The 72,089-nt window shown below is 35.6% G+C and overlaps 4 protein-coding genes, 1 long non-coding RNA gene and 1 pseudogene across 7 annotated transcripts; 1 reads left to right on the forward strand and 5 right to left on the reverse strand.

Annotated features, from left to right (window-relative positions):
• Window positions 1–1,488: 1,488 nt before the first annotated feature.
• Window positions 1,489–3,272, forward strand: LOC148692441 (uncharacterized). Its single transcript, XR_015954506.1, has 2 exons — window positions 1,489–1,753; window positions 2,198–3,272. It is a non-coding gene; the product is annotated as an uncharacterized LOC148692441 (long non-coding RNA).
• Window positions 3,273–5,771: 2,499 nt separating this feature from the next.
• On the reverse strand, window positions 5,772–8,290 carry LOC137745817 (xylan glycosyltransferase MUCI21-like). Of its 2 annotated transcripts, XM_088680754.1 has the most exons (4): window positions 7,652–8,290; window positions 7,475–7,534; window positions 7,145–7,255; window positions 5,772–7,093 (listed from the first exon to the last, which is right to left on the reverse strand). In XM_088680754.1, exons 1-4 carry the CDS (start codon window positions 7,890–7,892, stop codon window positions 5,940–5,942), a joined length of 1,566 nt encoding a protein of 521 aa, XP_088536880.1. In that variant the 5' UTR covers window positions 7,893–8,290; the 3' UTR covers window positions 5,772–5,939. The 2 variants fall into 2 exon arrangements, with proteins under 2 accessions (XP_088536880.1, XP_068341929.1); XM_068485828.2 differs by having other exon boundaries at window positions 5,772–7,255.
• Window positions 8,291–23,119: 14,829 nt separating this feature from the next.
• LOC137744485 (xylan glycosyltransferase MUCI21 pseudogene) lies at window positions 23,120–24,995 on the reverse strand (annotated as a pseudogene).
• A 171-nt stretch (window positions 24,996–25,166) lies between these two features.
• On the reverse strand, window positions 25,167–33,490 carry SOS4 (pfkB-like carbohydrate kinase family protein). 2 transcript variants are annotated; one of them, XM_068485512.2, is made up of 13 exons: window positions 33,249–33,490; window positions 33,022–33,144; window positions 32,182–32,275; window positions 31,955–32,059; window positions 31,293–31,376; window positions 30,531–30,604; window positions 30,127–30,191; window positions 29,925–29,988; window positions 28,286–28,351; window positions 28,023–28,079; window positions 26,828–26,872; window positions 26,677–26,730; window positions 25,167–25,581 (listed from the first exon to the last, which is right to left on the reverse strand). In XM_068485512.2, the coding sequence occupies exons 1-13, from the start codon at window positions 33,486–33,488 to the stop codon at window positions 25,432–25,434; spliced, it is 1,221 nt and encodes a 406-aa protein (XP_068341613.2). In that variant the 5' UTR covers window positions 33,489–33,490; the 3' UTR covers window positions 25,167–25,431. The 2 variants fall into 2 exon arrangements, with proteins under 2 accessions (XP_068341613.2, XP_088537798.1); XM_088681672.1 differs by having other exon boundaries at window positions 33,022–33,136; window positions 33,248–33,383.
• Window positions 33,491–43,270: 9,780 nt separating this feature from the next.
• LOC137745955 (xylan glycosyltransferase MUCI21-like) lies at window positions 43,271–47,441 on the reverse strand. The gene is made up of 3 exons (XM_068485986.2): window positions 47,154–47,441; window positions 46,377–46,433; window positions 43,271–44,761 (listed from the first exon to the last, which is right to left on the reverse strand). Exons 1-3 carry the CDS (start codon window positions 47,368–47,370, stop codon window positions 43,446–43,448), a joined length of 1,590 nt encoding a protein of 529 aa, XP_068342087.2. The 5' UTR covers window positions 47,371–47,441; the 3' UTR covers window positions 43,271–43,445.
• Window positions 47,442–57,486: 10,045 nt separating this feature from the next.
• Window positions 57,487–58,140, reverse strand: LOC148692442 (uncharacterized). The gene has a single exon (XM_088680943.1). The coding sequence runs from the start codon at window positions 58,138–58,140 to the stop codon at window positions 57,487–57,489; it is 654 nt and encodes a 217-aa protein (XP_088537069.1).
• Between the last annotated feature and the right edge of the window lie 13,949 nt (window positions 58,141–72,089).

Consider the following 72,089-nt stretch of genomic DNA (forward strand, 5'->3'; position numbering starts at 1 on the left):
ATAATTGAGAAGTCAGCATACACATTTGAATTCATGAATTACACAGACGGCTTGCCAAACAAGAGTAATACTGGGACTTCAAATCTCATATTTCATATATCATCATCAACACCGATATTTCAAATTACTAATTTGAAGTCCCAGTAAAACTCATATTTCATATTTCATATGAGTTTTACTGGAACTCTACTTCAAATTACATATTTCTTTATGTTGTGTGCACCTGTTGAGAGTACGAATTTAATGTTGAGGAAGTAAATCATTGCATGAGAGAATGCTTGAATGATTTTACTCAGTAACTCCTCTCGATATTTTTTCAATTGGTTTTTAGTTGCATGTTCACGTTGTAAGTTGAATAGTATGCGAGTTGAGAGCAGCGTGCGGTTGGATTTTATTTATGAGAGAGACTGATGAAGGATCCACCACCTGAAACAAGTAACAAAGCTATTAAGTGAGGATACAGTTTCGAATAGACATGGGCCCTCTATGCTTCAGTCCAATGCATGGCGATGCCAAGTTTTATAGGGCTTTACCCATTTTGTATTAAAAGTACCCACGACTACCCAACCCCAACCTAAGTCCTATAACGCCACGAAGGGAACGTTTAAAATAACAAAAAAAAAAGAAAATAAAAAGTGAAAGCGAAATGATTGTCAAACAACCGACATAGTTACTTGAATAGAATAGAAAATTGAAATTAATTTGATTCCTAACTTTCACGTGTTACTAAAATATGCGGTATCAAATTCATTCTATTTTATAACTTTCTCAGTGTTCATTACCGCATTGAAAAATCGAGAGTATTGTGGGTCGCACCTTAAAATATGTAACCTAATATCCCCTTTCCTTATTTCTCTTCCTCAATTCATGACTATTCTAGTCATTTTATTTAGTACAATGATATGTTACATTAAGAGGAGGGAGAAATTCAGCTAAGCCACACAATGTGTAATCTAATTTGGTATCGAATTCGCCATCTACGAAATTCGACCTAAATACCTCTCAAATACAAGTGAAAAGGAATATCATCGGACCATAGTAGTGAGTGGTCTAGTCATTTCATGTAAATGAAAGATGTATCATAAGTTTACCAAATTTTGTAAGGGCTACTACAAATTTCTGGACCAAAAATGCTACCCTTACCACATATTTGTACCACCTCTCTAATAGAAATGAGACTCACATATTTTGTCTGGCCCTAACTCTATTAGAGAAAAGATACAAATGCCGGTACAAATATGTGATAAGTATACCATTACTCTTTATGAACTACTCTCTGTATATATTGTCTATGAATAATCTTATGATGAAACCTTAACTATTTGAATAAATTAAAGATATGATCAAGATAAAAGAAAACGTAAGCTCAACTACCGTATACCATCCATACCCATGTTCTGAAGCATCCTACTTTATGAGAGAACGTGTTTCGGCCGTCGCTAGGGCTAGGGTGTGCTTATAAATGTGAGAACAGTATTTCTACAGTTTGCAGTGAGCATTGAGCACAACTGTGTAAAAATGGCAGAGAGGTCGACAGAGAATAATGATAATAATAGATCAGCTGGAGGTGCAGGTGCAGGGAAGTATTTGGTGTGGGAGGACATAACGGTGGCGGTGGTGGCGAACTTTAAAAATGGTGCAACGTCGAGAAAGTTGCTAAATGGGATTAGTGGCTACGCTGAGCCTGACCGGATGATGGCACTCATGGGTCCTTCTGGCTCTGGAAAATCAACCGTACTTGATGCCTTGGCTGGTATATATATTCATACATCTCCTCCTCCTCCTCTCACTCTCTCGATGACAGAATCCGAAGATTTTGTTTTATCGTAGAAAAAAATTTATTTTGCTACACAAGCACATACGTTATGGTGTTTGACTTGTCTAGTCGTTCCCTTCAAAACACCATGGTCTTATAGGTTAAAATGCTTGTTTGAGCTTCTGCTTCAGGAAAAAAAAAAAGAAAAAAAAAAAGAGAACTAAGAAATTATTATTAATTCAACATCAATCAGTTGGGTTAAACAAAAATAATACTAAACCATGGCCATTTATGATCTTCATGAGTAATCTAAAAATCTTGAGTAATCAATGTTTTTGCATGGAATCCAAACTAATGATGTTTATATTGATAGGCTCGTTTATAACTATTTCCTTTTTGTTTTAATTTCAATTTTTTTTTTTTTTTTTTTTTTTTTAACAGAGGAAAAGTATAGAAGAGAAAAGAGGGATGAGCAAAAGTGAAGGAAGGATGGAGGGAACGAAGTGGAAGAATACACTAAAAATGAAAATGAAAAACAAATTTGAATCATTTTTTTTTTCTTACGTTCTTCTTCATTTGTCTCTCCTCCCTCCCCCCACCCACTCTCCACCCTTCATTCACTATTTCAATCCTCATTCTTTGATATACGCTTCTTTTATCTATATGAAAAGTTGAAAACCAAAAATAAAACTTGAATTAATTATCAACACTCTGTTGTTGTTTTCATTTTTCAGGGTCCAACTGCATGACTCCTCTAAGAACTCATGAGATTCTGACCAGAAGCGCAGTTAAGTCTAACACGTAATAATTATGATCACATATTAAATATGAGTATAAAACCAATTGACAATTAAACAAAAAGAATCAAAATATTTTAATAACTAACACATATTTGCATTCCCACATCCCATGTAAGGTTGATATTCTCAACAAACACTAGTTCCAATAGGGTTTTACTTTATTTTGGTTGCAACTTGTAACTTGAGTTTTGCATAATGTGTGATATAATATTTCTTTTTGAATGTGAAAGAAGGGACCAAAGGCTATGTGAGATACAACACTTGCATATAGTTGTATACCTTTTGGGGATTTGGACATGTGCAATTAAATTATATTAAATCTTTAAAATCTTTGAGATCTTTAAAAACCCAAGAGAAAAGGCATGCTCTTGGTATAAAGATTAATATTTTAATATCATGTGACTTGGATAGTGCACAAGAAATATTCTATGCTTCTCACGCATGTTTGTGCATTTAGTTGTATGCATCTTACTTTCTTTTTTGTTTAAATTCGATCCTTTTTTTATGATAAAAATTAAAGAGGAAGAGAGTTTGAATCAAAAGCGCAATAGATTGAGGAATAAAACTTTATCAGTCAGTACAATCCATGCTTGCCAAGAACACGTATACTTGTTCTAGTTGTATCATAATTCTACAGTTGTGTGAATTGGGGAGGGTATCAACATCTTCACCTTCCTCCATCTAGCTTCAATTATGCATTGAATATTTTCAATATTATTGTTATTGTACTTTCGTATTTCAGTGATATGAGTTTCTCTAAATTTGGTGCTATGCACTCTATGCATAATTCTAATAATCTTTCTTTGAATGAACACTTTTGTACTACTTTTGTCATGAAATTGTCAAACAAAGAGATTAACAAATTTCATGCCATGCAGAGTTTGAACTACATATGTGCCCCGTAGCCGCCTCCATGTGAGAGAATTTGGGAACATTTACAAAAAGAGAGGTTGAGATCAAAAGAGCTTTGCTCTTTAAGTATCAAAGAGTAATAAAAGAAGGGTTGAGATTTAACTAGATCATCTTAAGCATCAAAATATAAGAAAGAACAGTTGAGATTTAACTAAATAATGTTTAATTAAATCTCAACCTCTCGCTCGTGAAAAATAGTAAAATAAATGACATTGTGTTTATGTCACATTTCATTACGATTCTTATAGTGAGCTTTTAATTTTAGATTAACCCTATGGGTTAAAAAAAATACTATTAATCAAGTCGTCATGATAAAAGTCTGTTAACAATCACAGTACAAATCGAAATTTTCTGTCAAAAGTGTCTGGACATGGAGGGCCTAAATAAAATTTGGGAAACTTGTATAGGAGATGTGAAATGATGAAAAGGTCTTTAATTTTGTTGTCGAGTTTAACTTAATTATATATTATTAAAAATACATTGTTTTTTAAAAGAAAAAAAATAAATAAAAAATAGATATTTTCCTCAACTGAAGAAACCAATAAGCTCAACGGCTAGTTTTTTTGGCAGGGGTATCCTCCTATGCAATGTCAATCGCGAATTGCAAAACCAAGTGGCATGTGGTCCCCTCTATATCTGCTACCTTTATCATTGATCATTTCTTAAAAAGAATGGCCAATTGTATTTTACAACCTTCAGATCTGGGTGACTTCCAAAATGAGCAACGAAGTTTTAATTGTCTCACGTTGCATTGTAAAGTCTTACAATTGTATCAAATTTGTGTTAGTGGTCTTACTGAATTTATGATAGTTCATTAAAAATTAATGATGTGGTGATCTTAAGACACTTAACGTGTAAGTCGCATTTCCACCAAATTGGAAAAGAAAACTCATCAAGTTAAGGGAGGATTAAACATTCAAAGAAACAAAAAATGTAAATTGATATATTTTTCAAACCTCATTGTCAAACAAACTCACCAGTTCGAAGTATCGAACTCGAAACCTTCCATATTTTTTTGTTTATTAGAAGCCACAGTCCGTGCTCTTATCACTTGACCACTTGTTGTGCTTCCATACCTTTGCTACTTGGATGGATGCAATAATGCATTCTTCTGACTATATTCACATGCATGGAGAATAGTTATGACATTTATATAACTCTATGAATAATACCTTAAAAAATAGATATTTAGAGAGATCCTTTATTGATTCACGTGTGATGAACTTGTTTGGTTGTTTGGCAAACAGAAAAACAATCGTACACGTGCTCATATTTGTAGGTTGCCACATAAATATTTATATTATCAAACTGTAAATCTAAATTACGTGTTTGTATAGATATTAATTCGATTAAGGGTTCAAATCGAGTCAACAAAATAAGCATTTTATGTTGTCAGATTGTGAGACAAGAGAATCTTCTTGTTTAGTCAATGTTCTTAAATAAAATTAGCAAAAAATAAAAAGGAAGAGTAGATAATAAAATCTTGCAGGAGAAACTAAGATGCAGAAACATATGGTTAAGGATGCAGACAAAAGGGATACAGGCTGCCTAACGCTGGAAGCATGCATGGTGGGTTCAAATGCATAAAGATGTAGTTTCCTATCAATGTTTCGGCCTAAAAGATGCATGTGCCAATCATAGAGGATGTAAAAACCATTCAACTAGAATATATGATAATTGCAAAAAATATAACTAGGGAACATGGCTAAATTTATAAATAAAACTAGGGCATTGGTCTCTAGAATTTAACGAAATTGGTATTTCGGCCTCACAAAAAATTCATGAGTACTGGTCGTTGGATTTGTCACTACTTAAAACAACGGTCTTTACAGATGATATTGTTAATTCTTTCATCCAAATTAAAAGGATTAAAAAAGTATGGATGGAAGTTCTAACGATTGTTAACCAAAATGACCATTATTTCATAAGAGTTCAAGATCAATACTCACAAATGTTTAGTACAATGATCAAAACTCGAATAAAACTAAACTTCAGAAACCAATGCTCCAATTATCCCAAGTTCATGAGCCAGCCAATTTTTCAGTGTTCATAAGTCAACGTCACCATTAAAGACAAACACAATGCCCCATAAGCTTGTTGAACTTACAGACCAACAGAGATATCCATCGACAAAAGAATGGCAGAAAGAAACAAAAATTGGAGTCTTGAATTTGCAGCAAAGTTAGACAACAGAGAATAAAAAGTTCAATTTGTTACAAATTCACTTGAATGGAAAAAAAATTGCTTTTGAGGCAGAAAGCTAAATGGTAAAAGTAAACGGGTGCAAGAAGAAAAGAATAAAGTTGCTCAAAACATCGAAGTATTTACCAAAATCAAGTGTCTTTGTGCAATTCTAAATTTACAAAGGTCACATTTATATACAGCAATAATCTTCCTAGTACACATTTTATGCATCTACAACCTTCAAAATGATTCATGCAAGGTAAAAAATGTAAGTAAAACCATCAGAATTACTGTGATTGAAGATGGGGGTGATTGTTCAACCTGTGGAAGATGTAATCGTAAGCACGAACCAATCGCTTCCGAAATCTTGGGAGGTCTAATCTCACAGTTTGGCCATCAAGATAGATCTTCTTTGTGTACTCCCATCCCCTTTTGGTTACACTCTGTGGATCCCTAAGAACAGGATCATCCATATCGTATTTGGCGTACAACGAGCTCTCTCGAGTAAGAATCTGGTAGCCGATGTATTTCAACCCGAGCTTCCTTGCAGGTTCCCCATAGTATTCCTCCGCTGCCCACTCAGTTCCTAGGGGAACAACTTGGATGAACACAGACCCAGGCCTCATGAACATAAAATGTGTCATGGCAGCGCCATGAACCCCGATCATCACATCACTCGCATTAAGGGCCCGATAAATCTTTGCTAACTCTGTCGTGCGGTCAGGTCTCAAAACATTAACTTCAAACCCGATTTGCTCAGCCATTCTAACCAAGAAATTCTCATTAGTTATCGCTCTTGATCCATTTCGAGATATGATGACCAGTTTAGGCTTCTTGAATTGATCTTCTTGCACTTCACTCTCAGGTTCGAAAGAGCTCTCGGATGCCAGAGACGCAGAATGCTTCTCCTGTGCTTCCCGTTCCTCGTCTTGAATAAGACTTCGAATTCGAGGCCAGTAAGCTCGGTCTAGAAGATTTCGAAAGTCAACAATGCTCACATTTCCCTCCATCAGTGAAGAATCCACAGTGAGCTCGTCGTGAATCCTCAGACCAACGGTGACCTCAGGGAAGCAATGAGTTCTTGTATCTCCACTAAAATCTATAGGTTGATAATCTGACAGTTGAGAAACAATGTCTCCATATTTCGTCACCCACCAATTATGGTACTCGAGAATGACAAACACAACCTTCTTGTTGAAACGCTGGGAAGTAATGAACAACGGCATAATCCCATCATTGAATTCGTGATAGACATTACCGGTATATCCCCCGGTTGAGAAAAACACTGCCGGAACATCATGTTGGACATCACACCGGTGGTGCATCCCTGGAGTGTCTTTCTTCGCAACGAGCTGTAATTCATCAATGGTATCCATGACACTTGTTTCCCATTTCCGCGTATACGGTTTGACCTTTGTGTGCCTGAGTTCCTCGGTTTCATCTTCTTCATTTTCCTCAACAACATCAGAAACATGATTTTGGAAGCTACTTCCTTCTTTAGATCGGTAGAGAACGATAGTGGAGGAAGCAGAGTGTGTTCTTACATCCCCTTTCATTACACAAATATCTGAACGAATACTGCTTCGATCGCAACATATAGTTCCTGAAGGCACGGACAGAAATTACAATTAATTTGTATTAACAAAATAAACATCAATAATCAAAAGCATCTGAAAAATCCTGTTTCCCTTCCCGGTACTTTAGATTAGATTATAACATCGCTCAAATAAAACAGTGACCACCTTTAGCAGTCTATCAATACCGTCTGAGAAAACCGAAAACCCAAATAATCAAAAGAGAAAGGGAAAGGCAGAGCACTCACCATTAGAGATTGAAGAACACAAGGGACCATTTACATTCATATCTTCCATTGGTGTTGAATCTACAAAAACCCCAATAAGATAACACACTCATACACATGCAGCAAGATTGAAGCAAAGAAAATATGAGAGAGAGGAGAGACAGGAGAGAGAGAAGGGGGGGGGAGAGAGAGACTTACATAGAAGAGAGAAAGTGGTGTTGGAGCTGAAAAGATGAGGGGCTAAGATGAAGCTGCAAGAGAGGAAGGAGATGAAGAGGAGATAGAGAAGCTTTGGACTTGTTCTCTTGTAATAATAACCAGAGTTTGCAAACTCCATTAGAAAGGTAGTGGTCTGTGAGTCTTCATCTCCCTCTGCTGCTGCACAAGGCTTGTCAACTTTTCTCCACTGGTGGTGGTGATGCCGCTGATACCGCCCCATTATTTCTTATGCACAAAAAAAAAAAAAAAGCTTTGATCTTTATTTTTCCTTTCCCCTGTTTTTTCTTCTTTCTGGGTTTTGTAGAGAGAGAGAGAGAGAGAGAGAGAGAGAGAGAGAGAGAGTTTGATGGACTGGGAACAAACCCCGGATGAGGAATGGGGAGAGATGTTTTTTTTTTGGTCAATCGAGAGTGGAGAGAGATGTTCAAATAGCAGAGAAAGTAAAGCTATTTTCTTGGATTCCCCCCCATGTTTGAGAGAGAGAGAGAGAGAGAGAGATGGGAGATGGGTTTGTTTATTGAGGAGCTGCCTGCTTCTTTCTTTCTAGAGAGAGAGAGAGAGAGTCTAGAGAGAGGAAGATGGGTTAATGCCTTGATGGAGTCGAGAAATGGAAAGGAGCTGACAAAGGGGAAAAAGGAGGCTTAAATTTAATTTAATTGAGGGACGTCTCTGCTCCAAGTTTGGTAATTTTTTTTCTTTTTTTTTAACAATACACTAAAAACAACGAATAAGTTTAGTCTCATAACAAATGAGTAATAATATACCGTTTTAAATCAGAATCAAATTTAAAACTTTATCAAATCATAGTACTAATTTAATTAAATTATCTGGCAGTCAAATGCGTATAGAGAGCAGCGGAGACTTGAAACTTGTGATGTGATCCTTATTTTTTTTCTTTGCATCCTCGATTGGGTTGGCTGGCTGATTTCTTACGGCAAGTGTTCAAAATTAGTGTACAACTCGTTATCCCACGCGCTTAGGGACACGTGCCTCCGGGAGCTGTGTCCTAGTTGGCAAAGCAAACTGACTGCTGGCGGGAATCAAGATCTTGCTTCAAGTTAGAAGGAAGATGGTGGATTGGCCACTGAAAGTAAAGAACAGAATTTTGCAGATAAGTAAGCATATATATGGTCCCATCCCATCCCACGTTTGGTCTAACATTGGAACAAGACTATGATCAGTTTAAAAATAATATACAAATATAGGTATTTGCTTTGATTACTCATTTTCCTACCTTTCTATTTGTCACTTCAACCCTCTTTAGATTTCCAATGTTTTCTTAATTCTTCTCTCTTTTCCCATGTTGCTACTTGAGCCACGTGACTAATTTTCTATACACTCATTTTTACCTTTGGCATTAAGTTTAATCTCACAATGAGCTAATAATAATGCAGGTGGATTGTCTGCCCTCCTATTTCCATACTCTCCATATCCCCTCCTGTTTGTGTGGTCATGATTAAGTCACGTCAACATTTTATATTCCTATTACTTTTTGTTTTATTATTTCTATAAAAAATTAATATAAAATATTGACGTGATTTAACCATGACCACACATCACAGGAGGGTATGAGGAGAGTATGGAAATGGGAGGGCAGACAATGCACCTCCAACAATAATATGGTTCAAATTCTCTTTTTGCCAGAATCGAACCTAAGACCTCTCACTTACAAGTGTAGAGAAATATCGCTAGACACTTGTATGTATAAAATTTCCAGTTTGAATCTTGTGAATAGAAAATTTAATATCAAATATTGATCACTTAATATGCTCAATATCGTTGTATAAAAAAGAAAATGATCTCATTCAAAAATTGTAGAGTTGTGCGACATCATAAAGCCTTTCTAAACTAACAACTAAGCTTCTCTAATGGTTTTGTGTCCCTATAATAAGTAATAAAGTTTTTCATGCAAATTCGCTGTCTTTAATAAGCCCATCACTGGTAGCAATTGGCTAATATATAAAATTTTAAGGAAAACTAATGAAAAGAGTTTAAAAACTTTGAGTTTTAATGATAAGGATAAAATAAAGGGTAAAGTGAATAGTACCAGAATTGACTTTTTAGTGTAAAAATGCGATTTTTCGTTAAAATAAACAATACCGCGAACTTTTCGTCAAAACTCTCTAAATTTTATTGGCCGTACGGAAGCCTATTATGGGTTTCCGTTCTTGACTTTGTGTCTCTTCCATCAAATGGCATCCTTATCCTTTGTGTCTTATATTTGTCTAATGTTTACCAAGATTTTTCAACAAGATGATGAAGGGTGTTGAACAAAAAAATACCACATCAAGAGAAGCGCACTCAATAAGGACATATCAAGACTTTTGTGGAATTTAAAAATCTAGAAGTATTCAACTAGAGAAATGTTAGCCACAATTCATATTTACGTTTTTTTTGTTTCCTTTTTCTTACTCATCAATTTACATCTGGATTCTATTTACCTACTAAACTAAAACTTTAATGTTCTAAAAGTACAAACTGATAGGAGCATATTTATGCGACTTAAATGGCTTGTTCTCGTACATTTACGTTATGTTTCTTTAGTTATTTTAGTTCTTTATGCTTCTTTTGTGTGTTTTCAGGTTCTAAGGGCAAAGTATGCAAAATGATGCCTTTTGGAGCCTTTTGGAGCAAATTAGAGATTGGAATGGATATCATATGCTTGGAGCCAAAAGGATGGACGAAATTGAAGACTTGAAGTAGGAAAGTTAAATCCTAAAAAGACCTCATGTTTGAGCATCATTGAAAACTCCTACGCATTTTAGAACACAAAAACAACATTCCTAGCAACCTTAGGACATTGTCGTGTGTTTCCTTGTGTCTCCCTTCCTTGCCATGCAAGGAAGGGCTTTGTTCCCTATTTTAAATACTTAAACACTACCACTTATCATTCACCACATATCATATCATACATTCATTTATCACTTATCATAATCATTCACTTATCACTTAACATATCATACACTTATCACTTATCACTCATAATCACCTACAACATCCACCTACTTCACCTACAAATGACATAGCCATATGTTCCCTCCACTACTCCTATAAATACCCTTGCATTCATTCATTCACTCCCCATTCAATTCACATCTCATTCACAACACAACACCCCTCAAACACTTCCATTATTCCCTAGCCGTGAGCTTCCCATCTTCCCCTTAGAATCCAAACCGTGAGTCCCCCTTCCACCATTCCTCATCCATTTCCATAATTCCCCAAACCTCACCTTAGACCTTGTGCTACAACAACGAGGAAGATAAGAGGGCCTAAACGTTCATACAATTCAAGTTTGAGTTGTTGGAATGTTTAGGTGTTTCTTTGATTTCAAAGTTTAAATTCAATTCTCTTTGTTTTGTACGTATGAGGAATGGAAGAGAAGAGTGCCTAAACGTTCATACAATTCAAGTTTGAGTTGTTGGAATGTTTAGGTGTTTCTTTGATTTCAAAGTTATGAGGAACTAAACCCCCTTTAGCTAGGGGGTGATTCAAAATACATGTTTATGCTTGCATTATGAATTGATTACTTTTGGTTGGAATTTAATAAGTTGTGGATTCAATTTGTTTAACCGTTTGATTGATAACTTATTTATGAATGTTTATTAAGAATGCGCGCTTAATTTTCATGCATAAATATGACGCTAGAATATAAGTGAATTTCACCTAATCGTAATGAACTTATATTCACAAGTAGTGGAGGTTGCTTATAAACAATCGCGTTAAACGAATTCTTGGCATAAGTTTCATGCGTATTCCATAGTAACGAATGCCTCGTCGATGTTTATGATTTCCGTTGAACTTAATGATCTTTGTTGAATGTCTCTATCATGCGTATTCCATAGTTAGGGACTTTGATTAAGAATAATTTGGTTGTAATGCGTATTCCATTCAATCCAACGAATCTAGGGAAATCTGAAAGTTAATTTAAGCGGACCTAATTAACTTGGAGCATTGAGTTTCATAATTTATCGAAAGACCAACTGAGAATCAATCTTGTATGCAAGTGTAACATGTGTGGAGAAGAACCCCTTGGCTATTCCATCATCCATATTTTATTCACATTCATATTTACATTCTGTTTTAATTGCAATTTGTTCATTTAGTTTAATTTTGTCAAAACCTAAATCCCCCTTTACTTTAATGTCAAATTAGTTAGAAATCAATTTAGTTTGTGTTTTTAAGAGTTTTGAGTCTTTTGAACTTGTTAGAATCTGTTTAGTTTATGTTTTAAAGTATTTTTGAATTCTTTGAGTCTAGTTTAGTGTTTTATATTGTTTTTACGTTTTTAAGTCAGTTTCCAAGAGATTAACAATCCCTCCTAATCCCCGGTCCAGAACGATCCCTACTTGCACCTATACTACAATTTGACAAAAAGAGGGTTTAATTTGTGCGCGTATAAAACTCGCATCAAATTAAATTTGAGCCATCTTTACACTTAAGTACATTCTTACAGATTTGAGCCATCTTTACACTTAAGTACATTCTTACTCATAGTCACCACATACTAGTTCACAATTAAGCATTTAAAACCATGTTTTGAATGTAGTAACATGCCTTAGAGAATTCCCTCAATTTCTTACTAGATGTACTCTCGTTTTTCACACAGATTTTCTGACTACACACCCTACACTAGGTATATGTGAGAAGATTGATGTAAACATGTAGACGAACACTCACATATGTTATAATAAGGAAAGCATTTTCTGGAGTTAATAAGCATGTTTAGATATGATCTCATGAATGGAATGCTACTACTTAGACGCGAGAACCAGTGACACCATAAGCCCATACCAAGTTCAAACTCCACAAATTGAAATACACAACACTCAAGATAGAAGTCAAGGGTTGTAACGGGGCTTGGGGTATGTGGATAACAAAGAAGGGATATGGAAAACAAAGGTTTTTAAAGAAATAGTGAGCAAAGCATTTGAATCAACTTAGAATTCACTTTTGAATGAAAACTCAACTTTTGAACAAAAAGAGAGAGTTTAGACAATTTACACCCAGAATTGGTGTTTTGGAACCTTTCTTCAATCACTTATTCTTTCATTTTTTTCTTTTCTCTTTTTTTTTTTTTTTTTTTTTTTTTTTCTTTTCTTTTGAATCTCAAAACATCAACACTTAAACATTCTCTCCCCCACACTTATTTTCTTTCATAATGTAACTCAAAAGGAATTCAATTAAGTCATGCTCACTATCTTTTAAGAACAAGGGTGGGGATTGTCCTAAACTAGGCTAGGTGAGGAAAATGTGGGTAAACAAAGAATAAAGGCTAAACAAGGCTCAACGGGGTTAAAACTTACAACATATACGAAGTATGGGAAGTAAGGCTATTTGGCTATGGTGGTGGTCACTACACAACTTCTTCTTGAATATGTGTTATGCAAATCAATAACATGCTTTGAATGAAATGGGCATGAGTTCTAGCATTTGGAACTATATGATGAAACGCCTTCTAAGTAGTAACCAAGCAAAGAATAATGAGATCATGCAACGACTTTAGAAAACAAGAAATCACAGATTAAACTCTCCAAAGAACGTTATAGGCTCAAGTCTCTCAGGGTTGTAGCGTTTGTTTGAGTTCCTTCCTTCAAGCATGTTACAAAAACGAATTTTTTTTCTTTTATGATTGCATGTGAAGTCATACATTATAACCATAACCAAGCATATACCAAGAGTAAATCATACTTTTCTCTATGTTTATAACTCTTTCTAACCGTCATGCAATTATAAACCAAATCCTTATCATTGTGTTGGAAGGTACCCTAAGACACAAACACACAAAAACGACTCAAAACACTCTTTTTAGGGTTTTTAAAACAAGTTTTTCAAATTTTTATGTGATTTTCGGAGTTATAAAACAAAACACACTAAAACACTCTAAAACAACTTAAAAACACCTTAAAACAGCAAGGAACAACATTTGAAGTTATGGGTGATAAAATCCCACGAATTTGCATTAAATAAACTTAGTTACCCCCCCCCACACTTAAATCAAACATTGTCCTCAATGTTTTAAGCATATGGTTCACACAAAACATAAGTAAACACACAAAAAACATTTAAACATACTAAACATGGCAGAATGTAATTAACAAAGAGAAGAGTTTAGAGACGCAAATCTGGTTATAGAGTGTAAATTTCATCTTCTCCTTGGTAATTGCATTGAGGCTTTTGATCTTTGTGATTCCACAGGCTTACTCTTGAACTGGTTTCTGCCCATCGTTGATTTTCCTTTGTGCTACTTCTTGAACTGGGCAGCATGATGGTTTTTTTTGGTCTCCCCCGAAGGTCTGAGCTTACCCCTTTGGTCTGTTTCTTTGTTCAATCTTTCCAATTCGTATTGAAAAGGGTTGGAGGATAACTCAGCCTATGTTTGTCTCCACATGCTTCAATGTATCATTTTCACTTGCCTTACTCGCTCCCCTTTGCAGAAGTGGTCCCTTCTCCGGAAGTGTATCAACTGTTGAAGATGACTACTCGAGAGCAACGCTAGGTAAGCAATCAGGAATAGATTCCAGGCAGTTGGCTCCAGATCGGAAGACTGACTCCAAGTGCCGGCTGATTGCTTCTTTTACTTTGCCATGCGAGTGAGAACAAGGACAAAGAAAAAGACAGGGAAAGAGCATGATATGAGATACTTTTGCTTTTGATCTTGATGATATGAGATACCTTTGCTTTTGAAGAAGCGGTGAATGAATCAGCACATGTATTTGTTGTGCTGTTTCCTCCTGGGTCATCTGTACTCCAGGCATCTGGTATCATCTTTGGGGAAGAAGAAAGAATTGAGTATTTTGAAAGGCTTTGCTGGGAGTGCGCCCTCAGAGGTGAGGGAGAGGTGGGCATTTTCTTCAGGTTTGCCCTGCCATAAAAGACGAAGGTCGACATATATAGAGATAATATCAAGTGGTGGTACTTTTTACCCTTGTCGACAAACGTTTTGATCCCGCAATTCCGGCTTTTTGAAATAGTGGCGCCTCTTCGATCTCTGAATACGCCTCTTCGATTTCTGAGCAGGCGCCCCTTCGATTTCTGAACGACGCCCCTTCGCTTTCTGAACGACACGTGGTAGTGCAGATGCGGCTCCTTTTGACAAAGCTGCACGCGTCTTCTGAAAAGCAGAGAAAGCGTCGCCGAACTTTGCGCTTGTCGGCTAAAGATATGTAGTTGCGGTGATGGCCTCCACGTGTTGTCTGAAAAGAAGAAATCTTTTGACAAAGTTGAACGCGTCTTCTGAAAAGTCGAGAAAGCGTCGCCAAAATTACGCCGGAAATTCCGGCTTTTTGAATCGGTGGACGCGTCGCCTTGGCTTTTTTATTGAGCTATCGATCACTACAACAAACACACTCTGAAGATTTCCCATTCTTGAAGATCGACTCCGGCCCTTTGAAATTTAACTCCATCCCTTTTCTTTGAACACTTTTGAAAAATGGCAAACTCATCGAACCTTAGCTTGGAATTGAGCCTTAGCAGTGATACGGGTGCGCCGCGTCAAGGTAACGTATGACGCCCTTCTTTCTTATCTTCTAACGGTCTTCTTACAGGTGAAGACTCCGTGATGCAGGACGCCACAACAGCTACAATAGTAGCTAGGAACCTCCTCACTCCAAAAGATAGTAGGCTGCTGTCAGGACGGTCCGATGAGTTGGCCGTTCAAGAGTCCCTCGCACTTAGTGTTCAGTGTGCGAGTTCTGTGTCCAACATGGGCCAACGCCTGCTTGCCCGCTCCCGTCAGGTGGAATCATTGATGGCAGAGGTGGAGAGTCTTAAGCAAGAGATCCAGCAGCTTAAGTACGAGAATAGAAGTTTGCATGTGCTTGCAAATAACTATTCGTCGGGCATGAAGAGAAAGCTTGATGAGCTGCAAGAATCTGAGGGTCGAATTCACAGTGACCGTCAAAGGCTTGCAGCTTGTCTCCAGAGGCACCTTTTTCCTGGGTCATCCAGCGCTTGGCCAAGTATTGAGGCCTGGAATGCTCTAGCTCCGATGGCTTCCGCTCCGATGCCTCCCGCTTCTGCGCCTTCCGCTCCTATGCCTTCCGCTTCTATTCCTTCTGCTTCGACGCCTCGTAGCGGGGCTTCACGTAAACATCCTCTGTGAAGGCTTCATCTTTCTCCATGTTTAGTATCTTTTTTTTTTTTTTTCTTTTTTTTTTTTTTTACATAAATAAAATCAAACGGCATGGAATTTATCTTTGAATGGGCGGTGATACTTGAAATGATCCGGTAATAGTTTAAATTCCAGATTGGGTGCCTGAATCATTAACCACATGTTAGTATAAAAGAAAATTGAAATTCGGGGAGGCGGCTTACCTGTGTGCTCCAAAATGAACTCCAGAATAAACACCCCTTCGAAAGTTATGACTTGTCCCGTGTCATAAAATCCAACTTCCTTGGGAATTGTGGTTTCAAATATGTCCTCTTTGATGCCTTCTACATCTTCTCCAGCCACTACCTTCTCTTGAATCATTCTTCTTGGTGTACAAAGTCCTTTGAAGAATTCAACACCATCTAAAACTTGCTGTGTTGCACCAAGAATTGGAATAGCATTTTGCACCTTTGGGAAGGCTTCCACGATGTCCTTTTTACTCTCTTCTTGGTTGGGAATCAAAAACCTGCTAGGAAAAGGGACATTGGGTGGAATAACATCAGAATAACATGGAATTGGGACGTCCTTACTGGTGGTGGGTGGTTTAGAGGGCTTAGGGGGCTGCGGCAAGGGTTGTTCTACCCTTGCCGTGTGCATGTCTTCTTCCTCCTCCTCAATTAGCAGCTCTTCATCCACTTCTAGGCTATGTTTGGACATTTTTAGGTCAGCTCCAACCTCCATAGCACTTCCCAAAGTGATAGCATTATGGATTTCAAAATCTTCCTTCGAGTTTTCAATAGTTGAGTTGGAGAGTTCACTTTGCTCTTGAATTTGTTTCATGAACTCCATAATCTGCCCAAATTGCTCGTCCAATTTACCCAACTTCTTGTCTTGATTTTGTTCGTCCTGCGTCAAAGAGGTTAGTAATTGAAAATTTTTATCATTATCCATGGACATACTTGAACTTGATTGGAATTGTTGTGGGGGAGGTTGTGGTGGCTGCATAGGTGTTGTATTGAACTCCTCATATGGTTGCCAATATGCTTCTTGTTGAGCCTCCTTGGCTTGATTTTGTGACCCCTGTGCCAAAGAATTTATTTCATTAAGAATTTGATTATAATCTATTGGCGAACTTGAATTTAATTGAGCATATTGCATATGAAGTTGTGGTGGCTGCATAGGTCTTGAATAGAACTCCTCATATGGTTGCCAATATGCTTCACGTTGAACTTGTTGATCTTCCCACCATATAGAGTTTGAATGATCCCTCCAATCTCTTTGTGGACATTGATTGGCTTGAAATCCTTGCCTATATGAAGCACCAAATGTAGGGACACTCTGCATTGTGGTCCTTTCCGCATACGGCGACAATTTAGAAGTAAGATTTGCCAATTGAGCTTGAATGCTAGCAAAATCCATATCTTACTTCTCTAGTACCTAAAATCAAAGAAAGAGAACTAAATCAAATATCAAAAGTAACAACAAACAAAGAAAACAACACTAAGTTAGAAACTAAAATGAAAACAACTAAACCAAAAAAAAGAAAAGAACCAAGGGATTAGCAAAGTTGCTAATCCCCGGCAACGGCGCCAAAATTTGATGCGAGTTTTATACGCGCACAAATTAAACCCTCTTTTTGTCAAATTGTAGTATAGGTGCAAGTAGGGATCGTTCTAGACCGGGGATTAGGAGGGATTGTTAATCTCTTGGAAACTGACTTAAAAACGTAAAAACAATATAAAACACTAAACTAGACTCAAAGAATTCAAAAATACTTTAAAACATAAACTAAACAGATTCTAACAAGTTCAAAAGACTCAAAACTCTTAAAAACACAAACTAAATTGATTTCTAACTAATTTGACATTAAAGTAAAGAGGGATTTAGGTTTTGACAAAATTAAACTAAATGAACAAATTGCAATTAAAACAGAATGTAAATATGAATGTGAATAAAATATGGATGATGGAATAGCCAAGGGGTTCTTCTCCACACATGTTACACTTGCATACAAGATTGATTCTCAGTTGGTCTTTCGATAAATTATGAAACTCAATGCTCCAAGTTAATTAGGTCCGCTTAAATTAACTTTCAGATTTCCCTAGATTCGTTGGATTGAATGGAATACGCATTACAACCAAATTATTCTTAATCAAAGTCCCTAACTATGGAATACGCATGATAGAGACATTCAACAAAGATCATTAAGTTCAACGGAAATCATAAACATCGACGAGGCATTCGTTACTATGGAATACGCATGAAACTTATGCCAAGAATTCGTTTAACGCGATTGTTTATAAGCAACCTCCACTACTTGTGAATATAAGTTCATTACGATTAGGTGAAATTCACTTATATTCTAGCGTCATATTTATGCATGAAAATTAAGCGCGCATTCTTAATAAACATTCATAAATAAGTTATCAATCAAACGGTTAAACAAATTGAATCCACAACTTATTAAATTCCAACCAAAAGTAATCAATTCATAATGCAAGCATAAACATGTATTTTGAATCACCCCCTAGCTAAAGGGGGTTTAGTTCCTCATAACTTTGAAATCAAAGAAACACCTAAACATTCCAACAACTCAAACTTGAATTGTATGAACGTTTAGGCACTCTTCTCTTCCATTCCTCATACGTACAAAACAAAGAGAATTGAATTTAAACTTTGAAATCAAAGAAACACCTAAACATTCCAACAACTCAAACTTGAATTGTATGAACGTTTAGGCCCTCTTATCTTCCTCGTTGTTGTAGCACAAGGTCTAAGGTGAGGTTTGGGGAATTATGGAAATGGATGAGGAATGGTGGAAGGGGGACTCACGGTTTGGATTCTAAGGGGAAGATGGGAAGCTCACGGCTAGGGAATAATGGAAGTGTTTGAGGGGTGTTGTGTTGTGAATGAGATGTGAATTGAATGGGGAGTGAATGAATGAATGCAAGGGTATTTATAGGAGTAGTGGAGGGAACATATGGCTATGTCATTTGTAGGTGAAGTAGGTGGATGTTGTAGGTGAAGTAGGTGGATGTTGTAGGTGATTATGAGTGATAAGTGATAAGTGTATGATATGTTAAGTGATAAGTGAATGATTATGATAAGTGATAAATGAATGTATGATATGATATGTGGTGAATGATAAGTGGTAGTGTTTAAGTATTTAAAATAGGGAACAAAGCCCTTCCTTGCATGGCAAGGAAGGGAGACACAAGGAAACACACGACAATGTCCTAAGGTTGCTAGGAATGTTGTTTTTGTGTTCTAAAATGCGTAGGAGTTTTCAATGATGCTCAAACATGAGGTCTTTTTAGGATTTAACTTTCCTACTTCAAGTCTTCAATTTCGTCCATCCTTTTGGCTCCAAGCATATGATATCCATTCCAATCTCTAATTTGCTCCAAAAGGCTCCAAAAGGCATCCTTTTGCATACTTTGCCCTTAGAACCTGAAAACACACAAAAGAAGCATAAAGAACTAAAATAACTAAAGAAACATAACGTAAATGTACGAGAACAAGCCATTTAAGTCGCATAAATATGCTCCTATCACAAACTCTTTTTTCTCCTTATATCTTTGATAAATCTACCAAGCAGGCAATAATGCAATTAAAAATAAGAGAGTGCTAACAATCTTCTCACTTACATTTCAAGTTCAACATTCTCACATCTACTCATGCCACGTGTATTCTACTAGCATGCAAAGCTAGAAACTTAGGGTCTGTTTGGTACCCTATATAAATTTTTTTTATTATTTCTCAAAACATTTCTTAAGAATATTTCTTGAAAACAATTTTCTTTAAGACTAAAAACTTGATTGCTTTGTGAATTTAAATTTTTAAATTTTACGACTTAAACTAGACAAAGAGATTAAGAAAGAGGGGGTCGCATGAGAGGGAGAAAGAGGAGAGAGGAGGAAAGAAAGTAAGAGATGATTGAATGAAAGAGAAAGAAGAGAGGATTGGACGAGATAGAAAGGAAGAGGAGTGAAAGAAAGAATTGAGAAAATGAAGAGAGTGGATTGAATGAGAGACGAACAAAGTAAAAAAAAAAAAAAAAAAAGGAGAGAGAAAAAAGAAAAGAGAGAGAGATAGATTTGCAGTGAGAGAGGAGGAGGGAGAGAAAAAAAGGGATGAGTTTAAATTTTAAAACTATAAAAACTCTTTTTTTTTTTTTTTTTTTGAAAATAGACTATATTTTTTAGTTAATCTTGAGTTCGGTTTTTTAAAATAATCCTACCAAACAAATTTTTAAGGCCTAAAACTTGAAAATTGTTTTTGAGTTAAAAAAATTGGATTCAAGTAGAGTACCAAACAAGTCCTTAATTACTTTTTGATTTATAAATTAAAAGTTTAGTATACTATCAGTAAATTGTAGCAATGGTCCCTTAACTTTAACTCAATTAGAGAAATGGTCCCTCAACTAAAAATACATTACCATTGGTCTGTCAACTGATCAAAATGTGTAGATATGGTCATTTTTGTCAACTTTATTAGAATTTTGTCAAAATAAGTTATATAGGAAGGACCATTGCTACAATTGGAGTCCTTCAACTCATCAAAACGTGTAGCTATGGTCCTTTTCGTCAACTTCTTTAGAATCTTGTCAAAATGAGTTATGTTTGAATGATCATTGTTACAACTGGGTTAAAGTTGAGGGACCATTGCTCCAATTGGGTTAAAGTTGAGGGACTAGTAGTAATAAATTTTTAGTTGAAGGACCATAGCTGCATATTTTGATGAGTTGAGAGACCAATGGTAATTGATTTTTAGTTGAGGGACCATTGCTCCAATTGAGTTAAAGTTAAGGGATCATTATTATAATTTACTCAAAAAAATAGTGAGATTTTATTATAATTAAAATTTTAGTTTTTGAGTACTAGGGGATACACGTGACTTTAAGTGAAGTGAGAAATAAGTTATATAGGAAGGACCCTTGCTACAATTGGAGTCCTTTAACTCATCAAAACGTGTAGCTATTGTCCTTTTCGTCAACTGCTTTAGAATTTTATCAAAATGAGTTATGTTGGAATGATCATTGCTACAACTGGGTTAAAGTTGAGGAACCATTGCTCCAATTGGGTTAAAGTTGAGGGATTATTTCTCCAATTGAATTAAAGTTGAGGGACCAATGGTAATGAATTTTTAGTTGAAAGACTAGAGCTGCACATTTTGATGAGTTGAGGGACCAATTGTAATTGATTTTTAGTTAAGGGACTATTGCTCCAATTGAGTTAAAGTTAAGGGAACATTGTTACAATTTACTAAAAAAAAATAGTGAGATTTTGTTATAATTAAAATTTTTAGTTTTTGAGTACTAGGGGATACACGTGACTTTAAGTGAAGTGAGAAATAAGTTATATAGGAATGACCCTTGCTACAATTGGAGTCCTTCAACTCATCAAAACGTGTAGATATGGTCATTTTCTTCTACTTCTTTAGAATCTTGTCAAAATGAGTTATGTTGAAATGATCATTGCTACAACTGGGTTAAAGTTGAAGAACCATTGCTCTAATTGGGTTAAAGTTGATAGACCATTTCTCCAATTGAATTAAAGTTGAGGGGCTAATGGTAATATATTTTTAGTTAAAGGAACATAGCTGCACATTTTGATGAGTTGAGGGACCAATGATAATTGATTTTTAGTTGAGGGACCATTGCTCCAATTGAGTTAAAGTTAATAGACCATTGTTACAATTTACTAAAAAAAAAAAGAGATTTTATTATAATTAAAATTTTAGTTTTTGAGTACTAGGAGGGATACACGTGACTTTAAGTGAAGTGAGAAATAAGTTATATAGGAAGGACCATTGCTACAATTGGAGTCCTTCAATTCATCAAAACGTGTAGCTATGGTCCTTTTCGTCAACTTCTTTAGAATCTTATCAAAATGAGTTATGTTGGAATAATCATTGCTACAACTGGGTTAAAGTTGATGAACCATTGCTCCAATTGGGTTAAAGTTGAGGGACCATTTCTCCAATTGAATTAAAGTTGAGGAACCAATAGTAATGAATTTTTAGTTGAAGGATCATAGTTGCATATTTTGATGAGTTGGGAGACCAATGATAATTGATTTTTAGTTGAGGGACCATTGCTTTAATTAAGTTAAAGTTAAAAGACCATTGTTACAATTTACTCAAAAAAAAATAATAATGAAATTTTATTATAATTAAAATTTTAGTTTTTGAGTACTAGGGGATACACGTGACTTTAAGTGAAGTGAAAAAGTTGAAATGAAAAGGTAAAAAATACTAGCATTTTTTCTTAAAATACTGACAATAGTGCAATTACTGCTAGTGTGGGTGACTTTCATTACAATGTATTTACATTTGTATGGTTACCTTAAGGTATGTAGTAACAATAATACTTGTTTTATTTGCTATTAAGGTTTATTTATTGGTTACAATATGGTTTAGGAATTGTGACATTTTTTAAAATAATGATATTTACACAAATGGTTGGAGAATAAATTTGTATCAAGCTTGTCGTTCACAATATTCAAAATTAATATCTCTCATGTTATGGTTTCACTCACCTATATTGTACAATATGTGCGAGACTGTAAATGTACCCTTGTGTGATACTATGCACGTACCTTCTATGCCTAAGTGTTATTGCATGTTATTATTGAATTATACGTGAGAGATTGTTAACAAACATTACATGCCAGATTATTATTGTATCTTTTATGTAACATAATTATTGCACTTTAGGTGCACCGTTAATTGCACCTATTTGCAGGGTTCTTAGAGCATCTCTCATGAGGCTACAAAAATTGTGGATATAATTTAACCAAAAAAAAGAAATTGTGGATATAGTCTATTTTAAAGCTCTTGAATTTTTAGGCTCTAAAAATAATCTCTCTCAATGGAGGTTATATATTTTCCTGGCTCTATATGGGACTATATACTTATTTATGTGGGTATTTATTTTGGTAGTACAAAATAATGGTTTTTTTTTTTTGTTAACTTTTCTTAAGTTAATTTTAGGCATGTTATCTTAAATTTTGTTTAACACTTCAATCTAAAACAAAATTAAATTCTAATAAAGTTAGATTTTATCACTTATCAACCGTTGATTTAGATTTTTTTATCTTAATCTCATATGTTTATTCATTTATCTGATTGACATGTTCTCCCAAAGATTTTAATTCACAACAATCGTTGGACTAAATAAAATCCGGCCAATTATGAACATCTTTCTCATTCTTCTTGTAATTTAAAATGGCTGAAGGACCCCATTAGCCCTATAAAAGCATAGCCATTGACATTGGTGAGGGTGATCCCTTTGATAAATACATAGATGCTGTGGAAAGATTGTTATATTATTATTCATCTACATGTATGATATTTTACATTAAAGTCCAATCCAGGATTAGTATGGTTAATGATGAGAATAAATTAGCACCAACCAAGTGCTTCCTAAACCTTATGAGATCCAATCTCACGGTTTGACCTTGCAGATAAATCTTCTTTGTGATTTGCCATCCTTGTTCTGTCACTCTTGTTGGATCTGCAAGAATGGGATCACCTATTTCATATTTATCATACAGTGAGCTCTCTGTGGTAAGAATTTCATAGCCAATGTACTTCAAACCAAGCTTCTTTGCAGGTGCACCATAATATTCCTCAGCTGCCCATGCAGTTGCAATTGGATTAATTTGGATAAAACCCGAGCCAGGCCTCATAACAAGAATGTGTCACGGCAGCTCGATGAACTCCGATCATGGCATCTCTCGAATTCAGGACCCGATAAATCTTTGCTAGTTCTGTGGTGCGCTTCGGCCTCAAAACTTGGACGTGAAACCCTATTTTCTCAGCCATTTGACTAACAAGTTCTCATTCGTTATTGCTTTCGATCCGTTTCTAGACATGATCGCAAGTTTAGGCCTCTTGGGTTGATTTACTTTTTTCATGCACCTTCATCATCATTTTTAAAGGGATTTTCCCTGTGTGGCACGTAGACTCAAAGAACTTCTCCTGCGCTTTTCGTTCCTCCTCTTCATGGATTAGGATACGGATTCGAGGGAGGTAAGCTCGGTCTAAAAGATTTCGGAAATCAACAATGCTCTTATGTCCCTCCATCAGTGGTGTTCACACTCAGCTAATGATGAATTCTCAAACCAACAATGGCCTCAGGGAAGCAATGGGTTCTAGTATCTTGATGTGGAGTGGAGACTAGAGAGTAGGAGTGGGGAGGGGTGGCGGCAGGCTGTGAGCGTAGTATTGGAAAATATGTAGTAAAATAAATTATATTTAGAAAGTAGATATAGGATGTAGTCAATAATATGTATTGTATAGTGTGGGGTGTGAGCGTAGTATTGGACAAAACAACCTTGATTTTACAACTAACAAACCAGCTAAAGAGGAAACAAGACAAATCTATCCATAACTTAAGTCTGAAATAAACATGTTGGTGTTAGCAAACTATGGGTGTGTAAGGCTGTTCATCAATAAGCTTAGCGTGCAATCAAAGCTATAAATAGCTCACTTGTACTGCTTAGCTGCTATTTATGTGTTTGTTAATGATTTACTTCTCAAATACTGGTTTCTTACTTAGTAGCTAATTGATTAGGTATTCACCCTATTTTTCAAGCCAAAAATAGAGGGTGCTCTGCAGTCTGGGATGCTTCGAGTATTTTAACAATGAAATATTAATCTTATATTTTTAAACAAGGAGCTAACAGTTTAAATGCCTAGAATATCCTATACTTCAGGATGGTTGGTTCTAGCTTGGATCCTAACTTACTTTTTTTGGTGAGATAACAAATTGTTTTTGTTACAACAATTAGTTAATTTTAGGATAGTGTTATTCACGCACCTAATTTTACTTCTCATATATTAATTTTTGTTCATTGATCTTCTTTTATTTATTCGATCCAACGACCAAAAATTGAACAGGGTGTGTGAGATAAAAGTAGATGTGTGAATAACACCACCTTATTTTATTGGGAACTTTAACAAAAAACTCCCGGTACTGTTCGCTTTAACGAAAAATGACATTTTTACACTAAAAAATCAATCTTGATACTATTCATTTTACCCTTTATTCTGTCCTTATCGTTAAAATTCAAAGTTTTCAAACTATTTTCATTAGTTTTCCTTATTTTATTTGCTTTGCATTTTGGAAACAAATATTGTTTTAATCAATAAAGCTACCCTCCTGCTCTCGAGGCTCCTAAAAGGAAAAAAACATCGTACTTCAGATTTAATCAACAATGGTTTCATTTCTGCACGGATTTTTTCTCTCTTTAAAGTTTAAACACCTATTAAATAAATAAAAAGAGAATCAACGACAAAATCATACGATGATGTGCAGAAGGAGGAAATGAGAATGCGAGGAAAATTGTTAAATCTATCACCATTGAAAACTACGATCATGAGTAACGGAAAATTCACTTCAAATAATACTGAAATTCCTTTTCAAATTTATGAAATTTGCTGTCTTTACTGTTGCAAAATTGCACAGGCAAATAGAAAAACAAAGACATTGAACAATTCTTCAACTATTTCTTTTGGGTAATACTAAACCATTTTTTGCAAGTGTCAAAAACCATGTACATATTCCGATGACAACGAAATTTATTCAACTTCCATGACCATAGCATTGCCTAACAGTTTTCATGACGATCTAAGTAACTGTGTATACCGTGTCAAGTATATATCAAACCATTAAGGTGTATCTTTCAGCTCTAAATTTGATTTCCGGGTTACGAATGTCGTCCTGGCTTTGAATTAATCGAATCTCCAGACTGGTTGACTTGGGATCATGGCCGGCACTTTTATAGTCACTAATCGTCCTTTGCAGAAGAGCCTGCAAGTATAGATTGTAAACACGAAACCTGTCAGCCATGGTTTTCAATGAAGGGGATCCGTGACAACAATCACCCATTATTTCTAGTCATTCCCAGACCTCCAAAAATTCATCTTTTCCTTGGTTAAATCAAATTATTTTTCAAAGAATATTTGCTACTCTAACAGCCAGGAGGTATCTAGTTATCTACCTTACCAGGCATTTCACTTACCAGTTACAACCACCTCGTCTAAATGCCGTGCTATACCATGAATGATTGATACTGGCAGGAAATGTAGTAGTTTTCCACGCATCATAAAGTAAATCAATTTCATAAAATTAATTATGTGGTTATAAACAGCCATGATCCCAAGACAAGTAGTTTTATTCAATTATACTCGTATATTCATAGCCAGGATGTGTCTTGCGTGCCCATTATGCATTGTTTTGGACAATCCAAACCGTCCAAATTTTAAGTATCTATTCATAGATCATCATTGCGAAAGGAAACTATTTAGCTATTTGATTCTCATCAAGAAATTTCAGTGTTTATCATTTTCTTTGGTCACAAAATCATTTCCGATTTGACCATATATAGCAAGGATTATCTACGAACCACGAATAGAAAAGTAGACAGTTCGGATCCTTGAAATTAAATACAGCGTGTGACGACCAATATTGCCCATTTCCCTCTCCTGAAGCTACCTGGTACATTAGATTATGGTCTCTATATGTATTGATATCTCTAAAACAGTGTGAGCATCAAGTTGAGCATTTCACTTTTTATTATATTCCTTAATAAAAGCTATAATAATAGAATTCAGTAGATAGTTTACTGCCATAGTTCAATCATGCTCTACATATATTGGTATCTTTCAAGTGTCAAACAGAACGCTCCACTAGAAATCCAAAATTGGTGCTTTTACTCAATGCTTTTGTATTCTTTTTCATTTTATTGATTCATCTATCTTTTGATTAGTGGCTAGTCACTTTGTACATCCTACTTCAAATCAAAAGGGAAATTGCAAATAATGCTTTATGCCATTCAGAATACTTCCACACGACAAAAAAACTCCAGGAATCAACAAAATAAAAAATTGGGGCCACAAGGAATACCTGCAAGGATGATACAGCAAGCTCAGCTGCCTTCCCTAGGTTGTCAGGATATTTCTGGAAAACAAAAAATATAACCATTTATAGACATGGAGCTTTATTGGCCAAGTAGGGATAGGAGTCGAATAAAAAAATACGGTTTTAAAGGAATTACATTGCTCCACCCAAGGAGAAGTGCAGTCGTGAGATCTCCTGTTCCCTACAAAGTTCATGCATATAATTGTCAATCTACAGGATCTTATGAACCAAACTGTAAAAACTAATAAGCTTGAATAAAACATCTACTTTTACGATAAACTCGATAACAACAGGTAATTTGATGCTCTAACTATTGTCACCTTGCACGTCAAACTTCAAGTTGATCCAAAATCTTTTCATAAAGAAAAAAGAAAATAAAAGTTGGTCCAGTATTTCCAACTTTTCCATCTATATTGTATAAGATAGTATTTCTAAACATTTAAATTATATCTACAACTTTGATTGAGTAATTGTACAGAAATTTGGTAAACAATAGACATTGTATGAAGTGATCCAATTGCTGGTAGAGTAAAGAAGGAAGTTGGTACAAACCTTGAGTTAAATTAAAACATAAATACAGTTTGGGAATTGGCACAACATATCCTGATTTGTATCAGGTAAAAGAGTTGAAAAAAGCAACCTAGCAACATGCTAAACACATAAAATCAGGCATCTCCAGATATCCATTTTTTCTTGAAATGAGATGCCATCGAGGTGTCCAGTAATCAAGCAGGTAAGTGAGAATAATTAATTGGAAAAGTAGCACTAAGCTGACGGCATACAATCCAATTAGACGATTAGTAAGTCATACTGTACAATTCATGGAATAAAAGGGCAGACTGCAGAGCATGTTCTAAATGCTGTTATATAATTATAAAGTAAAATCAATACTTTATTAAGAGAAGCAGGCTTTGCTTGTCAACCTCTTTCTAAAAATACCAACCATGTCCCCTTTTTCCTTTGTTACCCTTACTTACAATAAGAAACATTTGCATAATAAGGATTAAATAGTAATTATACTGATCTAAAATTTCAAAATAAATAAATCCTTCCACATTTTTTTCGCACCCCACTTCCATAGTTTTGTCCCACATGCATAGCAGGTATGGGATTGCGAGAGTTTAATAAATGGTTCAAATTAACAAGAAGCAAAAATTACGAGACACTGAATTAACTAAAAATGTAATGTTCTAAATTAGAACTTCTAATATCAGTTCATCATAACATTCGACAATACAATGAAGGATATCCCACATGCATTTTGTGAGTAATCAAACTATGCATATGTATAAAGCCTTGCAGATGAAAACTTAAAAAGGAATTTTTCATACCGTAAAGTATGCAGGAATTTTAGGAATCACTATCTTGAATTGCTTGGCAGGCAGACCCTACATCATGGATTTAGTAATTGAGTCAAACATCATTCTATCATGTCAAAAGAAATCTTGGCATGAATTACAATAAAGTTAGAATTTATTTGATTGTCTAAAAAGTGACTATAGTGAAGAAAACACTCAGAAGCTTCTAGCATAAAAGAAAATAATATATAGATCCCAAACATGAAGAATAACTTCATTTGTAGACAAGATCTCACCTTTTCCTTTTGATGACTACCAATCAGAAGAAGATTACCATTTATATTTATGCTTGTTATCACAACCTGCAATATATCAAATGAGCATTATACTACAAATGAATCAGAGAAAGTGAGATGGAACAATTAAAAGAATTTCACAAAAAAGTTTACACATATACAATAAGCAAAACAGATGTAACATCAAATAGAAGAGCAAAGTACAATAAGCATGTAATGTTTTCATGAGAAATTTTTCCCTTCAACAAATACTACTTAGAGAAGAGAGAGAGAGAGAGAGAGAGAGAGAGAGAGAGAGAGAGAGAGATGTAACATCGATTGAAAGTGCACAATCAAGAAATTTGAAATTTCCACCATTTTCGGCCTTCCCATGAGTTAGACTAACTAAATTAAAAATAGTGGGAAAATAACTACAAATGAGTCAGGCTATACTTTACACAAATTTGGCAATTTCTTAAACCCCTCATATTCAGCATATGGATCCCATTTATACCCATCTGATGTAGAATCTCTCTTCTTTTTTTTTCAGGTGAGCTTGTTTTTAGAAAATTTCTTGTAAGTGTTTTCGTATAGGATATACACTTCAGTTTCCTTTAGTAGGAGACAATCACCAGTTGGATGCAGCAGGTGTCAAGCATATTCCCTAAACAGCATGCCATTATTATGAGGTTCTTTGGGTACCAAAATCCAACCATCTATTCAGAAAGAATGGCGGATCAGTTGAGTCACGTGGGTCATTGTAATTGTCCAGCTAAAGAAATAGTAGGTTGGGTTCAGATGTGTTTTGTTTATTGAACCATATATCAGAACCAAATTTCTGGGTCCCTCGATTAGAAGCCACTTAAGAAGAGCACTCCAAAAGGTGTAAACTTCTAAGAAGGCTATAATCATCACATTATATACCCTATAACATGTACAGCATGCTTACTTGGCTTCTATGAGATAAACGGAGATGATGGTTTATCCGAGAGTTGCATAAATAAATTACCTAACAAGCTGAAGGAAATAATTAAATATGCAGTTGCAGATGGAGCCTTTGTATTTTCTGACTGATACCTTCAGTCCCTAATGAGGTCTTATTTATCTTTACCAGGGCGAATTGCATAGACAACAAACCCACCCACCCCACACACCCACCCATCCACAATATATTAACTAAAATGAATTGGTTTGAAAATATCCTCAACAAATTAATCACATGAATTTGCTATGAAATACCAAAGGTGTCCATGTATACGGCTATATGCATTGTGAATTTGAATTAATGCACTGCACCAGTACAATAAGCCAGACATAAAATATCCTGTTGCTCCAAGAGCACTGGACCATTTGCAGTGCCATCATTTATGGTCTCTATATATCTGTCTCTAAGAAAACAGATACAAATCACTTAACCAATTTGCAAGACAGTTAGATACCGAATAGCGGTAGCTGACCGTTTGTACAAAAACCCATCTAGATCTCACAATCCCAGAATGAAAATATAACCAACGATTCAAAGATAGTTTTGGAGGATACAGAGATTGGGGAAAAATAAAACATGACCATAACAAAATTATTCACATTAACATGAAGTGAAACACTCCAGGACATGTGCAGTAAAATATAAAATATTAACAAGTTTGCTAAAAAATAGTACCATTGACGGTCCCGCAGCATGAAGAAGGTTACAAGCTTCACGACCATCTTTTTCAGATTCAATCCTGTTACAGAATAAGTATCACCTACTACTTAGGAAAGAGACTAAATGAGAAAAAAGCAGTTACACCCAAGAAACATCAGATGTTTAACTACAGGGAGCAATGTTGATTTACTAATTATAATGTAGTATAAACAATTACCTCGAGTTAGTCAAGAGTTCTGCTTCAAACTGGTTGGGAGTCAACATTGAAGCCACTGGGACAACCTTATAAAAATGCATAATAAGAAAACAGCTACTAAACCAATTTCATTGTCAACCCACTATATCAACATAATTATCAAACATTAACTTTTTACGAAGATAACTACTGGATCGGCAAAAAATTCAAGACTAAATGCTTAGGAAAGTTATAAATGATACCGATCTTACACAAACACAAAACGGATTGTATTAGATATTGGTTTGACATTTATTAAAGTCTGAGTAGCTGACAAACCAGTAACATCCAAATAAATAAATACATCTATGTAACATAATATATGCAAGGACCATGACATGCTATGAACATGCACCCATAGGCAGGTCAAACTGCTTAGTGATTACCTTCTCCCGATATACTGCTACCAGCTCTTGAGGGACATAGAGCTTTCCTTCATCACCCATCACTGGATCACAGACTGGGGAAGGAAAGCAAGAATTATGTTACAATAGAGACAAAAAAAAGTTTTCTATTCTTTTTATATAGAGAGAAGGATGAAAAATCACATTCAACTGTTACCTCAAATTAAAGATAATAAAAATGGAATGCACTGCTTCCATACCACTTGAGTGAAAGAACAAACAGAGTTTACCCGTAATCAATAGGTTTCAGAACTCTGCTTTCCAAAAATATTCTTTTTATGTCCCAACCAATTCACGCATGGTTTATGGAAGTGTAAAACCAATGAATTTAATTGAAAGATAAGTTGTAGGATTTCTTGAACTCTTAGATGACTTAATTATTAATTTAAAAGTGAGCAAGAAGAACTTACCTTGTTGTCCCATAAACAACATACCGTTTAATTCGTCCAACAAATACTAACTATGAGAGTATCTTGAATTTTTAACAATTTTAAGCAATAATCTAAAGATATGAACATAGACCAGGTATTGCATCATATAACAAGTACGCCAAAGCAAAGAGAATAATAAGCATATGTATAAGTTAACCATACAGGTCGGAAAGCATGAAGGAGAAGCCCTAGTAGAGGTTAGAATAGCAATTTCAGATGCTTAAATTCCCAGCTATACCAAGGATAGTATATATGTATCACACTATATTTGATGATTGGCAAGGATTGATGAAGTATTCAATGATCCACTCACCATATTTAAGTTTTGGGTTTACAGAGCGAAGCTTATTGACAACCTCCAACACAGTGTTCAAAAACGAAACTGAACCAATATAACCTGCAAAGACATCAATGGATCAAAGCCACATAAATCTAGGAAAGTAATAAAAATTACGTAAGCTCTCCTGAGCAAGTCATAAAAATTACTATGTGAAGTCTTTCAAAGAATATTACAATCCAACAGGGAAGAAAAGGAAAAACAGGACATAGATGTTTTATGTGACTCTAAACATGAAGATGGCATCAACTTATTCTAAAAATACAGAAGAAAAAATATCACTGAAACAAAGAAAGAATGAGGAAAGTTAATATGCTTGGTGATAGCAGAATAATATGAGAGGCATTAATGGTTGTTTCTTTCATTAATATCTAGAAGAATGATTTCTTTCAGATTTTTTGGAAGCATGTTTTATGTCATTTTAATCCGTGATCCAGGTCAAGATCATGCTACATTCTTGCAGATATATCTTGGTATGCTACCACCAATGAGCCAACCACCATCTTATCCCTAAGGATTCAGCTTTACCATTATTACCTTTCTTCGAATGGAAAAGGTCAGCACAACACATTCACCATGGTATACAGGAGTTGAGACAAGATATTCAAAAGGCCAAATCCATGAGTAGTTTAATATACCTGTTAATAGATGAGTGTAGTATAATAACTCATTTGCTTCAAGGCCTTCTACCAATTCCCATAGTTGCTGTCCATTCAAAACTTGACCCTTAAAAGTTGGGTATCCTGCAATGTTTTGAGATTGATTGAATCAGAACCATACCACCATTAAAACTAGGACACAACGTTTGACTTTATACAGGTTCACAGAATTCTGAGACTGTTGGAATTTAGTAGAAGTAGCTTGCCTGTGTGGTTAGAGAACTGGACTGAATTAATTGGATCCACATCGTAGCCTAGTAGTTGCAGGGGAAAGACAGCTGACTTATTCCCAACATATCCCTAAAAAGAAGTAAAAGTTGAAGAACTATGTAAGGTCAAAACATGATCTACAAAAGACAGGTGGATATCCCTCACCCAATCTCAAACACTACGCATATTTACTGATAAAAAAAAAAAAAAAAAGTCTCAAGTAAAAATTCAGGCTTGTTAAAGATACACGGGGAAGGTAATTATGGCTAGTCCACGTCAAAGAAGGGAGACAATGAACTTTTGATTTCTCATCAAGTACTTACTTACACATAAGCCATGTTTCTGATGAGAATAAAGCATGAACTACTTGGGCAGGATTTACGAAAAAATGATTACCTTCATCAGAATCTAGTCACTGCTCAGCTATTTAGAACATGGGACGGACAATACAATGTCTTTTCGCTAACTTATGACAAATCCAACAACTCCAATTTTGGGCATCTATCCATATAATCCATACATCATTCCATTACCTCAATCATACTTATAAGATTATTTCCAGGAAAACAAGATGCAAGCAAGGATTGACTAAATAACGACAACCACTCCCAAAAACCCCAAAACTTCACCGGGCCAAAAGCTACCCAATCAATCAAGTTCCATACTTTTAACTTTTATACGAGATTCGAGTCAGTCCAAGGATATATTATAGTCCTGTTCATGACAGTCTGCCGTGCCAAACGAGGCCTTAATAAAGCTTCTAGCTTCTCCATTTTTTCAGCTACCAAACACACCAAAAAATTCACCCAAAAATCAGCAAACGGAATCGGGAATACCTGGACAGTATGAGATTGAATACTAAGAACGCGACCGGTCTCAGAGGGCAGAACCAAGGACAGGACCGGCGGAGCCATGTCCGGATACACCAAGCTTCGAGAGCTTCCCGACCTCCTTTTTCCCTCGATACGAAACAAACAGGTAAAATCAAAGTGAGATGAATTTTGGATATGAAATGTAAGAAGAGGAAAGTGGAGATTTTGGGGAGCAGCGATTAGTTTTGTACGGAAAATGTGAGCTTCTGGTGAAACTGTGAACAGGAGATTGCTGGTGAACGAGCCGGTCGGAGTGAAGAAACATAAAAGGGAGCGACGAGAGGTAGTGAAATGAAAGGGGTTAGGTGATGGTATTTTGTATTGGGCGGGTCACGGGGGAGGCGTCCGGGTTGTGAAATGCCCGCCTGGCGCAGCAGCCATTGGGAGAAAAACTTGTTGCTTGGTTTGTTGCTAAACTTCATGAGTGGCATTACAACTACTCAAAATTTATCACGTGATAAGTCTTAAATATAATCTTTTATCATTCTTTTATATTTAAAATTTTTATAATTATTTTTTTAATAATCATTTCAAGGAAAGGCAAGCAAAGGATTCCAAAATTTTCTATTCGATACAAGTGGACCACTTGAATCGGATGACAAATTCATTTTGGAGAGATGACAGGTCAAGGTTAGACTATGATTGCTTTGGAGATGTTTTATGCTTTGATACTACATTTTGAACTAACAAGTACAATTTGATTTGCGTTGTATTTGTCACATGATTGAAGCAACTATTGTATAAAAAAATAAAAGAAACTTACAGATTCTTGGTTGCTTTCCATGATAAAATTGGAGTGAGTGCATAACTATTTTTTTTTTTAAAGAAAGAAAGAAACGAAACTGGGAAAGAAAGAAATGCGAGGGAGTACTAAAACCCAAGACCTACGGCAAAACAAAGTTTTTTTTTTTGGGGTGGGGGGCGGGGGGGTTGGGAAGAAAAAAAATAGGGGGAAAGAAAAAAAAGGAAACATAACATTGATATATATATATATATAATATATTAATTAGTTAAAAATTAATTATAAAAATTTTAAATATAAAAGAATGATAAAATATTATATTTAAGACTTGCCATGTGGCGAGTTTTGAGTGGATTGTAATGCCACTCAGCGAAGTTTAGTGGCAAGCCAAGTCCCACACAAGTTTTTCTCGCCATTTGGGGAGAATATCAGGATACATATTAATTTTCTCATTTTACACATATTGAAATTAGAAATTGTATCACTTTATGTTTTACTTTTTATGTCTTTGAGTCGGAGGATAGAGAAAATTTTGTGTAGGGCTTGACTTGTCACTAAATTTCGTTGAGTGCCACTATAATCCACTCAAAACTCATCACGATGCAAGTCTTAAATATAATATTTTATCATTTTTATTTAAAATTCTCATAATTATTTTTCTACTAATTAATATATATCATGGATCAATATAATGTTTCCCTTCTTTTTTTTTCCTTCTTTTCCCCCGTATTTTTTTTATTTCCCAAATTTTCTTCCACTTTATGTTTTGCCTTGGGTCTTCACTTTCTCTCCCAATTTCATATTTTGTATTCCTCTGTTTCAAAAGAATTTGTTGAGAAAATGAACATCGTTCTTTGCAGAAAACTGAACGAGCTTGAAAGGAGATGAAGTTATAGGTTATGGCTTTTCTTGACACTGCAAAGTTTGAAAATTACAAACTGAAAGTGAATGATTAAACTTTGTCATTTCTTTTTACTCTTGATGTCATTATAAAGTTTTAGACCTTACGTTTTTTTAACAGAAATTCAAACGACTGAATCTATATACAAGCTATTCAGCACATTGAGCATGATAAATTAGCAAAGCCATCTGGCCAAATAAAAAAAAAAAAAAAAGTTGAATTAGCAAACCTTGTGTAGAATTACATCTGGAATTTGTAATCGATTGGCTGAGTCTATTTAGAATTTGGATGGTTTCACACCACCAGCCCACAAACCTAAAAACAAGGTTATCACTTCTGAAGCTGCTAAAACTTTTATCTCTTACAAAAGGCTGAAGAATAATAATATTAGGATATATGTAGAAAATAATTTTGGGGTGTATTCATATTTCTATTTATTTATTTTAATTTTTATAGGGGTCAAATAGTCAGTCACACAAGAGTATACAAGTTATTTAATAATAATTTTGTATGTGGCATGTATTCATCAATATCTTGAGTGTTAATAAAACAACAAAAAAAAAAAAAAAAAAAAAAGAGGAAACATTAGATTGATCCATGGTCTATATTAATTAGTAGGAAAAAATAATTAGGAGAATTTTAAATATAAAAGAATGATAAAAGCTTATATTTGAGACTTGTCACGTGCTGCGTTTTGAGTGGATTGTAGTTCCACTCAACGAAGTCCAATGGCAAGCCAAGCCCCACACAAGTCAGCCATTTTTCTGCCGAGTTTATTAAGAGTTGCCAATTTTTCATTGAATTTTAATTTAAACTGATTAATTCCTGAACGTTTATAATTGGCTAGTTTTCCTCTTGAATTTTAATAGTCAATTACACTCTGAACTTTATAAATTGTCAGTTTCTAGTAATGAATATGTTGAAATGAGTAATTACTATTCTTATTTGAATTTGAGTCTTGAATTAAAATAGGTGAACCGAGACGGTCATATAAGTCAAGTGATAAGGAACACTAATGAAAGGGGTAGTGCTATCCACTTACTCATTTTTACTTCTCACACACTCCTATTAAGTTTTGACCGTCAGATCAAATGAATTGGAGACAATCAACAGCCAAAAATTAACAAGGATGTGCGGGAGGTAAAAATGGGTGTGTGAATACCACTTTCCCTAATGAAATAGCTTCACAACCCCAACATGTTGTTGAAAGAGCAAGACCATAGAGAAGATTAAGAAATGTTCACATTAGGGATAAAATTCGAATAAAAAGTGTACGGAGTGATGTGACATCCCACATCACCCAGAGGAGTGATCCTTATATGTATATTCTCATCTCTACCTAGCACGAGGCCTTTTGGGAGCTCACTGGCTTCGGGTTCCGTAGGAACTCCGAAATTAAGTGAGAAGGGGGCTAGAGCAATCCCATGATGGGTGACGCACTGGGAAGTTGCTCGTGAGTTCCCAAAAACAAAACCGTGAGGGAATGGTAAGCCCAAAGTGGACAATATCGTGCTACGGTGGTGGAGCGGGCCCGGGAAGTGATCCGCCCTGGGCGGGGATGTGACAATTTGGTATCAGAGCCTAACCCTGGTCGTGGTGTGCCGACGAGGACGTCGGGCCCCTAAAGGGGGTGGATTGTGACATCCCACATCACCCAGGGGAGTGATCCTTATATGTATATTCTCATCTCTACCTAGCACGAGGCATTTTGGGAGCTCACTGGCTTTGGGTTCCGTAGGAACTCCGAAGTTAAGCGATAAGGGGGCTAGAGCAATCCCATGATGGGTGACCCACTGGGAAGTTGCTCGTGTGGCCAATATTAAAGTTTTGGGGAAAATTGACCAATTATAAAAGTTCAGGGTAATTAGCTAAAATTAAATTTTAGGGAGTGATAACTCCTTACAAGTTTGGGGGTTGGGGTTGGGGTTAGGGGGGGGGGAAGGGGAAATCGACAAATATCTTTTAGCTGGAATGATGGTTTAATTTTTTTATTAAATTGATGATAAGGTCAACGTAATACCCTTATATACACTAACGTACATGCTACGTTTACACTATATTGATCAAGTTTTAAACTTTATGGTGCAATGAGAAAATTTAAACCTCATGACTTAATTTGAAAATTAGCAACTCATACTTAGAACGTGTAAAAATGTAGTTAGTCATTTTTTTTATTGGAACTGCATTTTGTGATAAAAATGATAAATTTATAGAGTAATGCTAGCTACCTTTCCTTATTTGCCTTTCTCACTCAATGGATGTCACATGGACTTAACTTGCACCAAAATTTATGCATTATTGTGTTTAAATTTTCAATAATCTCTTTCCACTTATGCCCCTAATTAAAACCCATTTGTCAATTAAACCATTAAATAATCCACCTAACTATGACAAATCTAATTATTTTGTTATTAATATTATTTTTTATATGCGTTTCCATTTTTTCGACTCTTTTTTTATTTTATTTTCCATCTAATTTTACGTTCTCTTATTCTGACATGTGGTTTTAGGCCTTCCTAAAAAAAAGAGTATATTACCTAGACAAAAACTCATCTTCACTACCATCATCGTTGTCATTCTTTCTACCACCACCATGGACACCGCCATTACCATTTCTTACCATTGGCACCGCTAAATTCCATCACCTCCACCCTGCCCTCTTAACAATGTCATTGCCATCACCATCACTTTACACCACGCACTACCATCGTCACTAGGCCCGAACCCTGAACGTACCAACACAATCAATCATCTCTATTTCAATATCTTTTCATCATTAAATGGGCTGTATAAAATTGGCTTCCCTGCAAATAAAAATATTAATTTATTAGAGTTGCAGATCACAAAAGAAGTATTCCATGCAATTACATGGTTTACTAGTTGGGCAGTAGATGTTGATCATGATGCTAATCTTCCCAATGTTACTGATTGCAGATTGCATTTAGAATTCATGTAATCATCTTGAACTTGTGTGTACCTGTTTTTGATAAAATATGATATGATTTTATTAAAAGCCAGGAATAACCTACTCAATACAAGGAATGGGGAGATCCCCCTTAATTAAATCACAAATCAATGAAGGGGTTTCATCTAACTAAGTACAATCACCTTCATAGATAGCAAAACGAGCAAGCCTATGGGTAACCGAGTTAACTTGACGGCGAACATGGGACGCAGTAGCTTCAGTGACCAAGTGTAATAAGGATTTAGTGTCTTCAATGATAGGTCTGATAATAGACACATTCAAAGAAAAATCCTTTAAAACAAAAATGATCTAAAACGAACCACTTTCCAATGAAATGTTTTGTAAACCCCTTTAAATCGTCATAAAAAAAAACCTTCTCTAATTGCGAGTGCTTCAATGTGAATAGGAGAGAAAATATCCCTAAATCTCCAACTCGCAGCAACCACAAAAGTTCCATTTGAATCCCAGAATATCAACCCAACACCTCCCATCTTAGTCTTCTTGCACTAAGCACCATCCACAATAAGTTTGAGCCTTCCAGGTGGAGGACAAGACCATTTTTGGATGAGAGCATTCCTTCGGGGCAAAAGGGGCTTGAAGTTGACCCTAAGGTGTCCCTACCACCAATCAAAGGCGTGCCTCACTACAACACTTGGAGAAGGAGAGGTTGCTTCACCCCAAAGCTTTAGATTTCTAGCATTCTAGATAGCCTAAAGTATGACAAGAATGCACTCAAAATCCGATAATCTAACTTCATTAATCATTGATAGGGCCCACTCCTTCATAGATCTACCATAATGCTGCCCAAGTCTAAGCCTTAACGGAGATGCAAGCCAAGTACACCTCATGAATGGGCATTCAATCATGATATGCCATACCGTCTCAGATACACCCCCACAGAGAATACAAGCAGGGTCCAACGTGATATGCCGTTTATAAAGGTTATCCCATGTGGGAATAATGTTGGAAATAATTCTCCAAGGCGCCATTTTCACTTTAGGAGGGACATTGGCCTTCTAAGGGAAATCTCACAACACCGAGTATTGTGAAATAAACCCTAACGAGGAAGCAACTGAGGGGAGGATCCAATTACAAACAACATTATAAGCACTTTTAACAGTTAACAAACCTCGGTTGTCATAATGCCAAATTTATCGGTCATTAGTTCTTTGAATGCTCAACGAAATGTATCGAATTGCATCCATCTCCTCTACTATAATTGATAGACCAAGCACATCTAATTTCCATCTAGCATCAACAATAAGCTCATTGACTATATTCACATTATAATCCTGCGGTTAGGGGGAAAACAATTGAAAGGTGGAGGTAGAGGCAACCATCTTACACCCCACACCCTTACCGAGGTACCATCACCTATTTGCCACCTGGATCCCCGCAAGATAACTTTTCTAGCAATACACATGCTGCACCATGTAAAAGAAGCATTAGACCGAACACTTGCCTTAAGGAAGGAAGAATGAGGGAAATATTTTGCCTTTAACACCAACGCCACCAGAGAAGTGGGCTTTTGGATGATTTGCCACCCCTGCTTGGCCAAAAGTCCAAGATTAAAAGCGTATAAATTACGAAACCCAAGGCACCCCTCGTTTTTGGGCAAGCACAGCTTATACTAAGCCACCCAATTAACTTTCCTAGAGGTCTCAGATTAATTCCACCAATAAGAAGCAACTATTTGGTTTAGTTCGTCACAGAAATACTTGGGCAATAGATAACAGCTCATAAAATAAAGCGAGATCGACTATGCCACCATTTTGACTAGTAATTCCTTCTCCACTGCACTAATTGTTTTACCTTTCCATCCTTGTAGTTTCTTCCATAGCCTTTCTTTGAAGTGACTCAAACAATCTCCTCTATTTCGACCGATGAAGGTAGGGAGCCCCAAATACTTTTCATGTTGATCCACTCTTACAATCCCAAACACTGAAGCTAGAAACTCCTGATCAGATTGCTTAATATTTCTACTAAAGCAGATCAGACTCTTTTGGAAATACACTTGTTGCCTCGAGACTCATTTGAAACACCTATTGATCTCCTTAACCGTCTCATAGCCCTGCCATGTATCACGAACAAAGATGAAATTGTCATCGCGAACAAAAGACGATGAATGGAAAAAAGCCCCCTGACAAACAGAGACCCCCTGGATATCACCACCTCGATCATTAGAAGCAATAAGCGTAGAGAGTCCCTCGGGGCAAAGAAGGAAAAGGTAGGGGAAATGGGGTCTCCCTACCTCAAACCCTTCTTTGAGTGAACGTAAACACACGGAGATCTATTTACCATGAAAGAGTAGGATACCGACGTAACACACATCATGATTACATTAACCCAAGACCTTTCAAATCCCATTTTCACCATCACCCTCTCCAAATAACCCTATTCAACTCGATCATAGGCCTTGCTCATATTGAGTTTAAGGGGGAAAAAAAACCTTTCTTCCCCCTTCTCTTATCAAACAAAGAAGTTGTTATCTGGTTTGGAAAGATAATTTGGGGCAGAATGACCTTCAATCTGTTTGCTATAACCTTCGAAATGATCTTATAGACAACATTACACAAGCTTATAAGACGCAAGTGATCCATTTCCCAGGGATTCTTCGGTTTCAGAATAAGGGTCACATATATATAGCTGATCTTCCTTAGTATATGGCCTGAAGAAAGAATAGAAATCACCACATTTGACACATCGTTGCCCACAATGGACCAATATCTTTGGAATAAGAGAAGGGACATACCATCAGGTCTTAGAGATTTAGATGGATGCATTTGGAATAACAACTCCCGTACCTTCTCCGAGTTAAAGCTGCAATTAAGCACCGAATTCATCGCAGGGGTAACCTTACAATCAATAACATCAATTACTTCATTTCCTAAGCCTTGATCATTGGTTTGAAAAATAGAGTTGAAATAGTCAATAACTACATTTTCCACACCCCGATCATTGGTCTGCCACACACCATTTTTATCCACCGGGTCCGAGAGATGATTTTTTCAAAAATTCGCCCTTTAATGGAAGTACCTAGTGTTTTGGTCGCGTGATTTCATCCATGTCACTTTAGCCTGCTACTTCTAATATGATTCTTCCAGAGACAACAGAGACTCGAAGTGATGCATCAGACTACTTTGCTCCTCAATAGAGCTAGCAATATAAAGCTGCCCATCAATGGCCGTAATTTGATCACGAACCTTCTCAATCTCCAATTGTCGAGCCTTGAAAGTATCCCATTGCCATTTAATAAGAGCCACTTTCATGGCCTTGATCTTCTCACAAACCTAGAACATTGGATAGCCTAAACATTTAGGTCTCAAGCCTTACACACTACATCCTCACACTCCTCATGATGCACCCACATTTCCTCGAACCGAAACAAACGATGGGAACGTCTTGGGGTTGCTTTATGCAGCGCAATTAGGAAAGGGACAAGATCAGACTTCCTGAATTTTAGGTGAGTGACTTTAGTCTCCAGGAATAAACATCTCAAAGAGGCATCAAAAGCACGATCAAGCTGTTCTTCAATACCATCACCTCTTGTGGTCCGTTCTTTAACACCAGCATCTCTTGTGTGTATCTAAATAGCCTGAATAATGCCAATGATGATGGTAGTGAAGATAAATTTTTGTCTGGGCAATGTACTATTTTTCTTGAGAAGGGCATAAAATCAAACATCAAAATAAGAGTACGTAAAACCAGATAGAAAATAAAATAAAAAAGCGAGTAAAAAAAATTGAAACTTGTATAAAAAAATAGTATTAATTATAAAAATAATTAGAGTCTAATTTAGGTGGATAATTTAATGATGTAATTGGCAAATGGGTTTTAAATAGGAGCATTAGTGGAAAAAGAATAAATAAAGTTTAAACACAATTAATAAAGAGTGGTGATAAACCCACCCCACTGTCTTATTTCCCCATCCACCTTTTAATAGAAAATTTAGAGTGTTACTAGACCCACCCCATTGTCCTATGTTTACACCCACGTTACGATCTCACCCACCATAAAAAAATAAGAAAAATAACCTACTATCTTCCCACCCACCATTATCCCCAAAGTACCCTTCCAATCTCCACCCTTGACACCGTTCACCAGCACAGCCTACCCCTTCCCATAGCCATTACTGACTGATGAGAAGCACAACACACCCCTTGACATCCATATTGCTTCTCTAGCATGTTCTCCCGTCTATTTTTTTAATTATTTAAATAATATTTTAATATAAGGAAAATGATTATATTTATATGATTGAAATAGAAGGAAGTAAAACAGCGACCACCCTTCTGCACTTTTTACCACCATCCCGACTATCCCCATGGCTGACCACATAGGTGATGCAACAATAGAACGAAGACTCAGTCACTTAACCAATAATAGAATCAAAGCCAAAAGAATAAGAAGTGAAATCGGAAGAGAAAGAAACTCCGATGACATCCATATATGGCTTGATGCATTCAGTGTGTTTGGGATTTGAACTATGACGAGCTCGACGAATACAAAGATCAATTCGTGATTCAATAATTTAGGATCCAATAAACATAAATTAAAATTTAGAAGGAATAAAGTGACGACGAGACGTTTGGGAATTGAGATTACGAGTTGCTGAGAGTGTGGGTGAAAGTGAACAATCTGATCTTGTTTCCCTTAGTCCTTATTTGACATTTACGTGAGGATAAATTGGTAATTAAACTTTTTAATAAAGAGTGGGTGTAGAAATAAGACAGAGGGATGGTAATAGTTGCACTCAAAATTTAATACCAAAGTTACTCTCTTGTAAAATGACATCTAAGACCAAAGAAAAGAAAAACCCCTACTCTCTAGGTTGACAGGTTCGTTCTTCCCCATTTTCTAGAACAACTCACCTCTCTAAATCTTCAAAAAATCAACGTGTTGACATTGTCCAATACTAGCTGCGCCTTCTTATGTTGAGCAAGTCTATTCACTTACATTCTGTCGATGTCAATCTTGGAAATGTTGCTCACATAGTCAAATACAAAACCCAACTCCAAATCCAAGTTCACCCTTATCCAAACGCGCCTTAACAATTAGAAGGGAGAAAAGGATATTTGTCAATTCTGTCAATTCTCATAACCAAGACTTAAGAACAGAAGTATATTATATTGTTTTTGGAATAGTGTCTATGCTCTTTCAAATGTCCAAGCACTTAACATTTTACATTGTTCCAAAGTTTCACTGATTTTGTACATTAACAGGTGTACTGCATGAAAAATAAAAGAATGAAACGTATTTCTGAATTCAGTTCTTGTGTGATCTCAGGAAAGAGCAGTTTACGATCAGTGTGGCAAAGCAGGACAGAAAGATATGAAGACGTCAGTGACAGTGGAGGTGGATCAAAATAAATTTAATCCTAAGAATGCAGAGGATATTTAGATCATCAGGACCTGGGAGGTCGTCATCTGATGGAGGGTGGATCGTTCAGGGGATATGGAGGAACGGAAATATTTTAGTCGATCACATACTGAGGGCGTTACGCCAAAGAAACAACCAGCAGCGGAGAAAATTTTGTAACACAAGAAACAACCACCAGTAGCTGTATTCTGGATCAACAAAAGGGTTCTCTTAAACACAGTACAAATAAATAACAAGGTCGTAGGAGAAATTTTTATTCACATGAATGAAGAGTTGCCTCAAACTAGGGTATTTACAATTTTTTTACGGCGCCTTCTTTAATCCTTAAATCTCGACGTTATATACATGTACACAAATTTTTATCAAACATGTACGAATCTACAACTTCCAGAATGACTAGTTTATTGTTGTTCGAAATGCCGGGTCGTTCTTCCAATGGCGCAGTCATAAGCACGAAGCAACTGCTTCTTAAATCTTGTGAGGTGTAGTCTCACAGTTTGACCTTCAAGGTAAATCTCCTTTGTGTATTCCCATCCTTTTTTGGTTACACTAGCTGGATTTTTAAGAACAGGATCATCTTTACCATACTTGTTGTGTAACGAGCTTTCTGTGGTAAGAATTTTGTAGCCGATGTAGTTTAACCCAAGCTTTCTTGCAGGTTTCCCATAGTATTCCTCTGCTGCCCAACTAGTTCCAAGAGGAATAACTTGGATCAACACAGAGCCAGGTCTCATGAACAGTAAATGTGTCATGGCAGCACCGTGAACCCCAATCACGACATCACTCGAATTAAGAACCCAATAAATCTTTGCCAACTCGGTCCTCGAATTAGGTCTCAGAACTTCAACTTCAAACCCGATTTTTTCAGCCATTTTCACCAGCAAATGCTCATTGGTTATTGCTCTTGATCCATTTCTAGATATGATCACTAGTCTAGGCCTCTTGAGGTGATGTGCTTCATGTACTTTTCTCTTGATTTTTAAGGGTCTTTTCGATGCGGGAGACAGAGAAACGGAGAGTTTCTTTTTTGCTTCTCGTTCGTGAATCAGACTTGTAACTCGAGGCCTGTAAGCCCCGTCCAGAAGATTTCGAAAGTCGAATATGCTCTTATTTCCTTCCATATTTGAAGAATCCACAGTGAGCTCGTCGTGAATTTGCAGACCGACAGTAGCTTCAGGAAAGCAATGAGTTCTCTTGTCTGCACTGAAATCAATTACTGGATGGTCTGACAGTTGTGAAAGAATGTCTCCATATTTCATAAGCCACCAATTGTGAAAATCAACGATGACAAACACAACCTTTTTCCTCAAATGCCGAGAAGTAATGTACAACGGCATAATACCATCGTTGAATTCATGATAAACATTACCGGTATAGCCCGCCGTTGAGAAGAATACGGCCGGAACCTCATGTTGGACATCACACTCATGTTGCTTTCCTGGAGTGCCATCTGTCTTTGCAACGAGGCCTAATTCTGTGACGGTGTCCATGGTACTTGGTTCCCATTTCCGGGTATACGGTTTGATCTTTTCGCGGTGAAGCTGTTCCCCATTTTCCTCTTCGTTTTCCTCGACGATGCTCGATAGATAGTTTGTGAAATTACTTTTCTCTCTGGATCTGTAGACAAAGATGGAAGAGGAACCGGAGTGTGTTCTTACATCCCCTTTCAGGATACAAACATCTGATCGAAAACTGCTCCTGTCACAAAATATAGTTCCTGCACTCACAACATATATAGTTAGTGAAAGTAATTGCAGATAGAGAAAATGTAATAGTGTCACGTACAGAAAATAAGTGTACTCAATTAACTTTTAAAACATCAATATTATTTACGCTAAAAGTTTGGATATTTGGGTGAAGCCATACAACTGGGTCATCCACAATAATTTAGTGTCAATTTAGGATCGAATATAAAATCTTTCACTTAAAATAAGTAGAAAAATATACCATTAGACTACTGTTATAAGTGACATAATAATTAGATTTGGCTTTAGGTCTATCAAAACTTAGAAAATTAGAAATACATAAATCATATTTATCCTGATCATATTTATCACAAATTTTTAAGTGGTTGCGGGGTTCAACAAGCAAGCATGCTTAACTTGCAGCTCCATTCATTTGACTTCAACCTGATGATCCATGGACGATATAAAATTGTGGCGGTTCAAGTGGAGCTGAATTAACTATAAATTGACTAAATTAATTAGATTAATTAGAACTTAGGGTCCGGGTTCGAATTGACCACTCACCCTGTATGAGTTCCACAAGGAAAGAGAAATAGCAGACCCAGCTTGCTTGTTGAAAAGACTAGAACAGATTAAAAACTAATTTTGAATTTCAGGAATATTATCAATATTGTTTTTATGTTATATTTTTACGTTGTTTTACTAGGAGTTGTTATCAGTAAAAAAATATTGTCTTGCACTCGTCATCTATGAAAACATAAGGAAAAAATATACAAGAAAAAATTAATGTAGAATAATATTTTTTTAAATAACAATAATAGTTCCGTATTTTATTGTTTTTGCAGTATCAATTCGAGTACCATCGGAACCGGGGGAGGAGCTACATGAAGGCCAAAATAGGCTAGTGTCCATCCTGAAATTTCAGCCATTTATTTGTTGTCTGCTAGTTTATACAATACAGAGTATATGCTTTATAGGTGGAGTGTAGTTTAAAGTTACTAGCAAGTCATGATCAGTTCAAGACTTGTTTATGCTAACAATTTTCTAATCTTCTTACCATCTAAGCCTTATAACCAGCCTTCTATTTTGCTATATAAGCCTTCTGATGCCAACGATTTTTTCAAACCAAGTCCTCTTTATTTTGTCAGTTAATATAAAACAAGATTTATATAATCGAGAGGAAAATCTAATTATGCTGATAGAAAAATCTTAGAGTAATAGTTTTGAGCTAATCATGACTTTAAATTTTTGTTCGAATCTAACACATTAATCCTTTTTTTATTAAAGCTTGTAAACAACCTCTATTCTTATATATAATCATCTCAATACTAAATTTTTCATACAAATTTTAAAGTTTCATCACTGTTGTTAATTTGATTAAAATTTTCACTGACAATCAAAGCAACAAAAAATACCATTGGTTGTTCTCCAATTAATTATACTTGTAACTATTATTTTTTAATTCCTTTTATTTGGCTTAAGGACCCCTCCTGTAGAACTTATCAATCAAATAGCAACCCTTTTAGCAGCAGTACACTAAATAGATAGTAAACTGTTTGGTAAACTTTGCAAGGTATTTATTAACAACTAAAACACAAACAATTAATCGATTACAAATAGAAGCCACTGAGAAGCAGAGAATTCTACCGTTAGAGATTGAAGAACTCGAGGGAACATATGCAACCATATCGTCAGCAGCAAGGCCTACAAAAGCAAAGGGTACATATTTAGTCGTGAATATAGTGGGAAAAAAAATTAGAGCATTCAACTTAAAACCAATCAGCAATAGATATAGAGTCTATCTATATTATTGTGCACGGTTTACTTTTCACTATGTGAGATAACTCAAAAATATTGTGGATGTTTTGAAAGGCGAAGGTTTGAAGCAATTTGAGGTTTCAATACAAAATCAATTGACAATATAAAAAGTAATCAAACTTACTTGTAAGGTCATCTAAGGTCTCTTCTCTCATTAATGTGAGATTCATTCGTAAAACGTTCCCTAACATGTGGTGAATTTTCAAGCCAGCAACATGGACAACACAAACAGAGTTGAATAATCCGAAAATCATTTGATTTTCAATGAGTATACCATGTATCGAAAAAGGGTACTTGAAGACGGGGAGAGGGGATAAGGTCACTTCATGCATGTGAAAACACTATTCTAATAAACTGATGGTTTGATACGTGGTTAGCTTGGTTCTCATACCATGAAAGAGTTAGAACATCCAACTAAAATCAAGTGCATATAGGTGAAGAGACCCAACTGGGTACTATATAAGCTAGGGTTTATGCATGGGGTTCTATATAATCTGGGTAGAAGCTAGGGTTTACATATGGGTATTATATAATCTCAGCATGCAATTAAAGGAAACTGAAAGAAAAATGAAAAATGAAAATGAGAAACTAGAGAGAAAAGCTTACGTAATAGAGAGAAAGTGGTATTAGGGTAGAAAAGATGAGGTGCTAATATGAAGCTACAAGAGAGGAGAGAGAGAAAGACGAAAGAGAGAAGCTTGGGCCTTGTTCTTTTGTAGTAACCAGAGTTTGAACAGCCCATAATAATGCTCTGACACTCTTCATCTTCTTCTGTAAGATGTTCACCTTTTTTCCTCTGCTTGTATCTCTGATAGTATACCATATTTTTCCTTATGCAAATAACAGTTTAGAGAGAGAGAGAGAGAGAGAGGGCAAATGAACTTGGTCTGCGTTGATTGAGAAGATATTTCTATATGTATAGCTATGTTTCAACTGCAAGAGAGACGAAAGTTGAGAGAGGGAATAATCAAAAAAGGGTGCTGCCAACAAAAGAAGGCTAATTCATGAGAACGACTACCACGAATACATTATCACGTGGTATCTTGTGCTAATGAAAAAATGATATGTGCGTTAAAACTCACATAATTTTATTGAATGAGGTGAGCTTTGACGCAACAGAAATGTTGCTCATTTGTGACCAAAAGATCACAGGTTGGAATCGTGGAAACAGTTTCTTTACAAAGTAAAGGTAAGATTGTGTACAATAGACTTTTCTCTCCAACCCTCGTAAAGTAGAAAATTTTGTTGGCTAAGAGTCACCCTTTTAGAACGTCACCATAACAATATACCCGTGCTATATATGTTCTCCTAATTTACAAGTGGTGCTTTCTATTTGCGGTTGCGTGCGTGGAATAATTAATAATATATGTAGAATAATGCAACATGTTATATATTAATATAGTCTAATCATTTGCAGTCGTTTTTTTTTAAATTTTAGTGAAACCTTGATATTGTTGGATCACGCATCCTAATCCAGGAAATTACTCAAATTACACATTGAGAATTAAGTTGAATATAATTTAGAGGTATATTGGCTTCTTGAACCAAAGTCGGGACAGTGTGCTTGAAACTGGACGACATTACATTATAGATTGACTTTTGCATTGGCTTCGTACTCTTAATTAAGAATGTATATGACATAACTTAATTTGAATTATTTTCTTGTCCCGCCTTCAATGAATTAGATGCTCAAGATTAACATTACAATAAATTCTAAAAAGTCAAAGTTAGTTAGATATGTGTACATCAACTGTAGCTCAAGTTGTAATAGATTAGGGTGATTGTTATTGACTTATTGGAGAACTTTCCTATATGTATCTAAAACACTCGCTATCCGTTGTACTTTTTATGTGTTATAAGTAAGGGCATCATGGTTGATATATCTCGCTTTTAAAGTATATTATTACACCTGTTATAGTGAGTCGAATTGTAACACTATGGTAGTGTTTCGCGTAACACCAAAAAAAAATCTCCAATTTATGAAATATTTAGTTGTGTATTTATGATCTTATTAACGAACCTTTGGCCTTAAGTTTCAGCTTTCTATTGGTTTTTATTGAACTGTTATCGTGTATGAGATTTGAACTAATAACCTTTTCCAACAAATGAAGATTGAATTTTACTTGACCAAATGGCCATTTGGGAATGCTACCACTTCATATGGTAAATGTCAAGAAAAGTCATTTTTCTTTATTATGCACAAAGATTGTCAACTGTTAATGTATATGATTAGATATGTGGTCTGCATTGCATTTTTTTATAAGAAAGAGTAATCAATCACGTGCGTGAGGGGGGCAAATTGTCAATTGCTGGAGTAAATCATCCATGCAGCAGGTTAATTTGCAACACGTGACTTTACACAACTTGCGGTGGGGGAAAATTCGAACTTTGTTACTGGTTGTAGGCTTTTCGACAGCAAATCTTTATGATAAGTTAATTAAGCAATTACTTCCTTGTTTGCTTTGATGAAGAAGTACGTTATTAAGCACTAACAAAGCAATACAAATTAGTGGAAAATAAAACGATGTATGTGAATTAGGTCTTTCAATATATTGAGTTTAATTATTGGCGTTTTTGTTTTAAATACAAATATAAATAAGGTACGAGTATAGTACGTGAAAACTTTGCTGAACTTTTAAAAATTCGGCCATTTTTAATTTTAGTATTTGATTTATTTAAAATAATTATTTAATTTTATTTCCTGGATAATATGTGAAAAATACGTATACAAAAAGTGAATTTTATATATTTTATTGAAAAATTGTCAAAATAACGAGTATTAAGCTTAAAACTTGTAGATCTAGGGTTTGAGTTTAAAAGAGATGGTCAGGGAGAAAAAATGTAGCTTTATAATTTTTAGCTCTTGAGTTTTAGATTAGAGATAGCAACCTTACACTCGTTGATAAATAAATAAATACTTGAAATTTGTATGCGCACTAAGCCTGCTGGCTGGCTAACCAACCAAGCTAAACAAATACACCATTTTATTTTGTTGTTCTTATTTAATATTGTAGACAATTGCAACGACCGATTCTATTCTTTCCCCATTGTGTGAATTTAGAAAATTTCATGTCATAAAATAATATAGTGGTCGTTGGTGGTTCCTGTGGTTCATGTCATAAAAGATGTCGGATCCTACTTTTTATCACTATATTTTGTTTGTTTTCAGTTTTTGTCCTTTATATTTTTTATTTTCCCAATTTGATTCCTTAGTTTTAAGGATACTTCCCTTACGACCAAAAGAAAGGATAATATTCACTTCCTCATTCTTAAAAAGAAAGTCCTCATTAATTTCGAAAAGTGACATCATTTTACTTTACAAACGTCATTATTATAGTGATTCATTTTTTTTTTATGATCATCAAAAGATCATCTCCAGAAATATTTATTTGATTTAGAGACTATTTAATTATCCTATGTCAAACAAATCAATGATTATGCTAATAAGTAGCATCACCATGATGAACTGTCATGTGACATCCCACATCGCCCAGGAAAGTGATCTTTATATGTATATTCCCATCTCTACCTAGCACAAGGCCTTTTGGGAGCTCATTGGCTTTGGGTTCTGCAGGAACTCCGAAGTTAAGCGAGAAGGGGGCTAGAGCAATCCCATGATGGGTGACTCATCGGGAAGTTCTCGTGTGAGTTCCTAAAAACAAAACCGTGAGGGCGTGGTTGGGGCCCAAAGTGGACAATATCGTGCTACGGTGGAGTCGGGCCCAGGAAGTGGTCCCGCCTGGGCCGGGATGTGACAATTTGGTATCAGAGCCTAACCCTGGCCGTGGTGTGCCGACGAGGACGTCGGGCCCCTAAGGGGGTGGATTGTGACATCCCACATCGCCCAGGGGAGTGATCCTTATATGTATATTCTCATCTCTACCTAGCACGAGGCCTTTTGGGAGCTCACTGGCTTCAGGTTCTGTAGGAACTCCGAAGTTAAGTAAGAATGGGGCTAGAGCAATCCCATGATGGGTGACCCATCGGGAAGTTCTCGTGTGAGTTCTGATAGGAGCATATTCATGCGACTTAAATGGCTTGTTCTCGTACATTTACGTTATGTTTCTTTAGTTATTTTAGTCCTTTATGCTTCTTTTGTGTGTTTTCAGGATCATAAGACGTGTTTGACGAAATGATGCATTGTGGAGTGTTTTGGGGCCTTTTGGAGCACTATTGGGCTAAGGATGGATAGCTTATGCTTGGAGCCCAAGTGTGGATGAAATTGAAGGCCTTGTATGCACTTGAGGACACAAAACAATGGCCCTAACCCAATTACATAACACCTTGCCATGGGCTTAACACAAACACCATTCCTTGCCATGCAAGGGGGAGCAATTTGGGTCCATTTTATGCACTTAAACCCTAGCCCAATTACACACCATTGCAGCCAAATCCATTCTTTGCCATGCACATTCACCACCAATTCAACCACATGCACTTATTCCTCCATCATTACACAACATTGCAGCCACATGCACACAAACCCATTCCTTGCCGTGGCCCTTGCAAATCCATCCCATTTTCAGCCATTACACTTCATCATTGCAGCCACCATTCATCCTAGTTGTCAATCACATACTTTCCCATTGTATAATTCATCCACAAGCATCTTTAACCAACAAACAAATCAGCCACATGCACACACACACACCCTTGCCGTGAAAAATCCATCCCATTTTCCTCCATCATTACACAACCTTGCAGCCACATGCATTCATCCTATCATTTTCTGCACATTCACTTCCATATTCCCTCTTTAATCCACATGCATTCCTAATCATTCACCCTAGCTTGTATCCACATGCTTTCCCAACAAACAAATCAGCCACATGCACACCAAACCCCACATTGCCGTGGCATCCCTTGCATTTCCAGCATTCCCATTTGCATTTTCAGATTTCCACCAACCAATCTAGTTGTCATTACACATGCATTCCCTTCTTTAATCATTCCTAGCTGCCATTCACATGTTCTCCCATCCATTCTCTCCCTATAAAACCATGCAATGCATTCATACAATTCATTCCATTCACCACACAACACACAACACAAACACACATCCCTTGCCGTGTATCCCCTTCCATTTTGTGCAGTTTTTCTCCTCCATTGCAGCCACTATCCAACCACTTCCCATCCCTCCAAAACACTTCACACCATCACACAACTTATCCTTAAACCTTGTGCTACAACAACGAGGAAGAGAAGAATGCCTAAACGTTCATACAATTCAAGTTTGAGTTGTTGGAATGTTTAGGTGTTTCTTTGATTTCAATGTTTAATTTCAATTCTCTTTGTTTTGTACGTATGAGGAATGGAAGAGAAGAGTGCCTAAACGTTCATACAATTCAAGTTTGAGTTGTTGGAATGTTTAGGTGTTTCTTTGATTTCAAAGTTATGACGAACTAAACCCCCTTTAGCTAGGGGGTGATTCGAAACTATGTTTATATTTGCAATATGAATTGATTAACTTTCGTTGGAATTTCATAAGTTGTGGATTCAATTTGTTTAACCGTTTGATTGATAACTTATTTATGTATGTTTATTAAGAATGCGCGCTTAATTTTCATGCATGAATATGACACTAGAATATAAGTGAGTTTCACCTAATCGTTACGAACTTATATTCACAAGTAGTGGAGGTTGCTTATAAACAATCGCGTTAAATGAATTCTTGGCACGAGTTTCATGCTCATCATAGTAACGAATGCCTCGTCAACACTTATAGTTTTCATAATGCTTAATGATCTTTGATTGTATCTTTATTGTGCTGTTCACGTAAAGGACTTTTGGAGAATGTTGTGAATTGCGTTGCGCAAACCCATCCAATTCATTAACTTAAGGAAAACTTGACGGTTAATTTAAGCGGACCTAATTAACCCGGAGTGTTGAGTTTCATAATTTATCGAAAGACCAACTGAGAATCAATCTTGTATGCAAGTGTAACATGTGTGGAGAAGAACCCCTTGGCTATTCCATCATCCATATTTTCATCACATTCATATTTACGTTTTGCCTTTAATTACAATTTGTGCAATTTAGTTAATTTCGTCAAATCAAACCCCCCCTTTACTTTCTTGTTCTTTAGTGCTTAGAATCTGTTTAGTTTATGTTTTAAAGTATTTTTGAATTCTTTGAGTCCAGTATAGTGTTTTATATTGTGTTTTTACGTTTTTTAGTCAAATCCAAGTGATTAACAATCCCTCCTAATCCCCGGTCCAGAACGATCCCTACTTATACTTATACTACAATTGTCAAAAAGAGGGTTTAATTTGTGTGCGTATAATTCTCGCATCAAGTTCCCAAAAACAAAACCGTGAGGGCGTGGTTGGGCTCCAAAGCGGACAATATCGTGCTACGGTGAAGTTGGGCCCGGGAAGTGGTCCCGCCTAGGCGGGGATGTGACAGTCACATCTTTGATTTATGACAAACTAAACAATCTCCAAATCAATTGAACTTTTTTTATTTAAAGATGATAAGTGAGTGAATAATTTCGATTACGATATTTGTAGAGTGAAAATTAATGTCACATTAGTGATAAATAGTGTTTTTTGTGATCTGCTTTTAGGGAAATAAAACATGTGAATTAAACCTGGCGCCCCATTATAGTTATCCCTAAACAAGTTGTTCCTTCTTATAAAAATATAATAATTGTTTCTGGCTAAATTGTAGCAAAGGGCATTGATCTATATCACGTGTTTAGTTTTCGTCCCTGAACTCTACTAATAGTTTTTCTCATCCATCAATTATGTCATTTGATGCACTCGTAGTTATTTTTTATTTTATTTTATTTTTTGTCAAACAATATATTTTATTAGATTAGATATTAGATTAGTCACTGACGGGGTTCAAACCCATGTCGTCATGTAGGGGCTCAACTCTTTTCCACCATTGTAGTAAAAGGCCACTTGCATAGTCCTTTTCGTTAACTCTGTCAACCTTTCCATTAAGTTGAGAGATAAAATAGGAATTTCATAAAATAAAATAATACAAAAACGAATTTCATCCACAAAAAAATAAAACATAAAAAATAAATGAAGTTTTTAAAGGGAAAGACTTGCTGCTTAGTACTACCGTCTAAATGGTATTTATCTTCACTTGTAAGTGAGAAGTCTTAGTTTTGATTCTCGCTAAAGGCGAATTTTGAGCCACATTATTGCTAGTCCATTGTGAGGCTTAGTCCACTCCCCTACCCCTTAAAGTAGTTCCAGCGTGGGAACCCTCCCCCCAGGCAATACACTATGTTATCCACCAGTGAACAGTAACTGCCTTTAATGAACAGTAACCGCCCTTTGCATCTCCACCATTGCACCTCAATAGCCCTGACAATAGGCAATAAAATATTAGTAATTTTTTATTTATAATTAATATTGTATTATTAATTTATCTTTTCCAATCTCTTCCCTAAACTTCTACCATTTTTGTTTTCTTCTTCCTTCCCACTATCTCACTCCCCTCTTCCTCATTGTTTTCCCTTTCCGAGAGCTCTCACCCACTTTCCTCTTTGAAAATTAAACAAATCAAACTCCAAAACCATGAAACCTTAATCTCTGGGACTAAAGGATCCTAGCTATACCGTTGCATGCATCATCAAACCATCATAGTGTAAACCACCATTGAAGCCGAGTTGGAAGCAAGCGAGTCGCCGAGAATGAGTGAAGGAAGTGAAGGAAAAGCCCAGGCAAGAAGCTTCGGCGAACCTCAGAGTGGATAGCGAGGGTCTAATTAAAGACGCCATGGGATTATCCGCACCATCTCTCTCTCTCTCCCCCCTCTGTGAACTTCAAGAAATTGTATTGTTTATTTTTTGGGAAGAAAATGAGAGAGAATAAAGAAATGAGAAGGCCTAGTGGTGTGGTGGAGTCACCGGCGTCGGCAAGAAGCTCGTCCTCCGTCTTCGGGATATCGGCGTCGAGATCGACCTCCGCGAAGAGCTGTCTAGGCCCGTCCACCACGTGGTTGACGTCGCCCAGATATCAGCCTTGCGCACATGCCCTTCAGGCTGGCAACTCCTGTCGGGCCTATCTCTCGCACGCTAGACCAAGTTGCTCGGGCTTTCTGGCCCTGTCTCGCCCTGTTTAAAAGCCAGTCCACTGGGCTATTGCCCACGGTGGAACTGCTCTTAGTATAGATAATATTGTTTGTTAAAAAAAACAAAAGAAAGAAAGAAAGAAAGACTTGGCTTCTCAAGGATTGAGGAGGAACTTCTCATTAATATACCTTATGATCTATTTACAGAACTTTGAGCTTCTGATCGGAATTCCTTAAAGATTGACTAAACAATCTTAGTTTTAATTTATTTTTTGCAGAGATGATCTTTACATAGTGATCTATAATATGAATGGTTCCAATCATAAGCACGAAATTCTTTGAATAGGCCACAAAGTATTTTGAGGAGGAACTCCTCCTTAACCTTAAGGAGCCAAGCTATTCTCTTTTTAAAAAATTTAGATTTTTTTTGTATGAAAATACGATTATACCTTTAAATTTGACGAAATGACTACTCATATAAAACATAGTTAAGTTGGAGGACGAGAGAAATTAATAGAGAACTTTGGGACGAAAATTAAACATGGGGTAAAATCTAGGGACCTTTGCTACTATGCACCCGTTGTTTCTTATTGTTTTATGGCTTGAGATGGTAACATGTATTAATTATTCCAAAACTTAATTATGTACTCGTTTACGTGTAAGAGGAAGATCCAATTGTTGTAAACTGAAATAGAAAGGAACGAAGTTACTCAAAAAATGTAGAAGCCTTGAGTGGTGAATGATTCTTGGGATGAGTTGCGGACTAAGTCGCTATCTTTAAGACGTTTCGCGGCTCTGCCCAAAGTGTGCAAGCAGTTTCACAAACACCAAGTCGTCCCCAGAATAAAACAGCCCAGAACCTTCTTCTTCTGATAAGATTCTTCCTTGCACACCGGAAGAACCTTCGAACTCACACCCTTTCAATATGTTGCTATTAACTCAATATATGTAAAACTTGTATTTTTTTCTTATTTCTTTCTTTGTGATACTTGGGACTAATATATATATAATGTAAAGAAAGAGATGTTGGAATGGAAAAACCGTAAGACAAACAAAGGAGTTATTTGGGGTGCAAAACTGTAGGAAATCAAAACAAAACCGTAGGGTATCAAATGCGGAAGAAAACAAAACGGACAAAATCAAAACATCCAAATCAATTATGTAAATAGACTTGATCTTCTTCTTTATTCAAAGAAGGAATCCCATCTTTTCAAACTTAAAAGGAGATAACTCCTTATCTGATTGAAAAGTCAATGGCATGTTTCAAAAAAGTTGTAACTCCTTATCTCATTGAAAAGCCAAAATCAATTGGTTGTTATGCATAGAATAATGATAATAAAACAAACGTTATGTATATAATATGGGTAATAAAACAAAACATAAATATATAAACATATATATGATTAAATAAAAACATAACTGCTCCAACAATCCCCACTTGTTTTTATTTTAAAAAAAAAAATACATATATTGCATAAGTAAAGGCGTTTCTCAACTTGAATCTGTACATAGTGTTAGTGATCTAGATTATACTAGAGTAACTTATAGTTTTGAAATCTATCTCTGACAACACCACACACATAACTTTATTAAGGTGAAGTTCAAAAAGTCATCACATTACGGCCTTGTGCTTATATCCCAGTATAGTGAACGCTCTAGAAACTTGCCCAAGATTTCATAGGAAGTGGCCTCACTTCCACATTCACATAGGTAAAACTATCAAGGATATTCTTATAGCTAGATATCCCACCCAACATAGAGTATAGACCTTACTAAGAGACAAATTCTCAACCTAAAAACGATGCAGGATGTCATGTTTCTTGGGTATGAACATGGAATAATATTCCAAATTAAAATTAACAAGACTTCACTCATATCACTTGTGACTTGTTATTACCCTTTGAACCTATTTCTTGGGATCTCCAGTCTATAGGTTAGGTTGCTATCACAAATGACTTAGTTTTCTACGGGTTATAGTCCCATCCCTTTCGAGGTTTTCCAAACCTTTTCTCATGCTAGTCCTTTTGTCAAAGGATCAACCAAGTTTTCTTCAGACCATATATGTTCCACTCTTACACTTCCATAAGAGATTACTTTGTGCTATCACAATGGATCAAAACTGCTGGAATCGATTTCTTCCCATAAAGGGGTATCTATCAATAGGTTCATAAATTTTAGAAGAATTAGAACCCCCACTATTTCGAAGATTAAAGGAACTTTATTCTCATAAAAATCAGCATCAAGTGACTCAATTATTACATTTTAATAACATCAACATTCAATTTAAACATTCCATCAGTATCATATCCCTTTCCCACAAAACCCCCATTTTTAGTAAGAGTATACATATCTGCTCCAATGGTTTGAGTAAATCCAGCCTTGTTGAGCAGAAAGCTAGAGACCAAATTCTTCCTTATCGTTGGAGCATGCATCACATCTTTCAGTATCATGGTTTTTTCAGAGGTGAACCTCAGCTCCACCTCTCCAGTACCAACAACATCAGTTGAGTGTGAATCACCCAACAACACCTTCCTTCCCTCAGCCACAGAATAGGTCTTGAAAAGGGAACGATCATAGCAAACATGGCAAGAAGCGCCAGTGTCCACCCACCACCCCTCGGATCCATCAACAAAGTTGATTTTTGATATCATTGCAATCAGTTGCTCTTCAACAAGATTTGCCTATGAAGCAGGGCTTTTCTTATTTCTGCAATTCCGGGCAAGATGGCCCAACTTGTGACAATTATAGCATTCAAGCAGTCTCAAATCAGAAGCAGCACATGAGGGGGGTTGGTACCTATTCTAAGGATGAGAGGGATTTTGATTCTGAACCTTGTTTGTGTTGTTGTTGAGGCGCTTGTTGTGATTCTTGTTCTGAATCTTCATGTTCTTCCCATTTGGCTTCAGCACAGCTAGAGTCTAGTTCCGATTGAAGTTGGTAGCCTTCTAGTTGCTTGACACGACCATAATTCCTTCTTTAATTCTTGTTTCTTGGCCTCTTCCTCAATGCGAAGTCGAGTGATCAAGCTTTCCAGAGAGAACTCTTTTGTCTTGTGGCAGAGTGAGTTCTTGAAAATTTTCCAGGTTGGTGGCAATTTATCAATGATGACATCAACCTGAAATTGATCATCTAAAACCATGCCTTCATAAATAATTTCATGAGCAATTTTCTGTAATTCATGAGATTGTGCTTCAACAGATTTATCATCAACCATCTGATATTTCAAATAATGACTAACATCAAATTTCTTAGCCCCAGCTTCCTCAGTGTCATATTTTTTTTGAAGTGCCTCCCATAAATCTTTAGCAGTAACATAATCAGAGTAGTAATCATAAAGGTCATCAAACAATCCATTAAGAATATAATTCTTAGCAAGAAAATCATTTTCAATCCAAGTTTTTGAAGCTTTGGTTTGTTCAATAGTGGGCTCTTCAGGGAGAGTTGGTTTGACAGTGGTGCAAAATGAAGCCAATTTTTTTGTGGTGAGAAAAAATAACATCTTCTGGAGACCCTCAAACTTGGAAGGCTTGTTAAGGTCCAATGTGGTGTTGTTTTCAGATTCCATGGTAGATTGTTACCATCTTAAAATTGTTGTAAACTGAAATAGAAAGGAACGAAGTTACCCGAAAAATGTAGAAGTCTTGAGTGGTGAATGATTCTTGGGATGAGTCACGGACTAAGTCGCTCTCTTTAAGATGTTTCGCGACTCTGTCCAAAGTGTGCAAGCAGTTTCACAAACACCACGTCGTCCCCAGGATAAAATAGCCCAAAACCTTATTCTTCTGATAAGATTCTTCCTTGCACACCGGAAGAACCTTCGAACTCACACCCTTTCAATATGTTGCTATTAACTCAATATATGTAAAACTTGTATTTTTTTTCTTATTTCTTTCTCTGTGATACTTGGGACTAATATATATATATATATATATATATATATATATATTATGTAAAGAAAGAGATGTTGGAATGGAAAAACCGTAAGAAAGACAAAGGAGTTATTTGGGGTGCAAAACTGTAGGAAATCAAAACAAAACCGTAGGGTATCAAATGTAGAAGAAAATAAAACGGACAAAATCAAAACATCCAAATCAATTATGTAAATAGACTTGATCTTCTTCTCTATTCAGAGAAGGAATCCCATCTTTTCCAACTTAAAAGGAGATAACTCCTTATCTGATTGAAAAGTCAATGGCAAGTTTCAAAAAAACTGTAACTCCTTATTTCATTGAAAAGGCAAAATCAATTGGCTGTTATGCATAGAATAATGATAATAAAACAAACGTTATGTATATAATATGGGTAATAAAACAAAACATAAATATATAAACATATATATTATTAAATAAAAACGTAACTGCTCCAACACCAATTAAATCATCACTTGGAACATTCTTGTTTTATATATAGATGGTGTATGGTCATGTGTAAATATTTTTGTTAACGATTTAATAGGATAACATATTAAATGGTCTAACAAGAGAACAATATGTACTTATTTGACTCGTTCTTATTTGAACTACTGACATTTGAACTACTCATATTTGGTTCTTATTTGATTCAATTCTTCCCTCTACCTAGAAACTTTCCATTTTCATTTATCCAAAACAAAGATCAGATAATTTTCCAACTTTTAAATATTCATTATTATTTTGGGGGTCTTTTTCAGGCCAGGTTGACTAACAATTCAATACGTAGAACAAATAGCATGCCTCCCACAATAAAAATAAATAAAAAACTAAAACATCATCCGATCAATCAAGCAACTTTTCTTTTTTACTTATAAATAAAAGGTTACAAGTTTAAATTTTGTGAATAATAAATTCGATACTAAATTATTATAGTTTCCATTGAATGGCCTATCCTAGGCCCCACCTCTTAGTGTAAATATATTAGGCTTAACAAATTTTTTTCACGACTTGTTAAACCGACACATAACGATACGAAAACAAAAAATTTTAGATTACCCTGTAGACAGGTCAGATTATTATCGGGTCAACCTGTAAACATGTTAGATTATTATCGGGTCAACCCATTAAGATAACATGTTTAATACGACACAATCTATGAAAATAACGAATTTGACACGAAATAACATGCACGACAAATACAATCCATTTATCATGTCTAAAATATATCGCTATATTAACAAAGACTGGAATGCATTTTTTGTAAAATAAAAATATTAAAAAAAAAGTGAAATAAGAAAAGAACTCAAATGTGTTTATAACAACTTCAATTGATTATCTTTACGATAATGTTGGGGAGAATAAAATTTTGAGCTAGATTTGTAAACCAGATGATGTGCCACCTATAAATAATAATTAAGCACGTTAATCAATACTTAATAATAATCCAATCATCAACAATCACATCACTTGTTTTTTAATTTCTTTAGCATTACTTTATTTTAATATCTTATGTAACCACCTCTGGCAAAGTTGTGTTACTGAATCTCCAATACTTTGTTATCATTTGGTACACCTTCTCAGCTGGTCTGATTGATCCGGTGCAAGGCAACCACAGTGCTGTCATGCATTTGTATAACTGTTCGGAATATTTTGTCACAACTTAAAGCAGTTCCAGCATGGGAACCCTCCCCCCCGGGCAATATACTATGTTATCCACAGTAACTGCATTTAATGAATAGTAACCACCTTTTGCATCTTCACCGTTGCAGTTCAATAGCCCTGGCAATAGGCAATAAAATATTAGTATTTTTTTATTTATAATTAATATTATATTACTTAATTTGTATAAATTAATATTATATTATTAATTTATCTTTTCCAATCTCTTCCCGAAACTTCTACCATTTTTGTTTTCTTCTTCCTTCCCACTCTCTCACTCCCCTCTCCCTCATTGTTTTCCCTTTCTGAGAGCTCTCACCCACTTTTCTCTTCGAAAATTAAACAAATCAAACTCCAAAACCATGAAACCTTAATCTCTGGGACTAAAGGATCCTAACTATACTGTTGCATGCGTCATCGGACCATCACGGTGTAAACCACCATTGAAGTTGAGTTGGAAGCAAGCGAGTTGCCGGGAAGGCGTGAAGGAAGTGAAGGAAAAGCCCAGGCGAGAAGCTCCGGCGAACCTCAGCGTGGATAGCGAGGGTCTACTTGAAAATGCCATGGGAATTATCTGCACCATCTCTCTCTCTCTCTCTCTCCCCTTTGTGAACTTCAAGAAATTGTATTGTTTATTTTTTGGGAAGAAAAGGAGAGAGTATAAAGAAATGGGAAAACCGGCGTCAGCGAGAAGCTCGCCTTCCGTCTCCTGGATATTGGCGTCAAGATCAATGTCCGCAAAGAGCTGTCCAGGCCCGTCCACCATGTGGCTGACGTCAGCCTTGCGTCACATGCCTTTCGGGCTGGCAACTCCTGTCAGGCCTCTCCCACGAACCCGCTCGGGCTCCATCGCTAGCACACGCTGGACCAAGTTGCTCGGACTTTGTCGTCCTGTTTGAGAGTGAGTCCACCGGGCTATTGCCCACGGTGGAATTGCTCTTAAACAAAACAAGGACAATGAAGGCGTCTTTCTGGTGGCAACGTTTTGCCAACCGTTGTTGTCTTTCTTTACTCCCACCATTACCACAATAACATTATTACCAAACATTATTATTTTCTTTCCAAAAAATTATGCTAATTTAAACTATCAGACACATTCTTTGATTATAAAATGTCAAATTCTATTTGACGTTTTCGTTTTGAGAAATCATTCTTCAAAAATCATTTTGTTAAACATTACTAGACGGACCCAAGCTATTTTTTAAGGCACACTTTGAAGATTATATATTAATTAGTTAACATGGAAATTATTGTCACGCTTCGATCTGTGAATAAAGACTATTCACGAGTTAGGGTGTGAGCCATATCTTAGCTATAGAAATAAAATCCAAACCAAGATATGGTGGAAAATAAAATTAAAATTGATTAATAACTGAAACACAATACATCACATCACAAAATCTTACATGATAAAACTTGAGTTTGCCACATATAATTTATTGAATACGTAGCGGAAATAAAATATTAGTATACAAAATTAATTCATAATAAAAGTACCACCTAAAATAATAATTTAAATGAGTAGCTCTTGCAAATACATAAAATGTATGCAATGAGATGCATGAATTCACTCACTCCTTTCTAATCCCGCTAACACGTACCTAAGGCATCCAAGTTTGCACGTCCCATACCATACTTATACCACTTGGCTCTGAATACCTTAGAATATGAGTTAACTCCCGCTCATCCCTTAAACCCAATTTTTGTAATTAAATTCTCAGTTTCCACTTTATTATACAAGCACTTCCCCTGACGCCCAATTGTATATTCAAGCCCTTCCCTCGACGCTTGAAATATACAAGGTTCATTCTTTTATATTCAAGGCAAACTTCAGCCCGTGAATATCCTCACATCTCAAGCACAACTTAACTCTTTTTCTTACTTTATAAGAATGCTTATGTACATGCCATGTAACAAGGATATCAATAATCATATGCTCTAAAACATTTGCAACACTAATTAAATTGTTAGTAACAAGAGTAATATAATCATAATATTAACAATAAAGTAATAATCTTTAATGTAAATGATAAGCAATATGTTACAAATTCCTCCTTGAGTCGATCCTCCTTTTCCATTAAGTTTCTATTAAAAACTCAGTGTTTTATTAATAAATGGTTTGCTCAACTCAAATTTATTGCAATTAGACAAAGGAACACACATATTTAAGTGGTTCACCAAATCGTCCACGTCCAATAAAGTTACATATGCATTTGTGTTTTCACTATGTAAGAGAGATTTACAAAATACAATGAAGATGGCCTAGAGCCTTTACATAAGGTAAAAGAAAGGGATGGTGGCGAGAATGGTCTGAGAAGGAGAGATCGTTCTTGTTGCTGCTAGGTTCTTGCTGGTGTCTTCCTCCTCTTGTGTTCTTTCCTTCCTCTGCCTTTATGGAGAAAGAAATGGAATCCTCAATTAAGCCTTTAGGGACACGTTTCAATTCTTTTGCAACACTTGGACATCAATCATTGGAAACATTAGTAATTGATCATTATTACAATGCATGTGGACAAATACATAAAGGCCACGTCCAAACTCTAAGGAATATAGAATCCCATCTCTCCAAATTTGGGGGATGAATCATCACCAATCATTAACCATGATATGTGGTCCAATAGAAAGAAAACAATTGTTAAGCTAATCATTAGCCTTATTATGTGTTCCAATGGAAACACACCAAATGTTAACCAAATCATTGATAATGGTATGTGTTCAAATGGCAAAGAGACAAGTGTTAAGTTAATCAATATCATGCAAGGTGGATACAAGCATCTAAGGCCACGTTGAGCTTTAGCTTAAGTTTTATTCCTAGATCAAAACACATGGGTAAGTTTACAATCGATAGGCATACAAATAGAGTTTGGTAAAAGCTCCAATCTCATTGGAGTATTTGGAAGCTTGCTTGAGTAACATTGAAGAGAGAATATTTTCAAATGATTGAGGTTCCCCTAGACTAGTGAGTGAGCACTCCTAATACCACAAAATATTGCATCATGCATGCTAATATACACCCGTACAAAGTCATAGACATCCCACCTCCACCTTTTAGAGTGGTGAATAATCACCAATCATTAACTACTAAATTCCTTATGATTACAAACTTGCCAGCTCACCCTTAAGTAGACTTCCACCTCTTATTTTAGAGTGATGAATGATACATACTCTTTACTCTCTAATTACATATGAACATGAAATAATACTAGTTAGTTTTTGAAATAATCTTGTAGCAAAATGAACTTATGTTGACACTAGTATACATATCAAAAGTATAAGTTCTTGTACACATAGCATGTAAAAAGAAACCCAATAAAATTATTACATAAAAATAACTTCGCACATACAAACACACATATATAATCATTTTTTTAAATACGGGGTATTACAATTATTTAGCCATAGATTAATAGGGTGTAATTTAGTATTGGATTAAGTACTTAAAACCCCCAACCTTTTAGTGTTATTCTAAATTGGCTTCAACATTTTTAAACATTCCAAATAAGTATCCAACCTATTGAAAATGTCATAATTGTTAAGCCCCAATTAAAAATCTGTTAAATTAGCTAGGGCTTATTTTGTCTCCAAAATTATAGAAGGTCATGGAGGCGTAACCTCCACCAACTAATGGTCACCACCACCCCATCATGCCATCACCTCCAATTCCACCACAAAACCACCAATCCACCTACAACTCAAGTCACCAACATTGAGAAGAAGGTAATAGAGGTTGCTAAAATGGTATGTACTATCATGATGTGGCCACCACTATCTTCACCGCTCAATTAGAAGAACTGAAAACTTTACAAGCCAAGAACCGGAGAATGAGGAAATCACACAAGCTCCTTGCAATCGTAACTAAATTCTTAACCCTCTTCTTTGTTAGGAGATTGCCTTCCTAATGTAATTTCAATTTGAGTTCATTTTTTATTCAATCAATACTTATTTGATCATGGGGTTCCATATTATATAATCTATGTTCCAACTAATATTAATGTTGACCATGATATACCTAAGTGGTCGTTTTGAATAAAATCTATGTTAATATTAACTGGGGCTTAACAAATATGACATTTTCAATAGGTTAGATACCTGTTTGGAATGTTTAAAATGTTGAAAATAATTTGGAATGACACTAAAATGTTGGAGAGTTTTAGGTACTTAATCATTTATTATTTAATTAAAAATATTATGTTTCTTTATTTATTTGATAACAATTATATGAATGAGGATCCTCTTTGGATCCTCTTTGTGAGGATCTTGGGGATCCTCAAATCGTGTTCGTTCATCGTACATCGTGCAGTCAGAAATTATTTTAAGGGTAAATTACATAAAACTACCTCAATTATGAGTCGCATAACAATTTCATACCTCATTTTTTAAACATTGCAATGTCATACCCCATCTTATAAATTTGTTCAAAAGAATGTCATACCTCCGTTAACTTTTCTGTTAATTTTTCCATTAAATGCTGAAGTGGTATGAACAGGGCCACTCATTTGCTAATTGAAATAAATAAAAAAAATTAATTAATAATAAAATATTTGTTATTTATTTAACAATTAAAAAAAATTGAAGGATTTAACAATTAAAAATGATTAAAAACAAATAATTTTGTGGGTCCCTTCATCCCAATCTCTCTCCTTCTCCCTGAAACTCTCCCTCATCTCCCATCGTTCACATCTTCTTCTTCTCTATGTTCACTGAGAAATCAAGCCCAAAAAACGACCACCCACTAGTCGACGATTTCTGCAACGACTCACCGTTCGTCCGTTGCACTATTGTCGTCCGTTGCTCTATTGCCGCGTTGTCCGTGTGATTCAATCAACTTAATTTGGATTGCAGGTTGCACTGTAGCAACCGCCGAATTCTTCCAGGAAGAAGGCCGAAAAATTTATGCTCCGTTTAACCTCAAATCTCTACCAAAACACATGAAATTTTTATCTCAAAATGAAGATCATAGAAGAATGAATAGAAATATACCATTTTTTGGCAAAATCATGGCTGGATAATGGCCTGAGTTTGTTAGCCCAAAACTTGGTTTGTGGTTTCTCGCGAAATCGAGGTAGATTCGAGCCTCCCATGCTCTAATCTAAACCTCAGGATGAAGGGGAAGTGATCCGTGGTCCTAGTATTGTCCAATTTAACGAGGAATTGCCGGATTTTCATCAGGAAACCGCGAGGTTGTAGTGACGCCATCTGTGTTGTTGTAGAGAGAAGATGAGAGGTTCGAAAAATTGGGGAGTTAAACGTTGAGGGAGCAAAGAAGAGAGAGTGACATGGTTGTGGTGGTGGTCTGGTGGGTGGCCTTTTTGGGCTTGGCTTCTCTATGAACACAGAGAAGAAGAAGATGTGAGCGATGGGAGGTGAGGGAGAAAGAGAGAGATTGGGATGGAGGGACCCACAAAATTATTTGTTTTCAATCAATTTTAATTGTTAAATCCTTCAAATTTTTTTAATTGTTAAATAAATAACAAATATTTTATTATTAATTAATTAATTTTTTATTTCAATTAGCAAATGAGTGGTCCTGTTCATACCACATCAGCATTTAAAAGAAAAATCAACAGAAAAGTTAACAGAGGTATGACATTACAACAAATTTATAAGATGGGATATGACATTGCAATATTTAAAAAAAATGAGGTATGAAACTATTATGCGACTCATAGTTGAGGTATTTTTATGTAATTTACCTTTATTTGAAATATTTAAAAAAAAAATAAATATGAATAGTACTTGCCAAAAACTAGCCGCATGATGTACGATAAATGGATACGATTTGAGAATCCCCAAAATTCTCACAAAGAGGATCTTCATTCCAGTTATATAGCTAAATGACTCTAATTTTGAGTCACTTTTAAAAGATGTTGTGTGGGATAAACAATTACACTTCTAAAAGGTAGCTAACATTCTTAAAAAAATGTAAATGTGCGTTCATCCTCCAACATTTCACAAATAATCAAGGCCCTAAAGAGATTAGCATAACCTTACCAAACCAAAAGAATTTCATAATCCTTACTAAACTCATACATAAGTGCTTGGTATAGGACTACTATGCACATTGTATGAATTGAAACTTACATATCTGCATGAAAGAAAAAAAAATGCTTCTTTGGTATATGATATAGGTTTTCTCAAAAAGTGGCAACCACAATTATTAAGAAATATTGTACCAAATAATACATAAAACGTGTGTGTTACTGTAACTAAATAACATTTGTATTTCATTTACAAAAACCCAATTGTCGATGCAAATTTTTGTCATCTCTAACTTTAACAAAAATGCACATGCAAAACAATCAACACCTTTGATCAAGGAGGTTTTCCTTTTTTTTTTTTTTTTTTTTTTTTTTTGTTTTTTTTGGGGGGGGGGGGGTGGGGTGGGGTGGGGTGGCTTAGGCCAATAGATCTTCAACGCCTAAGTTAGTTTCTTTGAGAAAAATAAAGTGTTTAGGGCTTTTAAGGATAGCAAAAATTTATCGAAATTTGGCAGAAGATAGGGTATATATAGGGGAGTGGTTGGCCATGGTGTTAGGATTTTACCCTACACATGGTGGTATCCTATTGGCCAAGGTTTTATGGAGAAATATTCTCAAGATATTAAATAGGAAATAATATCATGTGATAATGGAGTAATTATCCCTAATTGATTTAAATATGGATTACTTACTCGAGTGAAGTCAATTTTCAGTTGGGAATGTATTAAATATGGGATTTGGGTAATTTATCCTTATCTTTAATACTTTGACTTTTCCTTGCCAAGGGCAAGTGAGCTGCGAGGGAGCTGCGGGGGAACCTTCAAGGGTGTTAGCTGCACGTGTGAGTATCTGAGGAACCTGCCCATTTAATGAGGGCAATCTTGTATTTCTTGAGCAACAGTCCACGTGTCGCCTCTAGAATTTTTGGGATTAGTTTATGCCCTACACTAACCACTTGAAAATGTCACTATAGGAGGAAGATTAGGGATGAGAAACACCCTATACTTGAGTTAGTCCATTTTTGTCCCTTTTTCAATCCAATCTTTCTCCCAAACTACTCTATCAAAATTTTATCTATTTCTCTAAATCAAGTGTCAGACAACTGAACTATGGAAAATTTTATTGCTATTTGTCGAGTCATGCATTTTAGGTCACTGGCTTATATGTTATTAAGAAAAGTTTTCATATCAACGTGCACTTGATTTTGACAAATATTTTATAGTATATCGATATTTTTACATTAGAGGAAGAAGAGTTCGGCTAAGGTACACAATGGGCAACCTAATTTGGTATTAAATTCACCATCCACGAGTTTCGATGTTAAAACCTCTCACTTACAAATAAAGAGGAATATCACCAAATTGTAGTACTAAGTGATGATTTTGACAAGCATTTTTTCTCTTTACATATATTGTAAATTAAAAAACTTATTATGACACTCCTAATTGTGGATAATAAAACGAAATATGTCAAGTTTTTAATTCGAATGTTTGTGGTGGACTTGTGCCAAAAAAAGGTGAATGAAGTTTTCATGTCCTCCATTTTGTGAGTTTGTGAGAACTAGGGCCAGAGTAGCTTGAAAGTAAAAGTAGGTCTTAGGGAATGCTATGTTGTTCTTTCCAACAACTCTTATTTGGCCTTGGTAAGTGTTTCTAACAACTTTGGAAATGGTTGGAGATGACGAGTCGATGCAGAAAAGGCTTGGCATGAGATCTTGACGTGTGGGAGCTAAAGACCCACTAGTATAGCAAATGAGAGTGCATGAGTTGGTTATGCTTGAGCTTAGGAGTAATATTTGGTGGTCGTCGTTATAAAGATGAGAGAGAGAGCTTAAAAAGGTTAAGGCTATGTAAGAAAGTCTAGAGTTATGGGTTGCAAGGAAGATGATGAAGATTTAATTGGTGGGAAAGTGAGGGAGAAGGGTTGGAGTTGTTGTTGTCAAGCTTACAACAATGCATATAGGGATTTCCAGTAACTGGGAGAAAGAGTTTCACGTGTCTTACACAATTGAAAAAAAATGGTCTCTCCTCTTTTTCGACTCCTAAAAGTCTATAGGCAACTCAATCCCCAAAGTAAATAGTAACTGCTTGTAGGGAATAGTGATTGTTCAAGTGCATCACTATTCTTAAACTGAATGGCCTACGCTATTGGTATTAATTTTTTTTTTTTATAATAAAATAATAAAAGAATTTTATTTTTATTTCGGATATGATTTTTAACCAAAGATTGAAAAGCATGATTAGGAATTTATACGGAAAAAAAAATATAAGTTTTTTAGTTTTTTTTAATTTTTATAATATAAATCGTGCTGACGTCAGCTTTACTTACATAGCTCAAGGCTGGGCCCGTGGATTCTAGCCTGGGGGAACAATCGGGCTCCCCTGGAGCCCAATGAATTGGTGTGGACTTGAAATGTTTTTTTGGAGGAGGTGGGGCTTTTTGGGGGAGGAGGGGGATTCTAGAGCCCATCGTCCAATTTTAAATTGAAATAGTGAAATTTTAAATAAAAAAAAATTTGTCGAATGATCTATAAAAAAAAATGATACTGTTTAGTTCCTAAACTTAATTAGTAGTACTTCTAGAGATTTTTTAATCATTTTATCGTTGAGAACAGTTCTAATTGCATCAAATAATTATTTTAAAATTTTGATTGGATCCTCTGAATCAATTCTTACTTGTTCGTGTTCAATAATTAAAAAAAGTCTTTTAAAATTTAAATTTGATGTGTATTTTACAACCAATTCATTGATTAAATTTAATAAATAAAAAATTTATGTTGTTAATGATTTTCAATCAAATGAATTTATTTTTTGTTCAAATTCTAAGTAATTAATAATAAGAAGGATACCACGAATTTTATTTATCCAAATCTTGTAATTTTTTTACAGAAGCTTCATTTATACTTGAGAGTGTAAACAATTTTTTGATTCGTCCGCGGTAGGGTCCATTGACGAAAGGATCATATATTTTTTGTAAGTATTCTTTTTTTAATCTTATCAGTACACAATCTAGTTTTTTTTTCAAGCACATTCATAACAAGGGTTTTTTACTACAATAGTGAAAAGGTGTTGAGTCATTACATGACAGTAGAGGGTTCAAATTTCGTCGGTGATTAATCCAACATTTAATCTAATAAAATTTATCGTTTGAAAAAAAAAAACTTATTTGGTAAAAAGAGCACTATAAAATATCTCACTTGATTACCCAATATTAGAAAACTCTTTAAGTAATGAGTTTAGACTTTAGTCCTTAGTAACCTAAAGTCTCCACTATCAAAAAGTTTATACAGACCTAGTGGACCATAACCTTCCACACCCTATCCTTCTAGCAAGCTGTTTTTAATTATATGTCTTGATTCATGTGTTGAAGTGGATGTAGGTTTTAAGGGAACGTGATGGGCATGGTGTAAAAGATTTGTCGTTACTTAGGCGCTATGATTGATATTGTGATGGTTTTGAAAAAAATAAAAAAACAGTTTATTAAAAAAATTTGGAACATCAACGTTTTTAGTAAAACCAAAAAATAAATAAATGTTTTTGGTAAAACAAAAAAAAAGTGTCTTTTTTTTTTTTATTTTTTTTATTTTTAACTATTGCCAATGACAGTATACAACATAGAAAAGTAGAAGCATTCTAAGAAAAGCGGTTTTTTTTTTCTTTTTCTAAGCATAGTAATCGGTGCTCTTTTAATGAAATTTTTAAAGGACAAATATATTCACACATATTTTACAATATTTGCACCTACATATTCTCTCTGATAATTATTATATCACATTAAATATTATATCATGTTTTAGTCATTAGACATATTCACAGTAATTTATATAAAAGTTTATCAAACACTCAGAAAACTTTTTTTTTTTTTGTTAAAAACACTTTTACAAAAAAAAAAAAAGTTTAACAAACACTCAACAATATTATTTTACAGCTGTTATTCTCAAAGAAAATCAAATACAGTTTTTTTTTTATTTAAAAAAAAAAAAAAAAACACATCAATACCAAACTAACCCTTAGTACGACATGAGCATTACCTAAAATCTACGTAAAAGCTTACTTAAAAATTAATATTCCCAATAAATTCTCATAACATAATTGGGATTAACATGACGTCATACATGCGTACAGAATCATGGTTCTTCCATGATTTTTGAGCCATAACAAATGAAAAAAAAATGTAAAATAAAAATTCATTATCTTTCGATCAACTATTAAGTTGAGCTTTGCAGATTTTGATATGCCACACTAGTTTCAGAGGATGTACCTGAAATTTGAATGAATGTACGTGTTTGGCTTAATATTTAACATTAGATTTTGTATTAGGGAAAGCCCAAAGGTGTCAAAACAAGTCGAACTTGCCCGAAGCCCAACAATGAGGCCTGAAGCAAACTGAAGCCTTTTCAGCCAAGGCATAGGCTATGTGCCTATGATTGAAGTGACAAATGACAGAGACCAACTCACTATCAGCCAAAAAGCATTTTCTAGTGGCATTACAAGTAAATAGATGATGACTCACTACCCTTTGAAAGCCATCGACCAAGAGTAAAGTTAAAGTAGTCGGGCCAAATTGTCTATAAAAGAGGAAATAGACATAAGAGATAAGGACACTCAACCAACTAATCAAAAGACATACAAACTCTGCTCTTAAGCCAGTTCGTACCCAGAAAGCTGAAACTTGTCCAAATTCAGTCCTTTTAGCTATAGGTCCTTTAGAAAAGCCATCTTTTGCCTTGTATAAAAGCTCTGCTACCTTCCCTTAGTGTTGTAGTATCATTCCCTTGTGTAAAACCTATTTACCATCCATCTTTTTTAACATACAACCTCTATAAACTTAAAGATTAGTGGTTGCAAGAAGTTCGACCTTGCCCGACAAGGTGAAATCTTGTCTGGATCTCTTTGTTTGTACTTTCATTTAGTAGATATGTCGCTTAATGTACTTTTCAACATATATTCAAGTTATTTCCAACTGTTTTCCATCTAAGAGTCCTATTTGCATTCGAATTTGGTTAACTTAATAAACCTGCTTTCATTAAGAACAAACTGTGTTTGAGGAAATGGTTAAAAGCGCATTGAACTCCCTTCGTTTTAAACGTACAAGGTTATGAACTAAAGTTCTTGTTTATAAGGCAAGAAAAAGAACTTAATGCAGACTTAACCCATCTGTGACAATCCTTTGATAACAAGAAGTTTAAGTAACTTAGGGTTTAAGTAATTGACTTAAATCACATCTATTCAACATCTGTTATACTGAGATAGCAGTGGCACACTAAGATCCTTGTTAGTTTTGATTGTGAACCTCAAGGCCTATACCTAAGGCCCCACAAAGGCACATTTCAAACTAACTACAAACTCTCATTGTAGCACACCAAGCAGCAAGAGCCAGCCCGACAACACACCAAGTACCAAACCACTGGGGAGCTGTGCAACGGAAATCATAGCCCGAACATAGTTTTGGCACACTCGATGGGGCATTACAAGTATTCTTGTATGCCAAGAAGAAGGAATGAGCGAACTTTCAGGTGGAACACGGAGTTTGGACAAACCCATTGTCCGACAGAAGCAAAGATGATAGACCACCAAGAAGATTTCCCTTCCCTACGAGGTCTGGCGATTTTGGAAAGCCCAACTTCTTCTGAGAAGTCGGGTGGAAAAGTTATTAATGAAGACTTACAAGCTACTATGGTACAAGTCTTAAGAATTATAGAGAATATCACTCTGGAGACCAGAGGAGAAGTGTGCAGACTTTATTCCTTAACAGGAACTCTGCAAAGAAAGCTGGAGTTAGAGTACTCCACACCAAGATATGGTTTCACTAGAGAGGTGATTAGATAAGTGAGCCTTGAGAAAGAACCAGTGATTCCCCTATTTCCTTTGTTGGAAGAAAAGAAGGATAAGGGGAATAATAAGGTGGAACCCGAAACCAGTCGACCAGAAGAAGAAGAGATCCAGGAACCAAGTTTGCCTGACCCT

Source organism: Pyrus communis, chromosome 12 (genome assembly GCF_041283825.1).
Source record: "Pyrus communis isolate YQ-2024b chromosome 12, ASM4128382v1, whole genome shotgun sequence".
Lineage (NCBI taxonomy): Eukaryota > Viridiplantae > Streptophyta > Magnoliopsida > Rosales > Rosaceae > Pyrus > Pyrus communis.

Bases quoted from the DNA above. Each gene is read 5' to 3' on its own strand.
- LOC137745817 (XM_068485828.2), bottom strand. From the start codon at position 7,892: ATGGGGCGGTATCAGCGGCATCACCACCACCAGTGGAGAAAAGTTGAC. The intron at 7,535-7,651 runs GTAAGTCTCTCT...GGGTTTTTGTAG, and splicing joins CACCACTTTCTCTCTTCTAT to ATTCAACACCAATGGAAGAT. The intron at 7,256-7,474 runs GTGAGTGCTCTG...CCGTGCCTTCAG, and splicing joins GTGTTCTTCAATCTCTAATG to GAACTATATGTTGCGATCGA.
- SOS4 (XM_068485512.2), bottom strand. From the start codon at position 33,488: ATGCCACTCATGAAGTTTAGCAACAAACCAAGCAACAAGTTTTTCTCC. The intron at 30,192-30,530 runs GTAATCACTAAG...CATTTTTATAAG, and splicing joins TAGCAGTATATCGGGAGAAG to GTTGTCCCAGTGGCTTCAAT. The intron at 26,731-26,827 runs GTAATTCCTTTA...TTTGTTTTCCAG, and splicing joins TTCTCCTTGGGTGGAGCAAT to AAATATCCTGACAACCTAGG.
- LOC137745955 (XM_068485986.2), bottom strand. From the start codon at position 47,370: ATGGTATACTATCAGAGATACAAGCAGAGGAAAAAAGGTGAACATCTT. The intron at 46,434-47,153 runs GTAAGCTTTTCT...TTGCTTTTGTAG, and splicing joins TACCACTTTCTCTCTATTAC to GCCTTGCTGCTGACGATATG. The intron at 44,762-46,376 runs GTAGAATTCTCT...TTGTGAGTGCAG, and splicing joins GAGTTCTTCAATCTCTAACG to GAACTATATTTTGTGACAGG.
- LOC148692442 (XM_088680943.1), bottom strand. From the start codon at position 58,140: ATGGAATCTGAAAACAACACCACATTGGACCTTAACAAGCCTTCCAAG.